Source organism: Pleurodeles waltl, chromosome 3_1 (genome assembly GCF_031143425.1).
Source record: "Pleurodeles waltl isolate 20211129_DDA chromosome 3_1, aPleWal1.hap1.20221129, whole genome shotgun sequence".
Lineage (NCBI taxonomy): Eukaryota > Metazoa > Chordata > Amphibia > Caudata > Salamandridae > Pleurodeles > Pleurodeles waltl.
Window position 1 is genome coordinate 1,261,548,263 of NC_090440.1, and position 72,089 is coordinate 1,261,620,351.

The window sequence follows — 72,089 nt, forward strand, 5'->3', positions numbered from 1 at the left end:
TTGGGCAAATCCCCACATTTGATCTTCCTCACCAGCTACCCCCATGATAAAAACTGAGGGCTTGAAGGTTGCTTAGAAGTCCCAAGAACGATCACAAAGGCCTTTTTGGGGGTCCTTTCAGTGAGCTCTTTCAGTAAGAATAGGACAAGAGTCTGAGGACTTTAAACAGTTCTACTGTATGCATTATATAGAATCAATTTGTACCAATTATTAGTAAGCACCTCGTGGCCCAACAAATAGAGTGAGTCATTATTTAACTGATTCCCATGGCATCTTTAGAAAATTTTAAGCCAAAAAGCATGACTCCCTGAGGATCTACCAGGCTGAGACTTTTTACCTGGAAAACTGAAAGATTTGAAACCTTGCTTATGGAATGGTTGTAGTTCCCAAGTCTCTTGAAACATGATAATATCGTTGCTATCAATAAATGAATCCTGTTATATTCCAGGAGATTATTTCTTATCTTCTACTATCACCTAGAGATATATTCTCTGGGATTTGATTAACGTTTGCGTCCTCCTGATGTGCTAAAGAGGCAATTTTTTTACAGAAAGTGAATCAACCACTGGGACCGATTCTTGGGCTAGATTAGTAAGTGTAGGAGACTGAAATAAGATAATACTGTCAGACATTAAAGCAGAGCCTAGGACTAGAGAGTCCCTGGGCATAGGGGAAGAAACTTTAGCATCATCACAGAGGAAATACTAGTTTTGAGCTGAATTTTGGTATTAGCAGGTGGAAGTGTATGAGTTTCCAAGGCAACTCGACCCAAGTCTTGTTTTCTGTCAGGTGATGGTATCAGAAAAGCGCTGAAAATGTCAGAGTCGATTACACTGTGACAATTCTGGACGTCTCTGATCCAATGGATTGTCTTGTTTGTTATTGAGTCCTCACTTTCCCTGTGCTGAGTCTGGATCCTGGAGACACCTGTCATGTAGATAGTCCTAAAAAGGACCCTACAGGTTCCCAAGTGTTTGTCCCCAATGGGTGAATGTGGCCAAAAGTTTGTTCTCTTGGTACACCATGGAACCTACCTACTGAGGCATTGGGTTGAATCAGTGTCTCCTTTACTTGGCAGCTGGGGTCACACTGTCCAACATGTGTCAAAAGGTTGCCCTGGCAGATATGCTTCTAATAGCAGTTGCACCTTCACTGGTAGATCTGTGATTTCTGCCCTTAAAAGAGACATAGGCCCTCATTACAACCCTGGCGGTCGGTGGTAAAGCGGCGGTAAAACCGCCAACAGGCCGGCGGGAAAAAAATTGAATCACGACTGTGGCAGAAACCGCCAAAAGAGACAGCCACTTTAACACTCTGACCGCCACGGCAGTACAAACAAACAGCTAGGCGATCACCGCCAACAGGCAGGCGGAAGACAATGTACCGCCCCCACTGTTGAGACAGGCCAATCCGCCACCTTTTCCAGGGTGGATACAATGCGAAGAAAAACACGGCGGAAACAGGACTTGGAAGGGAAAACTCTCACCTCTACACACCCCACGAGGAACCAGGACGCCAAGGAGCCGGAAATCCAAATACTCCCTGCGATTGTCTTCCTGCTCCTCTACCAGGAGCATGACCGACGGTGGTGACAACCACGTGAGTACTGCACCTACAACACAGGGGAGGGGGGAGGGAAAAGAGAGTAACACACACGCAACACGCAACACCCCCACCCCCACCCTCACCCACGACAACACACACACAAATACATGCTGAAACATTACATTTCACCCCCCCAACCCCGCCTGGAAGAACGCAAGGACAAAAGGAAATGATTTGAACGAATGTAATCAAGAAAAATCTATTACTCAAAAATGTATATACACTATTAACAAACATGTACACCAAGAATTCAAGTCCAGGTACTGCACCTACATAGTCTGGGGACGACTGGGCCCAAAATGCATGGGTGAGGCCCACACAAGATACCCGATCCAAACAGAGAGAACACTGCAGGGGCATCAGATTGAAATAAAACCGGCACGTCAGGGGGAATGGAAGGGGGGGCACCTCAGCCGGATGAGTGCACGACACCAGCTCCACGAGGGGGCTCCATGCCCATTGATGTTTCCTGGGGAGTGCAAAGCCACAGTCTCTCAAGGCTCTCCAGTGGGTGGTTTGCCCACTGCTTTATCCTGGGGAGTGCAAAGCCACAGTCTCTCAAGTCTCTCCAGTGGGTGAGTTGCCCACTGCTTTATCCTGGGGAGTGCAAAACCACAGTCTCTCAAGTCTCTCCAGTGGGTTGTTTGCCCACTGCTTTATCCTGGGGAGTGCAAAGCCACAGTCTCTCAAGTGGATAACAGTCTCCACTGGTTCTGGTAGGGGCTTTGTGCCCAGAGTGCTTCATCCTGCCAAGGACTGAGGTAGTGGATGTGATAGCCCAGAGTGCTTCATCCTGCCAAGGACTAAGGTAGTGGATGTGATACTCCACTGGTTCTAAAGGGGGCTTTCTGCCCAGAGTGCTTCATCCTGCCAAGCACTGAGGTAGTGGATGTGATATTCCACTGGTTCTGGAGGGGGCTTGTGCCCAGAGTGCTTCATCCTGCCAAGGACTGAGGTAGTGGATGTGATACTCCACTGATGGTGGGGCAACATGGAAGCTGCCCAGGCCCCAGGAACTGACCACCAGCCTCATACGAATGACCACTGGGGATGGCAGCCATGACTGAGGTGGTGCCACTGGCTCAGGATGTGGCGTGGCTAATGGCGGTGGGCCCAGTAGCGGCAGTGCTTGCGGCAGTCATTGGGCAGCAGAGCTGGTGGGGGGCTCACTGACCTCGGTGCTGGCGGCGGTGTCATGAGTGGCGGTGCTGGTGGCGGGCTCACTGACCTCTGTGCTGGCGGCGATGTCATGAGCGACCGTGCTGGTGGCGGGCTCACTGACCTCGGTGCTGGCGGTGGTGTCATGAGCGGCGGGGCTGGTGGCGGGCTCACTGACCTCGGTGCTGCTGAAGGGCACAGTGTCTGCGGTGCTGGTGAAGGGCTCAGTATCTTGGGTGCACAGAACCTAAAAAATTAGGTATGGCAATCCCTCCATGACGCAAGCCTCCGGAATGATAATGTTAAGTTCTGGAAAATTGTGAATTCCCGGCTCCTATGTGATGGAGAAACACCAAAAATTGAAATCGCCATCACGGAAGAAGACTGGGTTGCTTTCTTCTCTGCAATATACTCCTCAGAAAATTTGGTATTGGAAACAAATCTCCCTAAATTAGACTCTCATGCTATTATCTCACCATTTACTCTAATTGAGGTCACTGACGCCATTAATGCAAGCAAAAGCGGAAAAGCCCCAGGCCCAGATGGAGTCCCAGTTGACATCTACAAATCTAATGTGTCACTCTGGGGCCCACTATTGACGCAGGTGCTACGCGCCTGCTGTTCAACAACTTTCATCTCGACCTGGGCTGAGTCTATAATTATTCCAATCTACAAAAAGGGAGATCGCCACAATCCTGCATGTTATCGTCCAATTTCATTGCTCGATACACTTGCAAAGATTGCGGGACGCATCATTCTAAATAGATTGCAAGACTGGACAGAGGAAAACCATATCCTCTTCGATTTACAATATGGGTTTAGGGCTGGTATAGGGACAACGGAACAAGCTCTTAACCTAGAGATCATACTTGGTAAATATACAAGGGCCAAGCCCGGAGCCCTATATCTCGCATTTGTCGATCTGACCTCCACATTTGACTGCGTGGTGCATTCAAAATTGTGGCCTATCCTGCTGGATATGGGGGTTGACACTACCATAGTCCACTTTATTAGGGAACTGTACGCCGGAGCAAATGCCAAGGTTCGCTATGGGCGCCAGGGGGAATGTACTTCACCTTTTCCCATTGAACGAGGGGTGCCTCAAGGCTGTGTGCTAGCTCCCCTACTGTTCGCCCTATACATCAACAGCCTAGAGGGGACTCTATCTGATGCCTGTAGCGATCTCTCACAAGTAGGCCCTCGGAAGATCCCGGCACTCCTGTATGCGGATGACGCTGTTCTGATGGCCCGCACCCCAGTGGCCCTGCAACGATTAGTAACAACCTTTGATAATTGTATGGATGCCTTGGGTCTTAAAATAAATCACACTAAAACCTTTTCAATGACATGCTCCAGAAGTCGCACAAAGATTTGTCACATTGAGTTAAAAGGCGTGAAACTAGCCGACACAGGGACATTTTCGTATTTAGGCATTATGTTCGACGATAAAGGCACATGGGTACAAGCTATAAAAGCAAGAAAACTGCTATTTACAAAAACCGTTATGGCGATAAATAACTTCTCTAAAAGGGTGGGGAGAGTAACTCCTAAAGATATGATGACTCTCTACAACGTGAAATGCGTCTCAGTAGCATTGTATGGGGCAGGACTTTGGGGTTACCGGGACTGCAATACTTTACAGCTGACTGAAAACGCTTTTCTGAAAACAGTCCTAAGCGTCCCGCAATCAACCTCAACATTAGTATGCCACTCAGAAATGGGAGTAACATATCTCACAGATCTTATCCGTGTTCAACCAATTTTACTTTGGCATAAAGTATGGACCTCTGACCCTGCGAGGCTGAACAGGGCCATCATAGCAGATGCAGTAGCACTTACTTACTCGCTCAAAATCCCATGGCTAAACTACATAAAGACCTTCTTTGTTGAACTGGGCCACCCGAGCTGTTTTTTACTCCAGATAAAATGAAAACAATTTCCAGGAAAGACTTGAAAAACACTTTGCTCACCTACCTGGCCGAATCGAGATGGGATGTAGAGGCAAATAAATATAGTGTTAGGAGAAACCACATGATACAGCAAACGAACGGTATGGAACCATATTTATGTAACGTTCTGAACCCAAGACATCGGTTTGTCCTTACGCGTTTGAGATTAGAGTCTTTTCATCGCCTTGTTAGTTTTCCCTTGATTAATGACTGGTATCTACAACTGGAAAAATGCCCTTGCGATAATGTCTCTAATCAAAATACAATGCATACACTCCTCTTTTGTAAATATTATTCAACTTCCAGGAAAATGTTTGTGACACCACTTTTAAAATTAATGCATTTTAAACAATGTCGCCCAGCTTTTTTGTATCTTTTGTCCCTCCCGTCTATCATGGTTTGCAATGGATTAGCCTTATTCCTGTGCTCAGTGATTAAGGCCAGATTATACCTTGAGGCAAATGAGTGAGATTCTCAAGCGTTATATCTGAGACCACCTTACCCGTTTTAACCAAATTGTTTATTAACGCTTTTAACTTCTTTTATTTTCTTATCTGGTTGTACTCATATTTATATCTATATGTATTCTAGTATTCGCTCTTTCTTGAATATCGCTTTTATATGTAATGACTTTTATGATTGTTAAATTCAATCGAATAAAGTACTTTGATGATGATGATCTTGGGTGCTGGCGGCGGTGGCCATGGCAGCGGTGCATGTGGTGGTGCCGGTGGTGGTCTTGTCCCCCGTGCAGGTTGGCGGCGACTTGCCTTTCTTTTTCAGGCACTTCGCCACCTTGGATGGTGGCGCAGCTGTCTTGCCACTCCCAACTGTTGTCTTGGCTGAGCCCTTGATGGCAGGTGTTTTGGCCTTCTCCCTCTGGGATGTGGGCAACTTCTTCTGTTTCGGAGGTGGGGGAATGTCCTTGGCCTCGCTCCTTGGGACACTGGCAGACCTGCTGCTTGGCGCACTCCAGAAGCCGGTTACTGCTGGCACCACTGTGCCCGGTGATGTGGTGGCTGAGGTGCTGGGTTGGGACCTGAAAAGGCGGGCCCTAGGGGACGGACGGGGTGGGGGAGGTGAAGGGAAGAGGTCAAGGTTTGACAGGAAAAGTTTTTTAGACACACTGGGACGGGTAGATGGGGGGTTTGGGAGTGGAGGAAGAGGTAGTGGTTGTAGGAGGTGTTCGTTTGCTGACTTTGGGTGAAGGTGCATGGGCTGGAGGCTGTTGTGAGGTAGATGGCTCTTGGGTGGGTGTGTGACTGCTTTTGTGTACACTGGTAGAGGGCACAGGGGATGTGTGAATGGTAGTGGGGGTGGTGACTGCAAGTGAGCGGGGTGTGGTGATGGGCGTGCTGACGATGGAGGTAGTGGCTGAAGATGTAGTGCATGCAGGTGTGAGTGGAGACGTGACAAGGAGGGAGGAGGGAAACGTGGACGAGGGGGACACAGTGGAGGCAGTGGATGGTGGTATGTGTGAATGGGTATGATGCTTGTGTGAGTGCCTGTGGGATGTGTGGTGCTTACGTTTGCCAGACCTACCCTTGTGTGCTGAGGTGTGTGCATGCTGGTCTGATGGTGTGCTTGGGATAGGCTGAGGTACTGGGGATTGGGTCTGGGTGGAGGAAGTTGGAGGGGGGAGGCTGGACACAGGGACAATGGCTGCCATCAGTGCTGAGGCCAGAGTCTGAAATGCTCGCTGTTGGGCTGCCTGGCCAGAACAAATGCCCTCCAGGTATGCATTTGTCTGTTGCAACTGCCTCTCTACACCCTGGATGTCATTCAGAATGGTAGACTGCCCAACAGAGAGGGATCTGAGGAGGTCAATGGCCTCCTCACTGAGGGCAGCAGGGCTGACTGGTGCAGGGCCTGAGGTGCCTGGGGCGAAGGAGATGCCCACCCTCCTGGGTGAGCGGCCACGGGGCACACACTGAGGGGCTGCTGGGAGGGCGGTGCTCGTAGGGGGGTGGCGGCTGTACCTGTAGATGCCTGGGGCACAGAGGGGCCTGCCACCGCAAGGGAGCTCCCATCAGAGGAGGAGTTGGTGTCGCTGGTCTCTGCTCCAGTCCCCGCCGTGGAGCTCCTCTCGCCCTCCGTCCCACTGGTGAATTCTGACTCCGTAGTCTCGCCCTCCAGGGCCATGTGAGATGCAGCTCCCTCCTGCTATGGTGGCACAGCTCCTCTGCCTGATGATGCTAATGCACACAAGAACAGGGAGAGCACAAAAAGGGTGGGGGAAAGAAAGTAGAAAGACATGTTCAGTGCATGCAACACCGCTACCGTTGGTGGACACTACAGACACAGCAGCCCTCTGCACTACGCCATGCACTTAGTGTTCCCTAATTTATCACAGGGACATGGGGTACATGGCCTATGCCCAATTGCTGCACACATGGAAGTACAGGAGCCTGACTATGTGTAGATGGCTCTTACTACTGGTGGGGTTGGGGTGGCACTTAGCCTGCCACACAAAGGGTCCTTGCCTACAAGGGTTGCCCTATCCTAGGGGAACCCACAGCCCACTTCCCCCGCCCAGATACCTCCTAATGCATGCAGAGTCAGATGGATGTGACTGTACTCACCCCCTTGTGGCTGCTGTGATGCCCTCAAGTGCCCATCCAACTCCGGATACGCCACCGCCAGGATCCGGAACATCAGGGGGGTCATGGTGCAACGGGCACCCATCCCACGTTGGGAGGCCATCCCCAGCTGGGCCTTCGCCATCTTCTTTCTCCAGCAGCAAAGGTCCTCCCATCTTTTACGGCAGTGGGTGCTCCGTCTGTGGTGGACCCCCAGGGCCCGGACGTCCTTGCCGATGGTACGCCAAATATCCTTCTTCTGGTGGGCGCTGACCTACAGGAATAGTACAGGGGAAAAGGTAAAACATCAACCGTCCGGACCATCACAGTCATTGGCCCATGTTCCCACCCTTGCCCTGACGCACATATCATGGACGCCTCATTCCCCCCCACCTCCCATCCACACCACTCCAAACAGGCATTGCCCATACAGCATGCTCCCAGTGTACTCCCCTGTTTGTCTGGAGGACCCTAGAGTAGCGTGTACTGGGGGAGGACCCCATCGACGAGCTTCTCCAACTCCTCAGATGTGAAGGCAGGGGCCCTTTCCACAGACACTTGAGCCATTGTCGCTTCCAGACTGAGGTCACAGCAGCATTTGCAGTGTAGGTCCTCTCCTGTTGAAGATCAGGTATCAAGGGAGTGAACAGAGAGAAAATGGCAGTCACATCCGCGGCGGTACGTACCGTCACAGCCGGCATACATCATCATTGGCTCCTGGGACCCATAGGGTCCAATGTTCACCAATGCAGGATTGCGCTGCGGTCTTTGACTGCCTACCGCGATGGTGTACAACGCCAATGCAGTTACCTCATATCCCCTTGTCCCACATTACAGGTCAGACAGCCACCATTTCAGGGGGCCACATGGCATTCATTTTAAATGCATACACACTAAGACAGGCACATAACAGATTGACAATTATGTGCAATTAAGTTGTTTTTTTTGTACCTCAGTGTTGGCTGACCCTCTGATCGCTGTTCCCTTCCATAGAGCACGTCCGCTGGGGCAGGTGAGGAGATGGCGGCATCCTCCAGTGTATAGACCCCTGGTGGACCTGTCAACAATGGAAGATTGACATGTAATAGTCACCTACAGACTTGATTGTGCCACAATCCAGTAACTGTGTGCCCAGTTGGAGCCAGTCCTGATGTTAGCTATCCGCCATCCCACAGGAATCCCCCCTCTAGTGCAGGTCCTGTCAGTACTCCATTTCCTGGCAAGTGGGTCTTTTCAAACTACAGTGGCCATAGCATCAGGGATGTCACAGCCTATGTTCTCAAACGTGTTGTCCAGAGTGTTGTCTGCCCTGCTGAAACACATGCGCAGCTACATCATTTTCCCTCAGGTGGAGAATTTGCCTACAGTGAAAGGTGACTTCTATGCCCTGGGACATATCCCCAACATCATAGGTGCCATTGATGGGACACATGTGGCCTTGGTACCCTCCGCAGGAGTGAACAGGTGTACAGAAACCGGAAGAGCTACCATTCTATGAATGTGCAGATGGTGTGTTTGGCTGACCAGTACATCTCCCATGTGAACGCCAAGCTTCCTGGCCTAGTGCATGACGCTTACATTCTGAGGAATAGCAGCATCCCTTATGTGATGGGGCAAATCCAGAGGCACCGTGTGTGGCTATTAGGTGAGGACAAGGACCCTATACAGTGTGAATAGTTGTCTGGGTCTGAGGTTGTCTCTAAAGGTTAGTGTGTGTCTAACAGTTGTCCCTCGATATTTTCAGGTGACTCTGGCTACCCAAACCTGTCATGGCTATTGACCCCAGTGAGGAATCCCAGGACAAGGGCAGAGGAACGCTACAATGAGGCACATGGGTGAACTAGGAGGTTTATAGAGAGGACCTTCGGCATCCTGAAGGCCAGGTTCCGGTGCCTCCATATGACATGTGGTTCCCTTTAGTACTCACCAAAGAAGGTGTGCCAGATCATCGTGGCCTGCTGTATGCTGCACAACTTGGCTTTGCGACGACAGGTGCCTTTTCTGCAGGAGGATGGTTCTGGAGGAGGTGTTGTGGCAGCTGTGGAGGCTGTGGACAGTGAAGAAGAGGAGGCAGAAGAAGAAGACATAGACAACAGAAACACCCTGATCCAACAATACTTCCAGTGAGACACAGGTAAGAAGACCTCACTGCCTCCTACATCTGATAAAATTGTTCGACCTCTCATCTGTCTGTCACTTTCACCCAGTGTATGGACTCTAATTTGTCACTTTCCCTTTCGATTTCACAGATTTGGGTCCCACTGTGTGACCTCTGCTATGTTACCTCATGCACTAGAGCTGTGTGACATAGGTATGTTGACAATAGAATGGACATTGCTGTTTCCGGCAGTTATTGCAAATACACATTTGTGAAAGCACAGACTGACTCCAGATTGTTTTGTGGTTCAAGGGTGTTTATTTCAGTGCTAAATAGTGGAGGGGGTTGTAAAATGGTCAGGGGTGATGGTGGAGGAATGTTCATGGCAGAGTCCAGTCTATTTGTCTCACGGGTGCATTGTCCAAAGGGGCATAGGAAGTGGAGCTAGGGCAGTTTAAGGATGGACAGGGTGACAAAGTGGGACAGAAGGATGACATTCAGGGTGGTCTCATTTCTTGGCGGGGGTCTTGGCATTGTTCTCTGTCTTTGTCCTTGCTCTCAGGGACCACTTGCGGGGTGGTTCTCCATCTGCAGGGGGTGGGGTGCTGGTGTCGTGGTCCTGTGGCGGTGCCTCCTGTCCACTAGCGCCGGCAGAGGCGGTGGGCAGTTCATCATCCAGGCTAGTGTCAGGGGGCCCTTGTTGTGCCACAGTGTCCCGCCTGGTGTTCACGAGGTCCTTCAGCACACCTACAATGGTGCCCATGGTGGTATTGATGGATTTGAGTTCCTCCCTGAAACTCAAATACTGTTCCTCCTGCAGCCGCTGGGTCTCCTGAAACTTGGCCAGTACCGTTGCCATCGTCTCCTGGGAATGATGGTACGCTCCCATGATGTTGGAGAGGGCCTCTTGGAGAGTGGGTTCCCTGGGCCTGTCCTCCCCCTGTCGCACAGCAGACCTCCCAGTTCCCTGGTTTTCCTGGGCCTCTGTCCCCTGAACCATGTGCCCACTGCCAACTGTTGTTCTTGGAGTGGTGGGTTAGCCTGGGTTCCTTGTAGTGGTGAACACACTGCTGCTTGACGTGTCCTGGGGACAGCGGTATGGGCCCGCTGGGTGGGTGTTGTGCTGGTGTTTCCTGAGGGGGGAGGCTCTGTGGTGGCCTGTGACTGTGTCAGGGGAACCGACTGTCCCGAGGTCCCAGATGGGCCGGGCTGGTCATCTAGATCCAGTTGGACAGAGCTGCTGTCATCACTGTGGGCCTCTTCTGTGGGTGGAGTGGACATGTCTGGAACCTCCTGTCCGGTGACGTTGGGTAGGGGTCCTGCAGGGGTGTAAAGGCATGATTATTGCATCTGTTTGTGCCATAGTCTGCAATGGGTGGGTGACCCTATACCCCAGTGCTTACATTCTTGTGTAGGACCTTGTGTGTTAATTGTTTAGGGGTCTGTGTGGGTATGTGTAGTGGACATGCATTGGTGATGGGTGTCCATGCTTTGTTGTTGCATGCAGGGCTTGGTATTGGGATGTGTGGTTTGTGATAGTGGGACATATGTGAGGAGTTGGAGTGACGGGGTGTGGCCGAGGATGGGGGTATATGATAGCATGCAGGTAGGGTGGGGGATGAAGTACTTAAGATTTGAATTACCAGAGTACATTCCTCCAGCTACTCCTGCGAGGCCCTCAGGACGCAGTATAGCCAAGACCTTCTCCTCCCATGTAGTTAGTTGTGGGGGAGGAGGTGGGGGTCTGCCGCCGGCCCTCTGAACCGCAATGTGGTGTCTTGAGACCACGGAATGCACCTTCCACGTAAGTCGTTCCACCTCTTCCTGATGTCATCCCGTGTTCTTGGGTGCTGTCCCACTGCATTGACCCTGTCCACAATTCTGCGCCATAGCTCCATCTTCCTAGCTGTGGTGGTGTGCTGCACCTGTGATCCGAATAGCTGTGCCTCTACCCGGATGATTTCCTCCACCATGACCCTGAGCTCCTCCTCAGAAAACCTGGGGTGATGTTTAGGGGTGTGTGGTGTTTTGTGCGTGGATGTGTATGTGTGATGGTGTTGTGTGCCTCTGTATGCTGGTGTGGTCTTTGCTTTGCTGTCTCTCTGCTTCTGCCAAATTGTTCATTGTAAGGGTTTGTGGGTAATATTGTATTGGGTGTGTGGGAGTGGTGTGTGTATGTGTATCAGGTGTGTGTATTTGGCATTGTCCAATGTGGTAGTGTTTTGTAAATGTGTGTGTATTTTGAGAGCGGCGGTGTGTGCCGCCAATGGAATACCGCGGTTGAAAGACCGCCGCGTGGATTCGTGGGTCGTGATAGTGTGGGCGTATTCCTGTTGACGTGACAGTGGAGGTTTTGTTATCGCCAGTTTACCACTGACCTTTGGTGTGGCAGACTTGTGTGGGTGTCTACATTTTGGCGGATTCTGAACTGTGGGTCGTTATAGCTGTAGTGGATTTCCGCGGCGGTGTGTTGGCTGTCTTCTGCACGGCGGTAAGCGGGATTTACCGCCAAAGTTGTAATGAGGGCCATAATTTGCCACAGGTCTTCAATTTGGTCATTTTTGTCTTCTGTCCCTCAGAATTCAGTCAGAGTAGAAAGTCCTAGCTCAGACTTACTGTTAGGATCATCAGCTGCTGCCAGTGAAGAAAATCGATTTAAGCAGGGAATAGTCTACACCCTGAGGATTACAGAGATGAAGCAGTCATACATTTTTTGCTATGGTTAGTGGTGCTGGGATGTTCTTAAGAACATGGGGCAAGTTGGTAGTAAGTTTGAGTTCACAATAAGATAGTGGTTTGTTCATGGCACCCTTGTTGTTAATTTTACTTTTTTTTTGTTTGTGTGACCTCTGCCGTTTTCGGGGTCTTGTGACACAGAACAATTCAACCTCCTCTATGAAGCTATCTATGTCCTAAAAGGTGCAATTGTTTGCTGGCGGGCCTGGGATTTTTTTTATTTGTGGAATCCCTTGTGTGCTTGTCAAAGCACTTCCTTTTTCCCATCTCGACTACCTATGCTAGTCCAGCCCCACCTGACCACAGAATTAGTGTTGTAATTAGAAAAACTGAGCAGGGTATGTAAGCAACAATTTAACAGGCTAAAAGCACTTTTTGGGATAAAACGGTACTGTAGCAAATGCACAAAAAATTTAAGAAATTAGATGCGATGCAAGTAAGGAAAGCAAAACAATTATGAAATGTATGACCTCAGTTAGATGGCCTGCAGGAATCACTATGAAGTTTTTGGAAAGGAACTGGTATTATTCCATAAGATTAGGAGTCAAAGGTTAGCAGCATTTAAATATCAGGACACCTCCAAACTGAGATTGATAATTAGGGTTGAGCAATCCTTCATAATAACAAAAAGAAGCACCGGTCCAACTAACACGTCATATGTCCAAGGGCATCCCAAATAGGTGAAAAAGGGCCTAATGGGACCAAGCTTTGCCCAGTTAGTCACTTTCTCCCCAAAAGCAAGGCAGTTATATGGATTTGGGCCTCACTGGGATAAGCAAGAGGTGGCTCTGAACAAGTTGATACAAAAAATTTGAAAGGCCACAGCTGAAGCTTCTGGAAGGAGCAGCTTCTTCAGCACGTTGTACGCTGAAGGCACCACCCTGCCAAAGTGCTAAGGGGCGATGCAACCAGTGTCAGGGGTGAACAAGGGAAAAAGGGTGCACGTGTGGTTACCAGAAGAAGTGGAGAAAATAAGAGCGGCAAGGGGGTGGCCTTGCCTTGCTTCTTCCTGACAATTAATGGGGCAAGATGGGCCCGACCTTGGCCCAGGCTTCACCTGGGAGTGGCCCGCGTATCTCCCACGCCACAGGAACACGGTATACATGGTATATAGCACTGAAGGGCTCTAGATGAGGCAAGTGGTTGTGATTGTTGCAAGGGTAGCCTTTGAGCCCTCAATACTCCAGGGACACATAGGCCCTCATTACGACCCTGGCAGTGGATGATACAGTGGTGGTAATACTGCCAACAGGCTAGCGGTAAGTACTGCCAAATTATGACCATGGCAGTGATATCTCCGATGACAGCCAAAGTAACATACCGACCACCAGGGAGGAAACAACAGTCACCACGCCGATAGCCGCCTACGGCCAAGCGGAAGATAAAGTACAGCGAATCAAATTATGACACTGTAATCTGCCACCTTTTCTGGGGCGGTACCAACGCCATCGAAAGCCTGTCAGAAACAGAGCACAAAAGTCAAAGGACTCACCATTGGAGACAAAGGGAAGAACTACGCCACCATGGAACCTGAACTGCAAATCTTCCAGATGATATTCTACATTATGCTCCATCTGGAACACCAAGGCCGGTGAAGACAACAATGGTGAGTACAGCTGCGTAGCACATAAGGGAGGGTGGGAGGAAAATAAGAGTGACACACACACAACACACAGCTGACACACACACGCCATACACACAACCAGATGCATTACAAAAACATTTGACCCCGAAAATCTGCAGAATAATGCAAGGACAACAGGAATTGCCAAAAGTTATTGTAATCAGTCCAACAATAAAATCAACAATCCGATTTGGCCATGAAACGGATATGTACACTGGTATAAAAAAGGGACACTGCCCAGTGCATAGTTCAAAGGGCCCAATTGGTCACAGGGAACAGTCCAAGGCCCCACTCGAATCCTGCACCAATCCGGGTAGAACACTGCAGGGGCATCAGTTGTCAAATAGGCAGGCACCTTGCGGGCACCTCAGCCGGATGCGGGAACAAGCGCACTGGTTCTGGAGGGGCAATATGCCCATTGCTTTGTCCTGGGGAGTGCAAGGCCACAGTGTCTCAAGTGGGTATCTTGCCCACTGGTTCTGGAAGGGGTGAACACGCCCTGTGCTTTGTCCTGGGGAGTGCAATGGCACAGTCTCTCAGGTGGGTGACTTGCCACTGGTTCTGGAGGGGGCAGGCCACACAGTAGCCCCTGGAGGCTGGACTACATTCCGTCTGCCGGCGGTCATGGCTGCACTGTGGAGGTTGTTGGGGAGGCTCCTGGTCAGCCCCTACTTACTCTGATGGCTGCACTGTGGTGGTGGTTGTGGGAGGCTCCTGGTCAGCCCCTGCACTCTCTGATGGCTGCACTGTGGTGGTGGTTGTGGGAGGATCCTGGTCAGCCCCTGCACTCTCTGATGGCTGCAATGTGGTGGTGGCTGGGGGAGGCTCCTGGTCAGCCCCTGCACTCTCTGATGGCTGTACTGTGGTGGTGGTTCGGGGAGGCTTCTGATGAGCCCCAGCACTCTGTGATGGCTGCACAACCAAGGCTGGTGGTGGGGGCTCTGTGACAGCTGGTAGTGGTGGTGTTTGGCTGACAGCTTCTGGTGGTGTAGATTGCCTCCTTTCCTCCTAGTCATGGGTTGGGGATCCCTTACCCTTCCTGGCAGAGGTGGATGGGTGCTTCCCCTTCTTTCAAGCTGGTGCAGGCTCTTTCCTTTTTTCGCAGCTGGTGCAGGCTCCTCCCCTTCTTTCCAGCTGGTGCAGGCTCCTTTCCCTTCTTTCTTCGCAGTTGGTGCAGGCTCCTTCCCCTTCAGTATTGTTGATCTGGAATCCCTACCACCACGAGTAGGTGGTGCTACCACTGGCCCCATGGACTGTTTGGCTGAGGTGCTAGGCTGGGTCCTTGCTACCCTGCCCATACGTGCAGGATGGGGAGGGGGAGGGAAGAGGTCAATCGTGGAAAGGAAAAGCTTTTTAGGTACGTCAGGGCGGGAAGAGGGAGGAGTAATAGAAGTGGAGGATGAGGGAGTGTTTGTAGAAGGTGTATGTCTGCTGGATTTGGGTGCAGGTGCATGGGCTGTATGCCCTTGTGAGGTGGATGGCTGTTGGGTGTCTGCTTGCATTTGTGTCCTTGGGGGGGACAGGCACGGTGGGAGAGGACACAGTGGACGCATGCGTGGATGTTGTGGAGGTGTCTGACAGTGAGGTGTGTGTTCTGCTTCGTGTGGTTATGATGCTGGTAGTGGATATTGATGTAGTGCATGCAGGTATGAGTGTAGACGTAACTGGCTGGGAGGTGGAGGAGGAAGGGGAGACAGTGGAGACTGTGGATGTTGTTGTGTCTGCAACTGAATGGTGTTTGTGTGAGTGCCTGTGGAATGAAGTCTGGTGCTTGTTTTTGCCTCTGCCTCTCTTGGGTGTTGTCTTGTGTGCATGCTCGTCTGGCTTGTGGTTTGGATGGGTTGGGGTTGAGGAGAATGGGACTGGGAAGTGGAAGTTGGATGGGGGACAGCCGAAACAGGCACAATGGCTGCCATCAGAGAGGAGGCCAGAGCATGAATCGATCTCTGTTTGGCCGCCAATCCACCGTGAATGCCCTCCAGGAATGCATTGCATTGCTTCATCTGGGATGCCAGCCCCTGGATGGCATTCACAATGGTTGATTGCCTTACAGAGATGGATCTCAGGAGGTCAATAGCCTCCTGACTCAGGGCAGTAGGGCTCACTGGGGTAGGGTCTGAGGTGCCTGGGGCAAAGGAGAAGCCCACCCTCCAGGGTGAGCGGGCACGGGCAACTCGCTGAGGGGCTACTGGGTGGGCAGTGCTGGTACGGGGGTGGTGGCTGTACCTGCAGCTGTGGTGGTCACAGAAGTGTCCGCCACCACCAGGGAGCTCCCATCGAGGAGGTATCAGCGTCTGTGTTGTCCCCTCTAGTCTCCGCCGTCATGCTCCCCTCACCCTCCATCCCACTGGTGCCCTCAGCGTCGGTGAACTCTGCCTCCAGGGTCCTGTGGGATGCAGCTCCCTCTGTCGCCAGTTCCTCTGCTCCCGCCCCAGTTGATGCTAATGCACATAAGGACAGGATGACAAAAACAGAAAGGGGGGGAGAGAGACAAAGGATACACAAAAGGTCAACGACTGCACCAACACTACTGTTGGGATACACAGCACCCTCACACACAGGTAACAGGCCTACGCACTATGCATGGCACTACCAGTGAAATGGCTAGTCACCAAGGAATGAGAGGGGCACACATCACCAACTGCAGCACACCTGGGACCCGTGCAGCCCTGCCCAGAAGTGAAAACTAACAAGCTAGGTAAGCAGTATTTCACATCCAAACCCTTAGCCACCGGAGGACCTATACTACTAAGTCTGGCCTGGACTAGGGGCACCCACTGACTCAGATACCACCCCACCAGCCGTAAGTTGTAATGATAGCCACTGTACTCACCCCCTTGTGGCTGCTGTGATGCCCTCAAGCACCCATCCAGCTCATGGTAGGCCACCACCAGTATGTGGGCCATCAGAGGGGTCAGCATCCGACAGGCCCCCCTTCCTCATTGGGAGGTCATCCCCAGCTGGGCCTCAGCAGTCTTCCGTGCCCAGCATCTCAGGTCCTTCAGACCTTTTCCGACAGTGGGTGCTCCGTCTGCGATAGATCCCCAGGCTCCGCACCTCCTTGGTGATGGCACGCCATTGACCTGCAGATGCAATTCACATAGGAGAACACCATTAAACAAACAGTCCAGGCTGTCACACAAATGGCCCACCATACCCGTTTGCATCACCATTGGCACACACATAGCCCAGCCAACAACATGTACACCGCCAAGAAGACATCCACCCACCCCCCTTACACAAGGCCATCACACACAATTCCATGCATTCATGCCACATGCATCATGCCCACAGTGTACTAACCAGTTGGTCTGGAGGCCCATACAGCAGTCCGTACTGGGGAAGGACCCCATCCACCAGTCGCTCCAACTCCTCAGAAGTGAAGGCTGGGGCCCTTTCCCTGGTCACACGGGCCATGGTAGATTCAAGACACAGGTCACAGCAGCACATGCAGTGTAGGTTCTCTCCGATGGAAGGTCAGGAAACAAATGAGGAATCAGTTAGAAAATAGCGGTCAGGTCCGCAGTGGTGCATACCGTCACCGCCGGCATAGATCCCCATTGGCCACTGTACCCCATAGGGCCCAATGTTAAACAATGAGGAATTGCACAGTGGTTCACGACTGTCTACCACCACGGCACAGAACATCGGCGGCATTACCTCACTTCCACTTGTCCCTCCACACAAGTCAGGCAGTCGCCATTTCAGGGGGGAACAGGCCTATCGATAATTGCTGCGTCACAGGATCAATAGGCACAAACTTCACAAATTACACTGTCCCATAACATGTTTTCACATTGTGGAATGCTGTTGTGGCTCCATTGTTCAGTTTGTGACAGCCTACTCACTCTTGTGTCCCTTAGGTACCTACCACTGTGGATGAATAGGAGATGGAGATATACCGCCATGTACAGACCCCCAGTGGACTTGGCTACACTGGAGGACACTCACATAATACTCACCTATACACTAGACAGGGCCACAATCACAGAACTGTGTGCCCAATTTGAACCTGACCTGATATCAGCTATCCGTCATCCCACTGGGATCCCCCTCTTGTGCAAGTGCTATTAGTGCTCCATTTCCTGGCAACTGGTTTGTTCCAAGTGACAATGGGCTTGGCAGCAGGAATGTCACAGCCAATGTTCTCAATTGTGCTAACAAGAGTCTTGTCTGCCCTGATAAAACCCATGTGCAGCTACAGTGCTTGCCCCCAGGATGAGGATTTGGCCACTGTGAAAGCTGGGTTTTATGCAATGAGACATATCCCCACTATAATTGGGGAGATTGACAGAACACATATTGCATTTGTACCCCCACGCCAGAATGAACAGGTGTTCAGGAATCATAAGAGTTTCTACTCCATGAATGTGCAATGCTGAGTATCCTGGGTCAGTGCATGATGCCTTTGTCCTGAGGAATAGCAGCATCCCAAATGTGATGCCCCAACTACAGAGGCACAGGGTGTGGCTAATAGGTGATCCCTGGTTCCCACCCAGTATATGTTGGTGTATGCCTATGGTGTTGGCTATCTATAGGATAGTGTGTGGCTAAATGTTGTCGCTCAATATTTGCAGGTGACTCTGGACAAAAACCTATCATGGCTGCTGACCCCTGTCAGGAATGCCAGGACAAGGGCAGAAGAACATTATAATGAGGTACATGGGCGAACCAGAAGGATAATTGAAAGGACCTTTGGCCTACTGAAGGCCAGGTTCAGGTGCCTTCATCTGACATGTGGATCCCTGTGCTACTCACTCAAGAAGGTCTGCCAGATAGTAGTGGTATGCTGCATGTTGCACAACCTGGCCCTCAGACGGCATGTACCTTTTCTGCAAGACGAGGAGACTGGAGATGCCCCTGTGGCAGCAGTGGACTCTGAGGACAATGAGGATGAGGAGGCAGAGGATAAGGATGTGGACATCAGAACATCAGTGATACTTCAGTGCTTCCAATGACACATAGATGAGACGGTGCAACTTCACATTTCTATGAGTATTGGTGCATTCTGTGTGGCAGTGGCATGCTGGCATTACCCACTTCTTTGCCCTACTTACTGTTACCTATGGATATTTATTTTGCAGATGTTGGTGAGATGACAACAGTCTTCTGGTGTGATCACAACAGCCAGCTACAGGTTATTAATTCTATGCTCATTCTTTGTACAGTTTATTTGCAATGGTTGTAGCTGTTTCAATCAATACACATTTGCAATACATGAAATACTAGTAGTTGAGTTTTAGCCAAGGGTGTTCGTTGTGCTAAAATATAGGGCGGAAAGTGTAATGGAATGGAGTGATGATGGAGGAAAGCCAATGGTGTTGTTCCAGTCTGTTTGTAGCACAGGTGCAGGGTCCAAGGGGACATAAGAAGGGGAACAATGGCAGTTCAAGGTGGACAAGGTGACAGAGGGGGACTATCAGGAGAGCCTTGTTTCCTGGTGGTGGTCTTGAAAGTGTCTCTGGCTTCTGTCTGGTTCACAGGGAACGTTTGTGGGGTGGTTCACTTCTGCAGGGGAAGGGGGTGCTGGTGGCCTGTTGGTCCTGTGGTGGGGCCTCCTGGCCACTAACGGCAGAGGAAGTGGAGGGCTGTTCAGATGACTGGCTAGTGGCAGGGCCCCACTGGTGTGCTGTTGCCTCCCTCATGATGTTGGCCATGTCTGCCAGCACACATGCTATGGAGATCCTGGTGTTTTTAGTGGCCTGCAAGTCTCCCTGATACTGTCCCTCCTGCAGAAGCCTGTTCTCCTGCACATTGTCTAGGATCTGGCCCATCGTGTCCTGGGAATGTTGATAGGCTCCCAGGATCTTGGAGAGTGCCTCCTGGAGAGTCGGTTCTCTGCTACTGTCCTCCCCCTGATGCACAGCAGTCCTCCCAGTGTCCCTGTTGCCCTGTGCCCCTGTCCCCTGAACGGTGTGCCCACTGCTACTGACCCTAGGTCCCTGATTGTCTTGTGTGCAAGGTGTGGCCTGGGGTCCCTGTACAGGTGGGCACACTGCTGATTGACGTGTCTTGGTGACAGAGGTGTGAGAACGCTGGGTGGGTGCGGTTGTGTTGGATCTTGATGGGGAGGATCTGTGGTGGTCTGTGAGTGGGCTTGGGTGACCGGCTGTCCAGTGGTCCCTGATGGGCCAGGTAGATCGTCGAGATCCTGAAGTCCAGAGTTACTGTCATCACTGTGGGCCTCTTCTGTTGGGGGACTGGATAGTGGTGGCACCTCCTCTCCAGTGACATTGGTTGGGGTACCTGTGGGGATGTAACTGATGTATCACGCTTCAGGTGTCTGCCATTTATACTTCTGTAGCTTCTCCTTTATGTTCTGCCAGCTTTTGCTTGTGTATGTTGGTGTACTGTGGTTATATTAGTTTCCCTATGCTGTGCATGCTTTGGTGATGATTGTCCATGCAGGTTTGGGAGGGGTGTCTATGCATTGGTACAGTATGCAGGGCTTGGCATTGGGATGTGGTGGAGTGATGGGAGTGGGGGTGTGTGATGGCATGAAGTTCTGGTGGGTGATAATTGTTAAAAGTAGACTTACCAGTGTCCAGTCCTCCTCCAACTCCAGTGATTCCCTAAGGATGCAGTAATGCCAAGTCTTGCTCCTCCCATGCTGTGAGTTGTGGGGGAGGAGGAGGGTGTCCACCACGAGTCCTCTGTATGGCAAGCTGGTGTCTTGCTGCAATGGAACATACCTTCCCCTTAGGTCGTTCCACCTCTTCCTGATGTCGTCCCTTGTTCTTGGGTGCTGTCCTACTGCGTTGACGCTGTCCACGATTCTCCGCCATAGCTCCATCTTCCTTGCTATTGATACCTGCTATACCTGTGCTCCAAAGAGCTGTGGCTTTACCCTGACGATTTCCTCCACCATTACCCTTAATTCCTCCTCAGTGAAATGAGGGTGCCTTTGTGGGGCCATGGGGGTTGTGTAGAGGGTGATGTGTGTTGGTGAGGGTGTGTTGGGTAATGTGGTGGCATGCGTGATGTGGAATGCATGAGATGTGTATGGGTTTGAGTGGTGTGTGTCTAGTTGTCTCTGTGCTCTTGTTCTCAGTCTTGTGGTGGCAATAGTTGTTGGTTAAGGGTTGTGGGTAATGTGGGTGTGTGTGTTATAGTGGTGTGGGTGTGTGGGTGTGGTGTGTGTATGCGTGTCAGGTGTGTGTTGTTTGAATTGTCCAATGTAGTGTTGTTTTGTATGTGGGTGTCCATTGTGAGCGTGGTGGTATGTGCCGCCAATGGTTTACAGCAGTTGAATGTCCGCCATGGTGATTCATGGGTCATAATGTGATGGGCTTTGTTCTGTTGGCGTAACGGTGTGGGTTTTGGGACTGCCACTTTTGCACTGACCTTTGGTCTGTCGGATTTCTTTATGTGGCTGTATTCTGTCTGATTGGGGTGTGTGTGTCATAATATGGTGAATGGATATTCACCATCGCGGTGGTAAGTTGGCGGCTGTCAGCACAGCGGTAAGCACCATTTATCGCCAATGTCATAAGGGCCATAGTATCTTGCTCCTGCCATGAAGGGTTCCAGCACCATGGGTACTATCCACACGCTATATAGCACGGAAGGGCTGCAGGTGAAGCAAGTTGTGCTGATTGGTGCAAGGGATGTCTCTGAGCCCTCAATACTCTTGGGACACAAAGAATCAGATTTAATAGAAAATGACAGGGTGCCAAATTAGGTAGCATCATGCACCGTCATTTTCAAAAGGCAGGGATGTGCTATATTCACTAGAATACGGCACACCACTGTGTTTCTCCCTACGTCAGCTCTAAATTTGCTGCCATGCACTAGCTCAGCCACCCTTGCACTGTAGTGCAATAATGGCTGCATTGAGGGTGAGATTGGTTTTGTGCATGAAGGAACACTTTCCTGCACAGAAACAATCTTAAATGGCAATTTGCTCTTTCTATGTGTCCTGCAAAATACAGCACATGTAGAAAGAGCAAAAATGAGGAAAAATAAAATCATTTCTCCTTGTTTTGCCACTCTAATGCCACCCCTAGGGTGGCGTTAGATTTTGGCGCTGCCTCAGGTTTACAAAAACCCATAACTCTAAGGCAGCTTCAAAATGCAATGGGTGTTGCTGTGGCATGCCCACAGCAACACCCATTGGATGCCCCTTCCACACAAACTGCTGTGTGTGAACGGTCCGTACTTGCAAGGTGGTGTTAAGCCACAAAAAAGTGGCTTAATGCCACCTTGTAAGCACAGCACACTGTCTAGCGTCACAAAAAGTGATACTCCGGTGGCGCTAGGGGATCTTAAATATGCCCCATAGTCCCTTTCTCTCGCAGGAAGGGCTCCCGTGCCCGTGCCATGGGGAACGTACACGCTCTATATAGTGCTGAAGAGCAGCAGGTGAGGCAAGTGGTGGTGATTGGTGGAGAGGCTCCCTCTGAACCTTCGTTATTCCTGGGACACATAAGGCCAGATTTACAAGACCCTTGCATCACCAGAGCAACATTTTTGTGATGCTCCGGTGGTGCTGTGCAGTGCCCCACATTTACAAGGCAGCGCTAAGCCACCTTGTAAATATGGGCCCCTCTGCGAACACAGTTTTCTGCATCAGAGGGGCAAGCAGTGGGAGTTGCTGTGGCATTCTATCATCAACACCCATTGCTTTTGATGCTGCCCCAGATTTATTTTATTTCGTAAATGTGAGACAGTGCCAAAATCTAATGCCACCCCAGGGATGGCCTGAGCATGGTGCAATGAGGAGAAATGCTTTCATTTCTCCTTGTTTTTTGCTCTTTCTATGTGTGCTGCATTCTGCAAATCACCATTAAAGATTGTTTTGTGCAGGAATATGTCCCTTCCTGTAGGAATACAATCTCCCCTGCAACGCAGCCATCCTTCTATCATGGCACAAGGGTGTCTGCATTGGCATTTGGCAGCTAATTTAGCGCTGGTGCAGAAAGAAACACAGGGATGCGCTGCATTCTTTAAATATGGCGCATCCCTGCATTTTAAAAGTGGCGCAGTGTGGCACTGTCAATTTTGGCACAGCGTGCACGCTGCACCACTTCTAGTAAATAGGCCCCATAGTCCCTTGATCCTGTCTTGAAGGGCAAGGTGTTTTCTGATAGGGGAGAGAATTATATGCTGCCTCTGGCAGGAAAAAGAGACTTGGAATGAGGCTTGGTTGCTGCCTTATTTTTATTGTTCAGAATTACCATAGAGTAAAATAGTGTCTGGTAAGCCCACATCTGAAAAAAATAAACATGAAAAACATCCCCCAATGAATAGGATTCCCTGTAATAATTCTACTAATTCTGGTTAATATTGAGAGCCTTGGGGGCATATGTTCAAGTCGCATGTGCTGCTGGTGTGTCACTTTTTATAACACTCCAGTAGCGCAGAGAGCACACCAATTTCTACGAGGCCATGCAATGCCACTTTGCGTGCCTTTTTATGGCCTCGTAGAGGTGGTGTAAGGGAATGTAGCGCATGTTTCTGCATTGTTTTACACTGCCTCAGGAAGGCATTCCATTGGCGTTGTGGTGGGTGCTCCCATGCAAAACCCATGGGTTTCGACACATTCCCAGATTTACAAATCCCTGTAAACCTGAGAATGTGTCAAAACTGTACCCCTCCCCATTCTGCAGTACACATAAAAAGAGGAAAGCACCTCCCTGGATTGTTTTGTCTCAGGAATATGCCCCTTCCTGCACAAAAACAATCCTTCCAACAACGCAGACACCCTTGCACCACGGTGTAAAGGTGCTTTTGTTGGCACTAGGCAGAAAATAATGCGCCAGAGCAGAGGAAAAGGATAGAAATGCACTGTATCTTGAATTGGCGTAGGGCCGCGCAGCAGAAAGACTCGCAGCACTTTCCTTCGTCAATTCCTTGAAAATATAGCCCTTGATGGTGTTTCTGGTTGCGAACACCTTTTCAGTTTTAGAGTGTTGTGACTGACTGCAGTTCTTTCGCATAGGTACCTTAATAAGCAATATGATCAAGTAAATATGACCTCTGGTACTCAGTAAGTGAAATAATGTTCACTGTTTTGGAGGAGAAATTGAAAGAGTGCGCACTGGTTTATTACATGATGGAAATAGATATTTAAGCACTGATTGTGAGTTCAAGGTTGTCTTCTGATCCATGCACAGGGAAGAGATTGTGCACGGGTTCGAATGCAAAACTGTGTGCCATTTGGTACACCCCACTCTTTCCATCTGACAGCTTTTGCCTAAGTAAAATCGAGTAAAATTTATTCGGGAGAAATGTATGCTAAAAAAGCAAATCATGCCGATTTTGGTGCAATACAAATATAATCCACATTATCGAATCCCCCCAGCTGTTATTTATACACAGACTGAAATGTGGTGGAGGACGTGTTCTTTTATTGCCCTATCGTGTTCATGGGCCTCCTTCTGCCAGTGGTTTGCCTTTGAGCATGCTTTCTCCTGTGGGTTTGATTTCTGTCCACTTCTCTTCCTGGCTCCTCCCCTTATTCTTTCCCTCAGTGCATTTGTGAAAAACACTGAAATCCATTCCATGAGCAGTTGGGGGTCGTCTGATATTTTGAGATGACTAGCAAGAAGGAAGGTGACATCAGTCTGCAGAGGGGCACTACAGCATCGCTTTAATACTCCGATACCTACTTCTCTATTATTTCACTAGGAGATTGTGGTTGAGAATCTTCCCAAAGACAGTAGCACTTTTTAAATTGTGAAACATTACAAGTTGCAAATTGATTTCCAAATTTAGCTGACACTATTATTCATTTGACCTGAGTAACTTGCATTCAAGCGTTTATGATATGGGTGTTAGAGTTTGACTACTTCTGCTGGTGTATTAGCATCAAATCTCATGGTGCCACTTTTGAACTGACAGCCTGAGATCTGCGACCAGTATACTGGTTAATATTCACTTTTGCATCCCAATAAGGGCCTGATTTAAGGAAATTGTCGATGCACTCAGTGCAACACTACTTTCCTTGCGTTCATTAGCACCCCTCTAATGGAGGGCTCTATATCCTGCAAAGCTCCGAACTAGCGGCACAAATGTTGACTCTAGTTCCCTAATAACCTCCATGGTGTGCCATATGTTAGATAGGGTGTTATGTTATGTTAGATGTGGGCTTACGCTAGTTCGGAGCTTTGCAAGATTAGCGTCAAGAAGTTTGACGCTAATCCTGCAAAGCCCATTGATGCACATTGTACACAATGGTTTGACTCCTTTTAACACCTGCTCAGAAAGTGCTGAAAAAATGACACTAAGAAATCTCTTAGATTACTTTGCCACATTTGTTCGGTCCCCCTAATGGGGGAATGCCACTTTTGCATACATTGTGCTTGGTGCAGGCATAATGTAGCACAAAAGGTTACAAAGTGGCACAATGCATGCAGTGTGCCCCTTTGTAAATTTGGCACACAGATTTCTGCCTCATTGGGCCACATTATGGCAGCATGGCATGGAGGTGAATCACATTCAACTGAAGGAGTGATATTTGAATGGCTCTCCCACAAATGTTTCGAAAAGGCACCACCACACCTTTTTCCTCTGCTTCTATTGTGGGTTTTGCCTAATTCACTTCCTCGCTCCTGCTCTTTTTCTTTCCTCAGCATGTTATGAGAGGGCAGTAATGTACTGCCCCACTCCTACAACTGTTTACTCACAAGGTGAAATACATACCATGCTTCATTCTGAGAGAGGAGTTCTCAGAATAAGAGTTATTTACCAGTCCAGAAAAATACCTCATCCTGGCGTATTGGTATTTACTAGGTGCTACAATTACCCCAACTTTCTCCGTACTACTCTGAATCAGTCCTCTAATGCTTAATTCAATAGGTAAATGTATGCAATGTTCCAGTGAGTAATTAAAATGAATATGTGCTCTGTTGCTATGGTGTAGAAAGGATATCCACCTTTATTTAGGAACAGAAATAAATGCGGACTGTCTTTATTATTATTGTGCAATACCACATTCAGGCCCGTATTTATACTTTTTTTAGCGCCGCATTTGCGCCGCTTTTTGACGCAAAACGGCGCAAACCTACAAAATACAATGGTCTTTTGCAAGTTTGCGCCGTTGTTGCGTCAAAAAACGACGCAAATGCGGCGCTAAAAAAGTATAAATACGGGCCCCAATTTTTGTTTACACCTATTTTTTGTACAAACTTGCCATAGTTGTCCAGCATTAGACAGTCAAATTACAAACGAAACACTCACTCAAGTGCCTGTTTATACTTTCAAAATCAACATGAGTATGATAGGCCTCGTTCTAATGCAGTTGGATTGCTCTGGGTAGATTTGGAGTCTGATTATGAGGCTGGTGGTCTCAAGGCCTCCAGCCTCACGGTGTTGGTCAGACCGCTGCAGCTATGGCAGTCCAACCACCACATTACAAGGTTAGCGGGCAGACCTGCCAACCTATTGCCGTCTCTGCCAGGATCAGTGCTCCCGAAGGGCTGACGGCGGTCCTGGTTGTAATCAGCCAGGGTTACGCTGAACTCAGTTCAGCACCGCCATGCTGATTACAACCTTGTTCTCCACCATCCTTTTTATGGCAGTCTGATTGCCATGAAAAGGCTGGTGGAGAACAAGTGCAGAGACCACAAGTGTGCCTGGCACTGCCCATGCTCAGAACCCTTGAATTGTGCAGACAGTGTGCCACACCTTTCTCACTGAGCTGACCGGCAGGAACCTTTGTTTCTACCCGTCAGCCCAGTGGGAAAATTGTAATAGGCCGGTGTTAAGACTGCCACCTCGACAAATGACTCCTTACCACGGGCTTGGCAGTCGGGTTTTGACCTTTGACCCACGTTTGATGGCACTGCACCCTCTGCTAGCTGAGATACAGCAATACCCTCAGTACTGGTCAGCTCACATTGGACCAGCAGAAAAACAGCTCCCCAGAGCTGAAAAAGGATCAGGAGGAAGCCCCAGTTGAGGGACTTCAGGAACAACCTGGACCTCCAACCATTGCCCTCGTTGTCCTGTGAGCTGCCCGCAAAGAGACTCACCTCCAGCTCCAGGAGACTCCGTTGCCCACAGCATCCTAGACCTCCAAAACACCCTGCACCTGGCTGCCCTGGGCCTTGCATCGCGGGATCTGCTGTGTGCCCCGGGTCCCCAACCCCTTGCAACCTCAACAGCCCAAGGGGGCCCCAATGCACCATCTTTAAATCTGTAAACCAGCTCCTTCTCAAGTGACCCCTCCAGGTGGCTGTGTCCCTGTGCTGAGAACCTCTCCAATGCTGCTCCCACTGGAACCGGGAGCTGCAGCCTGAGACTTTCCAGCTGGCATAGTGTGCCCACCAACTGCTGCGACCAACCTGCTAAAGAAGAGACTGGTAACTCAACCGTGAGATTTTTAATGCATTTTTAAAGGTGACTGCCTGTTGATTCCAATGGTGTGTATTTAAAGTCATAACTTGAAAAGTACTTAACATATTCCAAAGATCTTGGTCTTAAAATTTATATAATAGTCTGAAGTATTTTTATAAATTCTGGTCTTGAGCTATTCATTGAGTGTGTGTGGTGCATGATTGGATTTGCGAGTACAACAAATACTTAGCACATCTCCTGGATTAGCCTAACTGCTCGACCAGTTACCTTAACAATTGGAGCATTAGGTGGTCTAATTTTCACCTCTGGAAACCAATGTGTGGTTTCTTCAACCCTCTGCATAGTGTGCTTGGTTTTGCACACTGCATAGAGGGCCAGCCTCCAACAGTGGGTTGGAGTGTATGTGGCACATCTGTGTTGGCCGTGGTGTGTGTAGTACAGGTGTGCGTGTGTGTAGTATGTGTGTGCCTGTGTGTATGTAGGTGTGTCTGTGTTCATATGGGTGTGTGGTTACATGCGTTTGGCTGTTGCAAGCCATCCCAGGTGTGTATGTTGTGTGTGCGTGGGTACTGATGCCTTTCCCTCCAGTATCCGGTATGTGTGTGTACTTACAGTTGTGGTCTTTGTCGCTGGTTCTGGAGTCGTTGTGCAAACAGGAGCAGTGGGAGGACTTCCAGTTCAGGTTCCATGGTGGCTCCAGGCAGTTATGTGTTCCTGAAGGTAAGTGCTTCTTTTTGTAAAGTTGGTTTCCTCCAGAGTTTTGGTGGCGGTGCAACCGCACCAGAAACCTTGGCGGTGTGCAGCCTCGTAATGTGTCCGGCGGAAATATGGTCCCTGCCAGTCTGAAGGTGCCTACCACCGTCCACAACGACCTGACCACACTGGTGGCACTGGCAGTATTGCAGTAGATTGGCTATGTTCTGTTGGGATCACTGCCATGGTCATAAATTGGTGGTCTTCACCGCTGGGCCATCGGCGGTATGACCGCCGCTGCCAACATGGCGGACGTGAGCCCACCAAACTTGGAATGACCCCCTGGGTCTCCAAACTTCATTGACATTGTGCTGCACAAGTGTTGGAAATGGGGTCTCTGGTTGGCAGTCACTTTGCACTTTGTCCAAGCAGAGACCCTCACTCTAGTTCGGACAATGGAGATAGACAATTAGATAAATCCTGCTCACCCCCTTGGTAGCTTGGCACAAGCAGTCAGGTTTATCTCAAAGACAATTTGCAAAGTATGTGTACCAACACACACAGTAGTACAGGGAAAACACTACAAAATGGACACCACACCAGTTTAGAAAAATAGGTAATATTTATTAACTCAAACAAGACCAAAACAAGAAAAGTCCAACATACACAAGTCAAGATATAAATTGTCAAACTAAAAAGAGCCTTACTCCATACAAAACACTGGAAACATTGATTTCACACAAAGTACCTAGTTTGCATAAAAAATAAAGCTGCAAGGGCGAGCATGCTTCAGAAAAGTCAGCGCTGCGTCGATTCCTTACTCGCAAGTGAGGCTGCATGTTGTTTCGTCTCTGATTGGGTCGGCGATGTGTCGTTTTGCTCTCGAGCTAGAGAGCAATGGGTCGATTTCCAGACAGGGCACCTCAGATACACGCAGGATCATGATGACTTTGATGAACAGCAATGATGCGTGAGAAATCCGGTCGCACGGTGTTGGAAAACCACCCTGCGTGGCGTTTGAATCATTATCAGCATCCACAAGCATGTGTTGCGTCATTTCTCTAGCTGTGATGTGTCGATTTTCCAGACACGATGCAGTTGTAGCGTCAATTAGCTGTGAAGCAGGTGGCCTGCTGTTTTTTCGCTGTGTTGAAGGTGGTGCGTTGAACTTTTCCCAGCGCGCTGTTCTGTGCATGGATTTCAGTCCAGCTTCACCTCTCAAGGGCCCAGGGACTGGATTGGGCGCTACTATGCAGGGAAGAAGTCTCAGCAGAGAGTCCAGGTGCTGGCAGAGGAAGTCTTTGATGGCCCTGAGACTTCAAAACAGGAGGCAAGCTCATCCCAAGCCCTTGGAGATTCTTCCCAATCAGGAATATACCACAAAGTCCAGTCTTCGTCCTCTTTCAGGCAGAAGCAGCAACTGCAGGCCAATCCAGCAAAGCACAGCCATAGGCAAAGGGGCAGTACTCCTCCACCCAGCTCTTCAGCTCTTCTCCTTTGCAGAGGTTTCTCTGTGTTCCAGAAGTAATCTAAAAATCTGGGGGGTTTTGTCCACTACTTACACCCCTTTCTGCCTTTGAAGTAGGCAAACTTCAAAGGAAAGTCTCTGTTGTTCACAAGATACTCCCTCACCCAGGCCTGTCTCCAGACTCACACCAGGGGGTTGGAGTATGCATTGTGTGAGGGAAGGCACAGCTCATTCAGGTGTAAGTGACCACTCCTCCCTCCACTCTAGCTCAGATGGCCCATCAGGATATGCAGGCTACACCCCAGCTCCATTCCAGGTTGTAATGTTAGTACCATGCTAATGTTTTGTAAGTAGAAAGTGGCTACACAGCATTGTCCTTGGTCATACTGTTAAGGCATGATTTATAGGCAAAGGTAGTCTATTCACAGTTACATACGTAACAGTTTTTTGCCAACATCATGTGTAAATTGGAAGGTTCTCTAAAGAAGCAACATTGGAAATAGTTGTATAAATACTTCTTGTTGCTATGAAGGATATGTCAACTGAACCGTGGCTGTTCGGGAACCTATTGTTTGAAATTACATCTAAGTGGTGCAGGTGTGGTAGTTCACATACACATGTGAGTGGTATTTTATGTGTATTCAGGCTTTTGGATAGCATCATGGTTGGTCTACCTGTCATCACTATTGGTACATATGTGTGTGACATGTGTTCTGACTCTTTCAAATCTACATTTTTTTTTATATGCCAATAAAAGGTATTAAATGTTTGCCTATGTCCATTGTGAATGTTAGTATTTATGAGAAGTGAAGAAGATATGGCTTGTCTACACCAGGCAGGCTTGTCTTTTCTATACAACATGTTTCATTGCCTGATACATAACATTAGGATTATGTATTTGTATGTGTTAAGATTGTGTATTTTATTAGTAGAAAACAATCTCACATTCCAAACTATTACTTGAATGGTGCTTGACTATGTTGTCGTGGATAGGGAACCTGTATTATATGGCAGTCACCTAGTCATGGAATGGCCATTGTGATAGGTGAACCTCTATCATAGTATTGTAGGTGAGGGTTAGGTAGCTTAGCTGGTGTGTTACAATGTTTGTTTAGAGGGAGATACATTCTATCTTGTTGTGACATAATGTTGGCACTTAGCTGGCACTACCTGAGGATGTTGGTGAACTGGATGTAACAATACTTATATGTAAAGTTTGATGGAAGTGTTATCTTGTGAATGTCATGACCATACCTCAGTTACTGTTTTTCAGAATCAGCACTGGTAGGCAAAGGAGACAGGGCACAGCCGAGTGGGGAAGCTTCTGGCCACAGGTCCTCCAGTCAGGACACCATCAACAACGAGGGACCTAGAGGCCTGGAGGGTGAAGGGAGTGCCATGGGGAGACCGGATCCAGTACACCATCATTGGAATTTTCCTCCAGTGGACACTCCCTAGTGGTGGAGGATCCATCTGGGACCACCCCAGCACCATCCCTGTCCACCACCCCCCTTTCTCTCACCACCCTCCCTGTAGCTTCCCACTCAGTTGGCCGTGCCGGTCCTCAAAGAGGGTGGGCATCTCCTTTGCTACAGGCACCTCTGCCCAAGCCCATGTTAGCCCTGTTACCCTCAGTGAGGAGGCTATTGACCTCTTGAGAACCATCTCTGTGGGTCAGTCGACCATCATGAATGCCATCCAGGGACAGGCAGCTCAAATCCAACAGAGTAATACGTTCCTGGAGGGCATTCACTGTGCACTGGCTGGCCTGCAGAGATCTTTTCAGGCTTTGGCCTCCACACTAACGGCAGCCAGTCACCCTTTGTCTTCCGTCCCCCATCTATCTTCCTCTTCCTAGACCAAATCCCCACTTCCCCAACTCACCCAAGGCACACAAACAGACTCCGCATCCCCCTCAGCAGATAAGAGAAGCACACACAAACATAAGCAGCAAAAAACACACCACTGGCACGCACACAAGCAATATCCACTTGCATACACAGCAACAGTCATGACCTACCCTGACACCCCCACCACCCCCAGCATTACAGGCACAACACCTGACACACCTGCAGACACCACACCAACATTCAGTGATCCAGCTGCCACACCTATCCTACCTGCAGACAACACCCAAGCAGACCCTCAGATATCCACCCCAGTCACCACACCCACAGACACCACAACCACAATCATTGACACACCTACATGCAGTACATCTACATATCTGCAGTCATCACCCTAACAGACAGTCACCCGCTCACCACAGGATCCCCCAGCACCTCCACTCTCCTCAGTCTAAGACACATAAATGCTCTCACTCATCTACCCAACAGACAGCCACCATGCACAAGAATACCTCCCACAAACATGCACCCAAGACATCCACACCTAAACCTCATACAACCACTCCCTCCACGCACAAACCCTTTTCTAATGACCATACCCGTGTGTTTAAAAGAGCTTTCGTTCCTGAGTTTGATCTTTTCCCTACTTTCCCCAATATGGCATTCCTAAGAAATCTGTTTCCCTACCCAAGGCCACCCCTACCCCCGCGAGCACACGTGCCCACACCCAAGAAGTCTACCCCTCCTAAACATTTTCAACCCACCCACTCGAAACCTAACGCCCCCCAAACCCAAACCAAACCCCCCACCACCTCCCAAGCCCAAACGCAAACTCCCACTCCACCACCACCCCCGAAGAATCCCTGAGGTACCTGCCTGCCCCCTTGACGCCCCTCCCTGTGGAGGTTACATGTTAGTCAGGAGTAAGTAGAGTCACCGTTCAGTGCCTTTGGTGCATTTATTGTGTGCTATAGACTGGCCTATGGCCTTTGACAATCTTATTGCTACCAAACCTTTATATATGAATTATACCCAACCACTTGTTGGAGTTTCTGGTTACATCTTTGTCCTGCATTTCTAATCCTAGTTTTGAGTTGTTCCTGGCTGATATTGGCTGTGTGCCAGTATGTGTGTGTGTGCAGCATGATGTTTCCTGTATTTATTGAGCAGTCTGTGAGGATGTGTGCACTGCTGTTCTCAGTCTTTGATGGCTGTGTGTTGTGTGATCGGTATGTGTATGTAGCTGAAATTGTGTCATTGTATAGTGTTGTGTTTGTGTTGATATATGTTTTTTGTTGTTGTGCTGTGCGGCTTTGTGTGCTTTGACTGTTTGAGTGTGCAAGTATTGTGCATGGTTTAATAGGTTCAATATGATATGTGTGTGATGTGTGTGTTGATTGCTAGGTTGGTGTTATTGTGTGTGTTCCTTCACAGATGGTTGTACATGTACATTGTGTTGTGTGTGTGCCGAGTCCCTGGACAGTGTTGGTTGTGAATGTGTGACATGTATTTATATTTGTGCAGTTGTTGTGCTGTTGTTACAAGTTTGTACGTTGTATGGGAATGTGTGAGGCTGGGCATGTGCTGTGTTGCCGTGCATAACTGTGTGTTAATGATGTGTGGTGTGTGTGTGCTGGCTGCAGTGTGCATGCTGTGTATGTGTGGGTGTATTTGTTGCTGTATGTGAGTGTGTGTGTAACTGTACTGTCACATATGAGTGAAGCCCTTGCACTCCCTTCCCTCAAGTATGCTATGTAAATGTGCAAAATATAACATATTACAAATGTAACAGGTGAGTGTGTGTACTTACGGTTGTTGTCGTCCTCATCAGTGATGATTCTGTTGTCTTTCTGTGAGCAGGAGCAGCGGGATGAAGTCTAATTGTGGTTCCATCCCTGCTCCGGACAAGTATGGCTTCCTGGAGGTGAGTGTCTCCTTTTATGCAGTTTGTTTTTGTTGTGGTTCTGTGGTGATCCGACCGCGGAGGAAATGTAGGCAGTGTGTAACCTTTTAATGAGTCTGATGGAAACAAGGTCTCCGTCGGACTGTTGGTGGCTCCAATAGGCCGTGGCGGTCTGATCGCACTGGCGGTGCCAGCGGTGTTTTGGCTGTATTCTGTTTGCAACACCGTCATAATTTGGCCGTCTTTACTGCCAGCCTGTTGGCAGTCAGACCACCACTGCCAAAATGTCGGTCCATGGACCTCCAAACTCATAATCAGCCCCTTAGTGTCCATCACCTTTCCCAAATTGGTTTAGACTGGAGTGAGTATAGTGAATGTCACCTCTTTAGGGTATAACACTTTCTTAAAAATGCTTTATGTTGGAGTTTGATTATATAACTTTATAGCTTTAGTATGAAATCCTTTGTTTTAATTGTATTTGAATGTAATAACAATTGTTTATATTATTTAATTAATATCGCTGGTGTTTAGAAATATATTATAAAACATGGTTAGATCTGTGTTTGTGATAAATAATATTATACATTTTATGGAGAGGTAGCATTTTTTACTTTCATTTAGCAGCCACTTACTGTTACTGCTACCTTCTATTTTGTAGTCTATTTGTGTGATTTTTAGTCTATTTTCCATCTCATATTGTTATGTTATGTTATATTGAGTTGTGTTACTTAGGGCCTTATTACGAGCCTGACAGTCCAAGGAATGCCAAACTCGTGGTGGTAGTCAGACCGTTGCATGCCTGACTGCCACATTATGACTCTGGTGACAGTGACCGCCAGGGGTCACTGTCACCAGTGGGAACATGGTTCCTGATGGGCTGACAGGAGTCAGACTCAAGGTCAGCCACAGCAGCGCTGAATTCAGTACCATCTTGCTGATCATAACTCCTGTTTCTGCCAGCCTTTCCATGGCAGGGGCCCCACCATGTGAAGGCCAAGCAGAAACATGGTACTGGGGCCACAGGAGGGCCCTTGCACTACCCATGGCATGGTCAGCTCAGTGGCCTCTCCTTCCCAGCACACTCAGAGTGAACACTGTATGGGAGGGAGCCAAGGCCAATTCTGCAGCACTGTTCCCGCTGGGCTGACTGGCGGGAATGTTGTAATACACCAGGGGGTGAGGCAGCCGGGTTGACAGCTGCCTCATCCCCGGGAAATTAGTGGTCAGCTCATCCTACAGCAAAACCCGTAATGAGCCCCTAATTTTTTGATGATGAAGGACCTCATTACAAGTTTAGTGATCGGACAAGCTGACAGCCAGACCCGTGGTGAGGAGACCACTGTGGATATGGCAGTCTTCCCATCATCCTCATTATGAGGTTTCCACTGGGCTGACTGGTGGAAACCACGGTTTCCGCCGGTCAGCCCAGTGGAAACTGACCAGCGGCATTGGTCTCGGCTCGTCATACAGGGGGAACCCCTGGCACTCTCAGTGAGCATTCTGACGGTGCTGGGCATGGGGACTCCTACACTTCTCATGTCATGGGCAGTGTAGGGGCCTGCCTGTGGATCCCAGCACTGGCTTAATGCCAGCCTTTCCATGGCAGTCAGACATACATAGAAAGGCTGGCAGTAGGTAGACCTGTAATCAGCCAAGCATCGATGAACTCAGTGCCACCCTGGCTGAGTACAACTCAGACTGCCATTGGACCATGGGGAACCATGTTCCCAGTCGGGACGGCGGTCCCCTGGTGGTCTGACCTTCAGGGTTGTAATGTGGCGGTCGGACTGTCACAGTTGCAGTGGTCCAACCTTCACCACGAGGCTGGCTGTCCATGGACTGCCAGCCTCCTAATGAGGCCCTAAGTGTAATGTATATGTATTGTTGGGATTGTACTGTGTTTTGCGGGTGGGATTTCTTGTTTAGTTTACAGGTTTTCATGTCTACAAATAAGCCCTATGGGCATTGAGACTTACCCTTTTTTAAGCAAACTACTTTTGGTTTATAATAAACCACTATTTTTTATTTTGATTTCCTTTTTTCGTGTTTCCAGCAATATTTCTTTTTTAAACAATTTTTGGGAGTTTTTATGGTTCCTAGATACTTTAGATTGCTCAGAGGAATTTATTTTGGATTTGTTGACTGTGGGAAATTCATCCTTTTTGCCCTAAGCATCTCCATTTTTTGACTGATGTTGGTGGTTACTGACTTTGAAAGTGCCCTGGGCTCTGCTTGCCCGGCCGAAGGCTGCTGATCTGTCCTCTAAAGGTATATGGTAATTGGGATACTTCTCATTGGCCAAGATAACCTCCCTGTAAGTCCCTAGTATACAGTAGGGCATGGAGGTTCAAGACCCAGGAGGATGTAATGCACCTAAGTATGCACTGTTGTGGTGTATGGTGTCATTTTAAAGCCAGGCCTGCCTTACGGGCTCATTTTAAAACACAACTGTGTCCAAATTCAACTTTGGAATTCAAAGCTCTTCCAAAGTCCAAAACAACCTTTTTATAACTTATAAGTCACCCCTGACGTCTGAGCTAGATGCCCCAAGAGTATGATGCCTTTATATAAAAAGCATTGACAATATAAAATATGTTTTATATGCCCTGGTAGGTAAAAAAAAGCCAAAGTCGTTGTTGCCTATTGTAGTGCTGGCAGCCCTGTAGGCTAATATGGGAAGGCTTTATTTAACTTTATTAACGTCTAACTTTTGATTGGAGGTAGCTAGCAATATCATTCAAAGTATCAATAGAATGGCTACAATAAATCCAACAACTTGCCAAAGTCAGATTTAACATAACTATTGCAGGAAAATAGTTTTAGAACTTACCTAAAGCAGCCCTGTAGCAGCCTCTTATGATTGGTCAACATTTTACATCCTGAACCAAGCTGCTCATTCAGTAGGTGTGAAGAGGCCTGGGCCTGAAACAATATAGCCATTTGGTGTAAGGAGATCTGTTTCCTGCAGAAGCCAAGAGAGGAAGGGGGCTAGGGACATAAGGTAGACTTCAATGAGAGCCCCCCAATTAGATTAAAAGAGGGGCTGGAGGGGGACTGTAGTCAAATGTTAGCCACACCTCTGGGTTGGGTTACACAGATACAGACTCTAAGGAAAGAATGTCTCCATTTTGATTTTTGTGGGAACAGTGCATTCTGGGTCACACATATGCTACACTTTGCAGAAAGTGGTCATAGCAGAGGGAGGTAACTTTAAACCCATTGTTTGAAGTGACTCTCATTTCTGCCAGCCTGGAATGGAGTTTGAATATGGCAGAGCTGCAGGAACCTCTCAGATCACAGCCTGTAACAATAGCAGGAAAAAAGAAAGGCTGTCCTGCTGGTCCCTTGGACAGCACCACAGAAGGCGTGCACTCAAAGGGACTGCACTTGCTGTACTCTCAAGGCTCCGCAAGGTATGGACTGTGCCTGCTTCAAAAGGAAAAAGAGTGAACTCCCTGAGCAGCAACAGATAGAAAAGTGCTGGAGGGAGTCACATGCAAGACCAAAGAGATGATCATCCCAGTTGACCAGTGATAACTGGATTTTCCCTGGACTGTGCTGGTGCATGGCAAGAGACTGAATCCCAGACTCCAAGAGGCAAACCAGACCTTCTGAACCCTTGGGTGGTGCTGCAAGATACTTTTCAACACCAAGAAAAGCATTCCAATGAAAGTTTGGTAACTTTTTGCAAAGGTGTGTTAAAAAACTCCAGAAGAAGACCGTCTCAATATCGAGAGTCACAATACTTTGTTCCTCTGAAAGCTCCAGAGCTCCTCTCCATTGACATCCTGGGGCTCAGTGGGACACTTGGCTGCAGCAGGCTGCCATTGTCGAAGCCAACTCTGGATCCTAGGAACCTGAGGGCTCATAGTTGAGAGAAAATCACTAGGTGCAAAGGTAATTCTTGACTGGGACCTAGTGCTCACCCAAGCCGACCCGTCCTCCATCGCAGTAAGCCTAAAACTATGACTTTGTCGAATCCAGTGTGGCCAGACAGCCACAAAAGGTGCTTTATTATTTTTGGTGCTAGCATGCACTTTTTAAATTTAAATCTTGAAAATGCGTATTTCTGGTTTCCTACATTGGACTTTTGTTGTTTTCATGTCATTGCAAAGACAAAACTAGTCTCTATTCTTATAAATTGGTGTTGTATTTTGTTGTGTTGTGTCTTTTACTTTTGTATTGTTTTGGTGCCATTAACTGATTTACATTTGTCCTGTCTGCTAAGTGAAGCCTTACTGATGATTGCCAAGCTACCTAGGGCTAAGCAAAGATGAATTTATTGAGATGTGACTGGACCTCATTAGTGATTGTGACATTATAACTAGTTGAAGATGGATAACTCCAGCTATTAAAAATCCATTTTCTACATTTTATTTTTGCACTTTTTTGGGCTTTTTGAAAAATCTTTTCCCCATCTTTGGTAGATTATTGTTTTTAACTATGTGAATACAGAGGAAGATCTACAGCTACAGAACAGCAAGGGCCTGATTACGAGTTTGGAGGAAATGACACCACCATCAAAACGGTTTATGATTCCCCTGCACCTAGTTGGTGGTCCGCATGCCGAATTACGAAGTTGGGGGTTGCTGAACGAGAGAATGCCGAAGTCCCATTGCATCTGCCAGCCATCTACCGACCAACTTGATGGTGCCATGGGGAACAGCAGCAGGCAGTGGCAGTATAGACAAGGTTTCCGCCATCCAGATTACAAAGCGCCTTTCCATTAAGCCAACTGTGGTAGGAAGACCTCTTGCTTCGAGACAGTGAAATTGAAGGAAATGGGGTGCCCTTCAGTCTCAGATAGACATTCAACCATGGGATTTTGAATTTGGGCTGGCATCTGTGTCCAGAGTGATACAGTCTGCCAACTACAGTGTCTTCAAAATACACCATCAATGGGCTTAGTTTGTCTTCATTTTGTTGGTCTAAGAGGCTTTCTATTAGTAATTTGTAGTAGATATCAACCTCTGTGACAGGGACATAGGTTAGTGTAACTATTTTCTATTATTTCCAAGTCGAATTTGTTGTTTGTATCATATTCTACAGTTAGTGCAGATTGTTTGAGGTATCTCCATATACTTTGATTGAAATTGTAGTAACAGCCTTGTATGTCTTGTGTGAGGGTAATGTTTTAAAATGGCTTGAATCAGGCTTGGTCAACAATTATGATTATATTTTGGGGGCAATAGTTATTTGTTTTATGTTTAATGTAGTTTGAGCTTGCAGTAAGTCCTGCTTTGTTTCTTTGTTTATTTGGTAGTACGGCATATATAAATGGAAAATTTGCATTGGGATATCCTCCATGTGTGGTGCACATCTGAGTGAATGGTCTGGGACACATTTTGAAAGTCCCATCCATCATCCAAGTTAGCTTAGTTTTGGTAAGTTATCTTATGTAGAAATCATTAGGATTTGTTTATCATTATTTAGGTTGTCATGTAACAGAAAAGGTTCCCTAACATGTGTCATTGTAATTGGTTTTTCTATGACTTGGCATATTCTAGGGGCAGGAGTAGAATCATCAGTGCTTCTTCAGTTCCTGCAAATTCATTTTTTTTAAGTTTGTACATTTGTTATTTACATATAAAATGTTGTGACTACTTCTATTATCCATACATACACAGATGTTCTTTTCAGATGTTTCTCACTGTTTTGCAGCTTTTTTTGTTGGGGATATTGGAATGTGGAGCAGATGCATTTTTTCTGCTGGAAGAAAAAAGTTTAAACATTTTTTTGCTGATAGTTTGTAGAGTTTGAGGTCATTAGGTTTATTTTTATTTGCTTCTGGGAAGATTTTATATTTTTGGATAATTTATGTGTACTTAACCCTGAGATGCCTAGGACTAGGTGGTCTTGTCCTCGTCCATGGTGCTGAGGTGCCACAGACGTAACCACCTCATCCCTCGGGGGAAGCGCTAGCCCTCCCCCGAGGACCTCACACCCCCCTCCCATGGGCAGGGCTGGAAAGGGGAATCGCTTCCCCTTCCACCCCTGCAACCCCCGGACCCCACCGTGGCATCTGATGACGTCAGCGCGCAATCACGCGCTGACCTCATCAGAGTCTGCCCCCACCATGCTGAAAGCTCTGTTTCCAGCACGGATCAGATGAGAAATGCTTTTCCGATCATGTGGAGGAGGCGAGAGAGGCATCAAAGCAAAGGAAAGGCCTTTCATTTCCTTTGTTGTCTCTCTCAGCATTTCAGCAGAAATGCAGACTAGACAACAGGGAGTTTTTTTTTTGTATTTACCCATAAGGGGAGCGGCCCCTTGGGCAACGGCTGCTCCCCAGGGGCAAAAATTATCTTTAGGCCACTTGGGGGCAGATCGGCCTATTTTTATTAGGTCAATCTGCCCCCTAGGGGGGCAGAAACCACTAGACACCAGGGATTTTCTTTTGTGGTCAATTTAATGCAAGGGCAGGGTCACTCCCCTGGGGGGGGGGATTTGTTTTAGGCCATTTCTGCCCCCCTTGGGGGCAGATCAGCCTATTGTAATTAGGCCAATCTGCTCCCAAGGGGCAGAAACTTCTAGGCACCAGGGATTGTTTTACTTTTTTAGACAAGGGGAGCGACCCATTAGGCAAGGGTCGCTCCCCTGGTGGACAATTTTATTTTAGGCTATTTCTAACCCCCTTGGGGGCAGATCGGCCTATTTGTATAAGGCCAATCTGCCCTGAAGGGGGGCAGAAACCGCTAGACAGCAGGGTTTTTTATTTTTGTGCGTCAATTTCATGCAAGGGTAGCGACCCCTTAGGCAAGGGTCGTTACCCTGGTGGCAAATTTATTTTAGGCCATTTCTGCCCCCCTGGGGAGCAGATCAGCCAATGGGCAGAAACCACTAGAACCAGGGATTTCATTTGCACCAATTTCATGCAAGGGAAGCAATCCCATATGCAAGGGTTGCTCCCGGGGGGGGGGGAGGATTTATTTTAGGCCTTTCCTCCCCCCTTGGGGGCAGATTGGCCTATTTCTATTGGGCCGATCTGCCCCCAGACGGGGCAGAAACCACTTAGGCACCAGGGTGGTGTGTGTGTTTGTTTTGTTTGGCAAGAGTCACTTCCCATGAGGGCACATTACTGATGGCCATATCTGCCCCCCTTGGGGGCAGATTGGCCTATTTTTGGAAGGTCCATCTGGCCCCAAGGGGGGCAGAAATCCCACCAGAGACCAAGGAAGATTTTTTATTTATTTTTTTAAAGAGGTTGGGGGTATGGCCATGCCCCCACCCCAAATAAATGGGGTCAAGGTTGTTCTGCCCATCGGTGGGCAGACAGGGCTATTGCGTCCGGATCTATTCCCCGGGGGGGGCAGAAAGCCTAATAGATGCCAGGCAATAAAATAAAATAGTGGGGTGGTGGCTACCAACCAGTATAGGAATGGTTATGCTCCCACCACAACTGAAGGGGGTAAAAGTCTTTCAGCTCTCCCCCGCACACGAAAACATCTTATCCCATGGCAAGCAAGAGGACATTTGATTATTTTGGGTTTTGGTTTTACATGTGGTTTTACATGTGGGCCATGAGAGTTTGTGTAACTCTTGGAATGGTGAGGGCACCACTTTTTGGACTTTGGGACGCTGTCATGTAGACAAATCCACAAGACCTAGACACATCTGAAAACTAAAACTCTGGATGAGTCCAGGGTGGTGTGCTCCAGATGCACCAGCGCCATTTTCTTACCCACAATGTCCTGCAAACCCCCAACTATGACTTTTTAAGACTACTGGATGGAATAGTATGGCAATCAGACTACTTGTTAGTCACGATAGATGTGGTATCATTATACACTTCAATTTCATATGAATTAGGCATAAATGCAGTAAGATTAGTTTTGAGACAGAAGAGTATTCAGTTTTTTGAGACACTCTGAGATGTTAGTGGAAATGATAGAACTATGTCTCAAGAACAACATATTCATGTTTAATCATCAAATATATAAACAAATTTGTGGGACAGCCATGGGAGTGTCCTTTTCTCCAAGCTATGCAAATCTCATGATGGGATGGTGGGAGAAATGCATAGCTTGGGATCAGGAGAATGAATATTATATGGAGAAGGTGGTGATCTGGTTACGATACATAGATGACTTATTTTTGATCTGGCATGGAACTGAGGAAACATTTAGTTAATTTTTCACTCGGTTGAATGGTAATGATGTTGGATTGCAATTTACATATAAGACAAGGGAGATTTCTATTGAGTTCTTAGATGTATTAGTATACATTGAAGCAGATGAGTTACCAACTACAATACATAGAAAACCTACTGCAGCCAACAGCATACTACATGGTACAAGTGTCCATCCGAGATCACTAATCAAAAGTATTTCATATGGTGAATTTATTCGTATCAAAAGGAATTGTTCTAAGGAACAAGACATGGATAAAAAAATTGAAGAAACAAGACAGAGATTTACAAATAGAGGTTATAAACTGAAGGCAATAGAACAAGGTGAAACCAAAGCAAGAGCAATGACACGAGCACAGGTATTGGTGAAGAATCAGAAAATGTTAGAACGATCCATGATGAAGGATGATGAGTAAAGACTTATCATTGACTATAGTAAGGAGAATCAACAGATAATCAATACACTGAAGAAATTTGGTATCTGATTCAAAGAGATAATGACATTGGGCAAAGAGTAGGGATTTATCCTTTATTTACATATGGGAAAGTACCATCAATAAAAGATATGCTAGTGAAAAGTCATTTTGAGACCACAAATATGGTGAATTGGCTAGTCGATGCAAACAAGGGCTTTTTTTGCTGCAGAAAGTGCAAAGCGTGCAAAATTGGGTGCAACAAAAAAGCGATAACAGATTTTCAGGGTAAAGAAATTGTAATCAGAGATAGAATCACATGTGAAACAACCTTTGTGGTTTATGTTATAGAGTGTCGGTGCGGTCGTAGGTATGTTGGGAGTACCATATGCCCTCTAAAAAAGCATATTCTTGAGCACATTAGAGCGGTACAAAATGATGACAATACCTATGCCATGACTAAACACTTAAAGACCCACTCAGAATCAAATTGGTTACATATGAAATATTATGGTATTGCGACAATAGCGAAACATGAACGAGGAGGTGATAGAGTCCAAAAGCTGAGGCGGTTAGTGTCGTGAAGGTCGAAACGCATTGGTGTTTGTTTGTCTGGTATTATTTCACCTATTAAATGAAGATTTTGTGAAAATCCTGTGAGTGCTGCGTCGTTCACAGAAGTGTCAAGCTGGTGTGATAATATATATATATATATATATATATATATATATATATATATATATATATATATATATATATAGTATGATAGATTTGAATATCATTTTACGCATATATATATATATATATATATATATATATATATAATTATTATTATTAATTAGTTTGTATAAATGTATGTAGTTAATGAAAATATTTTTGGGATTATTTTGTTATGAATTTAGTTATGTATTTTATTTGGGTGAATTTTACTTATATTGGTTATGTAATATATATTTTTTGTAAACAACTCTTTTTTGTAAAAAAACGTTTTTTACAATTTTAAAGTTTATTTTTTCAACATTATTGTCATTGATATTGTGCAACTCAATATTTTTGACACAGTAAATGTTTATTTAATGGTGACAATATTTTTGTTTCCAGTATTTGTGTTTTTGATATAAGTAAAAATCAATTGTGTTCCTGATATTTGTGGTTTTATTATTTATGTATTAGAAGGTGATATATTTGTTAATGATATTTAATTTCCGGCATTTTTATGTTTCGATATCTTGGGCAGCAATATTATGTGAGTGATCTGGTGTTGTAGTTTGACTCGCTACAGGCAAGACTGGCTGAGACTATGCCAATCCTACAACAAAATGCAACTGTCGTCCCAACCCTCCGAGCTCACAAGCAGTACCTCACCTAAATCCCCAGCAGTAAAAGATGATTTGTGGCAGCCTCTTCGCATGGACTCACGAGTGGGATATCTCAGGGAGGTTGTTGGTAAACGGAGATTACCTCTTTCTCACATGAACAACATGTCTTAGACAAACACACAGGCAATTAAGTAAAGTTTCAATAGGTTTTATTTACAAAACTGCAGTCAACGATAAGTTGCATGGGCTGCAATGATTAGGATAATGAACAATGCAAGAACAATGGGAAAAACAAGAGTCATGAATACAAAGACCCCCACCATCTTGTAATAACATGTAATATGAAATAGATGTGAAATAGGCCCTAATACCCTAACATGATGAACCTAATCGCTATCCTAAAGAGATCTATGTGTGTTAAACCTAATCTGCCAGTACTATGTCCTTGAGAAGAGCCACCAACCCTTGTTACCTTGTGATGAGGTCTCTAGATCAGACTCCGTTGGGACACAAAGACTGGCTCAGCATCAAGGCGACGTGTAGCATATATAGCTTTGATGGCATCTGGTAGGAATCCCTCTGATTATCTTGTCTGTGTGAGATGTATTGATACAGATCTGGTAGGACCCCTGACCCAGGTATGTTCCCAAACTATAGTTAAGAAGAAATGCTTGGGATGGCAATTATATAAACAATTTCCTGAAAATGTACATTATGTTAACTGACACACAAAGCCTATGTATCTCATTTATCTTTGACTCTGATAGTGAGCCTTTACAGAATGGCACTGATAATGTGAAACTAAAACATCTTCCTAACTATAAACACGGCAGACATCTTGGAAGAATTAATTAAATATATGTGCTAAAACAGAGCAAGCTAAGTAGGTTTAGAGTCACTGGGTGACAGGGGCACAGACCTGCAAGCCAGAAGACTAAACTCCTGATTTCCATTAAAACTAAATGGGATCCTCTACACTGGATATCACCCACAATACTGTAGAACCGGCTGAAACATACTGACCAGAATATGAGGGACGTTTTACACTCTTAGCAACTAACATTTTTTAATCTTAGCAACTGGAAATGAGAATAAAGGATCTTAAATCTACTACTACGGGTCTCATTACAAGTGCGATGGTCTGAGGACCACCACATTTGCGGTGATGTTCAGACCGCTGCACTCTAGGCAGTCTGACCACCACATTACAACCCTGGTGGGCAGCCCTGCCAGGGGACCGCCATCCCCCCCAGGAACATTGTTCTCAATTGGCTGATGGTGGTCTGAGATGTACTCAGCCACGGCAGTGATGAACTCAGCACTGCCGTGTTGATTACAACTCAGCTTTCCACCAGCCTTTCCATTTTGGAGATCCTGCCATGGTAAGGCTGTCAGAAAGCCAGTGCCCGGAGCCCACAGGGTGACATGGGCAGTGCAGAGAGCCTGTGCCCAGCACCATCTTTGCAGACAGTGCACATTCCGATGGTATTGGTGTGCTACGGTATTGGCCAGATCCGATATCGTAGCACTGTTCCCACTGGTCAACCCGGTGGGAACACATAATACAATGTTCATGTCGGTCAGCCTAGCGGGAACATTGAAATACTGTTGGGGGGATGCCACTGGGGATGCCACTGGTATGACAGTGGTGTCCTCTTGCGAGTTTGACGATCAGCTCATCTGACTGCCAAACTCGTAATTAGGCTTCAAGTAATTTTAAAATACATGCTGGAGTCCATGAACATCACTTACATATTAGAGAGATGAAGGCTATTGCCTCATTAATAGTGATATAAACAGTCAACCCAATCTTCCACCAAGAGCTCCTAGTCAGGAATCTATCCTGACATAACATTTAGGTGGCACTGAGAAAGCATATCCAGTGATGAAGCCTTACACCTTACCGTTTGAGGGTTTCACATCATTAAAAAAAAATAGCACACACCACAATTTCACTACTACAATAATCACAATAGTTCTACTAAATGTCCAGCATGAATTCAGACACTAGTGTAATGTAAAGGTATACTATCACTGACTACAATATGTCTTAAAGTGGGGCATTTGCCACTTTCCTTTCAGGCCAACACCTTTTCTCCACACATCCGGAACTGCAAATCAGTCCACCTACTTAGCTGGCAACAGTTGCTTTCACCTACCTACTTAAACAATGTGAACCTATTGTGTGAGCATGTAAAGGCAACAGTACTGAATACACATGTATAGACTGAAAGCTCAGGAGAAAAAGTAAGGAAATCTACCTGATTCTATAAAAGTGGGGGACAATCTGGAAGTGGATCACCTAAGCAGAGTGTTACCTTCCTCACAGTATCTGACTCTGTTGCAGCCAGTCTTTCACAAGATTTCCAAGCAATCAACACCGCATTTGTGGATCTATCTGCATCTAAGACAATGGGCCAGATTTAAAAGGCCCTATCGCCACCAGGGTGTCACTTTTAGTCTGGTGCATTCTGCAGCACACATAGAAAGACCAAATCCCCATTTAAGGATGATTTTGTGTAGGAAGGTGTCCCTTCCTACACAAAAACAATCTCACCCTCAACACAGCCATCCTTACACCATGGTACAAGGGTGGCTGCATTGGTGCTCAGCAGCAAATTTAGCACCGGCGCAGGGGGCAACACAGGGGTGTACCATATTCTATTAAATACGGTGCATACCTGCATTGTGAAAATGACGGAGCACGGCACTGCCAATTTTGGTGCAGCGTCGGGCTCCGTCATTTTCTTTTAAATCTGGGCCAAAATGCTTACTCCAGAGATTCTGCCCCAAGGAAGCTGAAAGTCTTAAGGGAGAAAGCAGATACAATCTCAATGGTATAATTTTGAGCACAGAGAACTTGAGGCCTCATTTACAAGCCCCTTCCCACATTGCTGCATCGTTTTTTTTTTTTGAGGCAGCGCTAGTAGTGCACTTCACGGTTCCATATTTACAAACCGATGCATTGGGCTCAAAGCATCTGTTTGTACAGCCCTGTGTTACATTATATATGCATCAGGTATAATGTATGCAGGGTAGGTGTTCCCATTGAAAAAAAACATGTAGAACTGATACAGTGAAATTTACAACTTTTCACTGAGTCACTCTAAAACTCCACTGCATCAACATTTTACCACCTGCTTAGACAAGGCATAAAATTGATGCAGGGCTTTTTGCAACAGGACTATCTTCTCATTGCTGGAGTTACATCAGTTTAACAATGCAGCTCCAGCAATGCGTCACTTTAGTGCCAACAGATGCGTCGGAATTTCTGAGGCATCTGTGAAAATGTGCACCATGGAGCTTTTTATTGTAAATAGAGCACATCCATAGCATTGTTAGCGGATATGTGGCATGCGCAAGAAATCTGACGCATCTTTGGCACTTCAGTTTCTTGTAAATGAGACCCTTGATTTCCTCTTCTTAGAGAGTATGGAACTTCAACCTCCTTGGGCTCTGCCTTTTTTCCATTCAATTAAAATCTATCAGCTTGCTGTTTCACCTAAAAGTCACCCTTTCAGCCTGGAGGTTTGAATGATTTAATTGATTGCTTTTTTACTAAAAGTGCTACCAACTAATGTTATTGAGGCTGTTGAGGGCTAAAGAAGATCTTCAACTTTAAAGTCATATACTAGACACTGAATACATTTTGACACACAGGGGCATATTTATAAAATTTTTGGTGCCCTTGAACCATGCAAGGAAATGCAAGGGCAATGCAAAACCTAGGTGAGATTTACCAAGCCACACAAGGTCACCTTGCTTGGCCCTGCAGTGGACAGGAAATCTGGAGTATCACAAAACAGTGCAGTCTCAGCCTTATGTTAGTCTACACCAGATAGGAGTTCGATGGGTGGAGCATGGATGTCCCCATCCACCCACTCATGAGTTTTGGTACACTCCCAGATTTACAAAGCATGGTAGACCTGGGAATGCATTAACATTCTATGCGTTCCCATAGGAGATGTAACAAGGAAAAATATCTTTATGTCTCCTTGTTGTTCTTCAAAGTTTTGTTTTTGTGCACAAAGGTATCCTTTCCTGCAAAAAAACAATCCTACCTGCTTTGCAGGTACCCTTGGACCATGGTGCAAGTGTGCCTGCATTGTCACTAGTCAGTCAAAAGTGCACTAGCTCAAGGATAGAGCAGAAATGCGATATATCGGAATAGGTATTATGCATTCTTGCCCATTCCCTTTCATGCAGAAAAATGCAGTGAAGTGCCTTGCTGCTTTGAATAAAAAATTATAAATTTGGCCCTTGGTGTTTATCTCACAAGGCTTCTTCCACTTCTTGCTGTGTGTATTCTATTATTGATTGTTTTCTAGAAAGATTTCAGAACATAAGCAGATGAAAATAAGTGGATGACATTAGCCTATTGTTTTCTCTATATTTATGTTAAGAAAATATTGGTTAAAAGGAAAATGGCTACTACAGCCAACAGTAATATGTATGCAGCTCTTAAAGGAACCATTCTGAAGTACTGTTGACAAGCAAATTTATTCCTGTCATTTCACAAATGTATTCTTTTGTTAAACTTTAAATTGTGTTGCATGACCATACATTTCAAATAAAAATATAGGATCCATGGTGTGAAAATTACATTTCCATTTTGGAGCCAGTCTTTGTTGTTATGAACACTTGGAAGGTTTGACGGACGTTTTCAAGTTCCTCTTGTTTGAAGAAATGGACTTTGTATTGAGAAAAAAAGTCTGTGCGATCATGACTTCAACTAGTGATTCTTGTATCAAGACTATTCACGAGCTTCTCAATCGTAAGACCTCTTTGGTTATGCCTAGAGCGGGAAATGCAGGCCTGGCATAGCAGATGATTGTTGCTCAAGATTCATGTTGGTGGTCACCACGGACTGTTTGTACTGTAGCATGAAGTGCAGATCTCAGTTTGCTGGTGGTTGCTCTAGCGTGAGGAGCCGAGTTTACCAGAGCATTGCATTGGCAGGTGTCACAGGCGGCAGCATCTTGGTGCAAACAGGCCTGTTCACAGTTGTAAAGAGGCAAAAACATCAGGATTTCTTCTGTTCCTTGTGAAGGAGCTCAATCAATTCCACACCAAGGGTCCATGACCTGGGAGACAACTCTTGAGAATCAGGAACTCATTCCAGCAGCAGGTCAGCTGGGCAGTTGCAGAGACACCTCTAGAATTTGTTGTGTCCCTTTAATGCAGAACAGAAGGTCAGTCAGCTGGCCCTTGGAGTCACTTTAGCCTGGAATCAAGGGTTGAGGTCCAGTCTTACTTCTCAGCAAGCAGGACAGGCATCTAGCAGCAGGGAAACAGGTCACCCTTCTTATGGAACATCTGTTGGCCCAGCAGTTAGAAGACGCTTCTGCAGTTCCCCCTACAGAGGTGTCTGGAATTTCTTGTCTCTCTGCCCTGGTCCCACTCTATCTGGGGGCACAATGGACTAGTGTAAAGACATTTGTGTGTGGGCTGTGCCAGTGCCTATAAAGTGCAAATGTGGTAGGTGGCAGCTTCACCCCCTTTTCCATTAACCCAGGATAGCCAATAACGACAAACACCCACAACCTCCATTGTGGTGCTGTCTGGGAGGTATACACAAAGGTCAATGGCCAAATACACCTAGTCATATAACCGAGGATCAGAATGCAGGAACCACATGGTCAGGAGAAGACAATGCCAACCTTCTAAAAAGTGGATTTTCAAAATTGTGACTTAAAATCTGACTTTGCCATTAAAGACAGATTTAAATTACAATTCCCCAGACTCCAACATGAAACATCTACCTGCTCCTACACAAATGTTAACACTTGTTAAATGCAATAAGGCAACCCAATATTGTCTAATGGAAGAGGAAGGCCTTGGGATAGTGAAAAACATATTTGAGAGTTTTTCACTACTATGACATGTAAAACCTAAAGATGCATGTCCAACATTTTAATACAACACACCCTTTCTTATTTGCTGTTTAGGGCCTATCCTAGAGATGAATTATATTTATTAAAAAGGGATGTTTAGGCCTGTCAAAAGGTTTATTTTGCCTGGGTCAAAATTTAAAAATGCACACATAGGATGCAATGGTAGACCTGAGGCACGTTGTAAAAGGCTACTGAAGTGAGTGGCACAATAAGTGCTGCATGTTCATTAATAGCATTCAATTTACAAGCTCTAGATACATGTAGTAACACTTCACTGGTGACTTACAAGTAAACTACATGAGACAATTGGGTGCCAGATAATTTTACCATGTTTAAAGGAGAAAGCACAAGCACTTTCACATGGGTTAGCACTGGTAAAGTATACAGTGTTCTAAAGCCAACCAAAACGAATTCAGCAAAACAGGAGAGGTGAAGCTATAAGGTTTGAGAGTGTCCCTGCAGAGAGGGACAAGTCCAACAAATAGGTCTTAAACTAGATACATCTTTTCTTCCTAAAGTACATTTTAAGTTTCATTATTCTAAAAAAATACCCTGCTTGTTTATTCCTTTACCCATATCTGAGCTAGGAGAGTATTTAATTTACTTGATGTTAAGTGAGTTTGGTCTGTTTTAATTGACAGATCTAGTAAGTACAACAATCAACAGTCTGTCAGTTTTGGTTTACCTGATTGTGGTTGGAAAACTTCTAAATGACCATGAGCTGCAGGATTAAGGGGTTTGCTTACTCAAATCAAGATTTACCAAGTCAATGAGACATTCAAGGTCCTTCTACCAGGGGAATGACAAACCCATGGGCAGAGTTACAGCGTGTGCCACTTGAAGATCTTTGCGCAGCTGGGAATTGAGCTACTGAACACATCTTTGTTAAACACTATTGATTGCAGAATGTTCTTACTGACAGCAAGGATTTTGGTGTATGAGGTTTGCAACAGTTGTGCAATCAGGAAATAAACGATATAATTAAAATGTTGTTTTACTGACTCTAGTATAAGTGTTCCATTTATATTAAATCATAGGGTGTCACAGTATATTGCTTCTGTTTACTGAAACCTTTATTTATGTATGATTATATGGTGTTTCAAAAGTATTGAAGTCAAAGGTTTTGTTGGTTTGGGTATGCCACAGAAGTGATGACTGGGCCGAATATGGGGGATGTGTAGATAATGGCCCAACTACTTGCCAGTAATCTTCAATACTCCTAGTCCTACTCATATTCGTTCCAGTCATGATATCCCTTCCACCGTCCAGGAATCAGGCCATTGACTTGGCTTGGAATTACAAGAAGTGCTGGGGCGATGCTAGCCTGTTATAGCACCCAGGTATTAGTATTCCTGTTTTTGTTTTCTGTCCTGAGGTGGATCAAACCTTCCAGGTGACACATTAATTCTGTATAGCAGTTCACTGATTTGTCTTTGATTGGAGTTCATTTGGATGGAGTGTGTCCCCAGCATTTGATTTCTTTTGTCTCCTAATTGATATTAGCATTATAACTCATCTAAGCAGTATTTTTCATTTGTGGGCTGACGATCTTTACCTACCACCTAACTTTTTTAGCAGGCACAGAAAGAGTGAAATAAATACATTTTAGCACTGTTATTACCAAATATCACATTGTTAATATGAGGGAGAGAGAAAGAGGCACAACAACATCTTTGGGCACTTTTCATTTCACCTCTCTCCCAATGGGTCACACGGAGCTCTCCGGCTTTCAAGGGACAGTTTGTCACCATCTTTCTGCATTTAATGCTAATGCAAGCCAACTATCCTGCTGATCACGTCATGTTCTTGTCCAAAGATTTGCCCATACTCTGCACTCCCAAAGATCAATGGGATGCTAAAAGCAATCACCTGGGCATCCTGTTTAATCAGTCCCCACTCTGGACCCATCCATCGGGTACTTCACTTCTCCCAAACATCCCCTCATGTGCACGAAGAGGAGGGGCATTAGGAGGGGAACAAAACATGGAGATACTTTACAGGGGAAGTAGAGGATCTATCCCATCTGGCCTAAAAAGGCGGTACCCATTATGTAGTAAATATCTGACTCTGATAAGCATTTTGTCTGTCATTGAGAGGGAGTCCATCTCATGTTGAGAGGTCGGGGATGAAGAAAAGGGATGCAAGATACAGACTCAGATAGACTCAGGTCTAACTATTGAAGAGAAGATAAAAGGAGTGACATAATCTTGCAAATTCCCACATCATCTGCAATATGACCAGGGATATCTCAAAGCATTTACCCATTTTTTCTTTTTATAGTTCGCATGCTTGTAAGAATTTAGAACATGGCCAAAATGTTCTTGACAGTTCACCTTGACAGTGGTGTCTCAGCAAGAAGGTCTACATACGGCTCTGAACCAGTACAGCATATATTAACATCTGTATTTCCAACAGCAGGCGAATATTGGTGCAAAAAATGCTACTCAATGTGTACGATCATTTCTTCTCAGAACAGTGCTTGCCTGTTATAGTTAAATGTCTGCTTTCTGTTTCTCATTGGTGATTGATTACTACATTTAATTCGGGCCTTGTTTAGCTATTGTTATTTCATTAGGGATCCAACTGTGGCTCATTTTTTAAATCTACTGAACATGCTTTCTTTGTTTAAGATATTAATTAATGAAAACATGCGATTATGTCCTGTGGGGATGCAAGAATATATATGTGTATTTGTGTCACTCAGTTTTATTTTAGGAAACGTCAAAGTGTTTAAAAGGCTATCATTATCTATGCACGGTCTAAACAAAAGAAATTGCACTGCCTGCTGTTATTACACTGCTGGAGAGTCATGCTCAGAAAGAGATTAGCACCGGTTGCGATGTTAATTAGTATATTAATGCAAATTATTCTGTTCGTTTTACTAATGAGTTGCCGATTAACATATAGGCAAAGCAACACGCTTGGTCAGAATTTAAATTCTACTACTGAGATAAGTGTAGAAGTGTTATGGATAGCCTCTAAGTAGGTGACATGGTTCTGGTTTAACTGCACTCGATCTTTGTCTTATGATGCATTGTCACCGTCATTTCTTTGGGCTTAATAGTATGTTAACCTGTAACCCTCATAACCATAGCTTACATGATTTTCACATGATTAATTTTTTTATTATTACACCTTTTATTGTTTTCCTATTGCAAAGGAACCAAAAAGAAAACAAAACTCAGCCCTACAGGGCCCACGTTCGAGCTTAATGCAACACAAATAAAGCAAACACAAGAATACTGTCGCCAATCCAGTGACAAGTGAGTTTACAATAGGAGAAGGAAGCCACCTGATATCCGCCTGCAGAATCAGTCCATATGAACCTCGAATCTTGTCCAGGGGCACCAAATTTGCTCAAATTTTTACGGGACTTCCCGTGCCTTCTACGCTAGTTTTTCAAACCATGCACAGGAGTCCCTGCTTCTAACCCATTCATGTAGCGGCAGTCCCTGTAGATCTCTTCAATGTCCGCCCATCCTAACCATGCCTCGAACGTGGAGAACTGACACTTTGAGCATCCCCCCCGCCACAGGAAGCTGGAGACATGTGCCTCCATGTCAGTAAAGAAGTTAGTTGGTAGTATATGGGAGAAGTGCTGCAGTATATATAGAAAATGCAGGATAGATACCATGCTAGCGTGCCCCTATGGCTGCTATTGAGAGTGACAGCTTGGACCGTTCCCCGTGTCCCTCTGTGCTTTGTCCAACAACAGGATGATATTGAGTTTTCAGTACCTGAATCGGCGAGGGACACCGTCATGCCCATATAGCGGAAACTCTTTTCCGCCATCTGCAAACAAGGATCAACCTCCCACGATCCATCCTCCTCCCCACAAGGCACCAGCGTCATCTTTCCCTAATTGACGTTAGCCCCAGGGGCTTCAATGTAGATCAACAAAATACCCATTGGCCTCGGAAGGGTGTCACAAGGTCTCTGGAGGAAAAGGAGCATATCATCTGCATGCAGAGAAACACCATCTTCTTCCTCATCTCCACTCGAAGCCACTGAGTCTGGTGTCAGTCTGAATGAGCTATGCAAGAACCTCTATCACCAGAGTGAATAACAGAGGGAGAAAGGGGGCAACCCTGCTCCGTGCCTCTTTTGATAAGTAACTTCTGTGAAAGGGCACCATTGATGCAGAACTGGGCCCAAAGATTCATACATAGTATGGATAACTACTGTCTGAAGTGGGGTCCGAAACTCATTTTGCAGAGAACCACCAAGACATAAAGTCAATGCACTATATCAAATGCTTGATCCCCATTACCCAGAAGGAATGCTGAGTCATTCAGTGACTCAGTCCATCAGCAAGCACCAAATGTAAATGGTGTAGGCAATGCCTACTGTCCCTGCCCTGCATAAAGCTGTTTTGGTCGGCACGCACCACCAATCATAGTACCACGGCCTGGTGACTAGCCATTACTTTGACCAGAATGTTCACCTCCAGGTTGATTAAGGAGATATGGCAATGTGACCCACACTCCTCTGGGAGTTTATCCGGTTGAACATGAATCGTAATAGCTGCATCCTATAACGTCTGAAGGGAGCCTCCCACTGGTGTATGCATCATCCTACAATGCCAGCAGATGACAGATTAATAGGGTAGAATAACATTTATACACTTCTATCAGAAACCCATTAGGGCCTGGGGCTTTCCCAGAGGGCATAGTGGAAATTGATTGCTTTACCTCCAGAGCAGTGAATGGTAAATTGAGGTCACCGCTCTCCAGGACCAAAAGTTCCTGTAAGGGCAGATCAAATATTATGGTCATATCATGCTCTGGGAGGTGTTTCCCAGCAGGCATGCAGAGCCTGAAATGAGAAAAGCCCCTCACTATGAGTTCTGCCCCCCTCTTTTTTATGCCCTCTGCCATCCGCAGCTAGGCCACCATATTGCATGGGTGGTTGCTCATCACCAGCCACTAAATTAACTTACTGGCTTTATCCCCATCTCATACACTGAGGTTAAAGCAAGCTTTGGTTTGCTGAATCCAAAAGCTTGCCGCATAGGTACCGGTGAGCCTGCCCAAGCCTACGCTGTACCAACTGTGAGAGGGAGACTTGAGCCGGCTGCTCCAGGTCAACAATCACATCCTCCAGATGAAGAACTCTTCCTTCCTACACCTAGGGCATCCACCTGTGGATGAGAAGCCCATCTTTGGAGGATGGTATTGAACGTCTCCCAGAGAGTAGTGGGAAAAGAGACAGTGGGGCATATTTATACTCTGTTTGCGCCGGAATTGCGTCGTTTTATTTTTACGCAATTCCGACGCAAAACTAACTCCATATTTATACTTTGGAGTTAGACGCGTCTAGCGCCAAAGTCCATGGAGTTTGCGTAATTTTTTAGCGTGGACACCTACTTTGCGTTAATGATATGCAAGGTAGGCGTTCCCGTCTAAAAAATTGACTCCGAGCCATGTGCGCCGTATTTACACTCCCGGGCAAAACTCACGCCCGGGAGTGGGCGGGTCAAAAAAAATGACGTCCAGCCGCTTTTGCGCCGTTTTTTAGCGCCTGGACAAGGCAGGCGTTAAGGGACCTGTGGGCTCGGAAGGAGCCCAGAGGTGCCCTCCCATGGCCCCGGGGACACCCCCTGCCACCCTTGCCCACCCCAGGAGGACACCCAAGGATGGAGGGACCCATCCCAGGGACATTAAGGAAAGTTCAGGTAAGTATTTTTTTAAAAATTTTCTTGTGGCATAGGGGGGCCTGATTTGTGCCCCCCTACATGCCACTATGCCCAATGACCATGCCCAGGGGACAGAAGTCCCCTGGGCATGGCCATTGGGCAAGGGGGCATGACTCCTGTCTTTGCTAAGACAGGAGTCATTTCAATGGGGGTTGGGAGTCGAAAGAAATGGCGCCAATCGGGTTGAGGCGAAAAATTTGCCTTACTCTGACTTGCCCCATTTTTTGGCGCCCAAGCTCCATATTCCCCTACGCCGGCGCTGCCTGGTGTACGTCATTTTTTTTCACGCACACCAGGCAGCGCCGTCGGCTAACGCCGGCTAACGTCATTGAATAAATACGGCGCCCGCATGGCGCTTCAGAATGGCGTTAGCCGGCGCACATTTTTTTGACGCAAAACTGCGTTAGCGCAGTTTTGCATCAAAAAGTATAAATATGGCCCAGTGTATTTATTGAGTTCAAAGCATTCAGTGAAGGTCTCCCTGATTTACTCTGCAAAGTATTCATCCTGAAATGGCCATGCATTTAATTGCTAACCCAAGTGTCTAACCCAACCATCAGCAATACAGTTGGATGGTCTGAGAGCACAAGGGTAAGGAGTCAGGACTCCGTGATAAACCCAGGGCCTCATTTACAAGACTCTGATGCACCAGCCCAGATGCATCAGAATTCTTGCACTGCCTTACGATCACCTAACAACACCATGGATGCGCTATATTTACAATACAGAGCTCCATGGTACATGTTTTCATAGATGCATAAGAAATTCTGATGCATAGGTTGGTGCTAATCTCATGCATTGATGGATTAGCGTAAAAGAATGACGCTACTGGAGAAATGCGAGGAGGCCACCATAAAGAAAAGACATGCTTCAACTTTATGCCTGCTCTGGGCAGGTAATAAGATTCTGAGGCAGTGAAGTCGCAGAATTGCGCAGTAAAATGTAAATTGCACTGCATCAGTTCTGCATGGCTATTCCAGTGGGAACGCCTACTCTGCATACATTATATCTGGTGCAGGTATAATGTGATGCAAGGGTTTACAAACTGATGCATTGGGTCCAATGCGTCAGTTTGTATATCTGGAGCAGTGTAAAGCACTGCTAGCACTACCGCTGCATAAAAAAAAATGACGCAACGGTGGTGCAAAGGCCCTGCAAATGTGGCCCCCTGTCTCTGATGAGGGAAGAAGAAATATTGCAAATGTAAAGAGGTGCCATAGGGAGGGGAATAATACTTGAACTTCTGCTTGGTGTGGGGTTGCAGCCATTGGGCATCCACTAATCCCAGTGTGTCAGCCCAGGACTGAAGGTGCATGGTGCACAGGACTTCTGACGTGGAGGTCAGGTTCATCTCTGGGTCCATCAGTTTAGTTTAGTTTAGTTTTTTAGATTTATAGAGCGCATAGTTACCAAAGGGCATCCCAGCGCTAACAACAGCCGAAACCACGTACAGTTAGAAGAACAAAAATTAGTTACGGAAAAGAATAGTTTTAAGTTTTTTTCCTGAAGAGTCGCTCTGAGGATTCATGACGGAGCTCCAAGGGAAGGATATTCCAGAGACGAGCAGCTTTACTAGAAAAGGAGTTGCTACCCCAATTTCTCTTGGACCGAAAAGTGTGAACATACCTAAGAGTGGAAGATCGTAGATTCCTAGATGGAGTATACAGAAAAATCCGATTTCTTAAGAGGATTGGGCCCCTACCATGTAGGGCCCTATGAACAATGCAAAGTGATTTAAAGTGATTTGCACTCTCTGCAACTTCTTTATTACGTAGAGCGGAGATTGAACTGCATTGATATCCACCCCAGTAACATGAACCCAGGAGCAGCAGCTGTTATGTTCTGGGCTGCCATCTCCATAATCATTCCCAGAATCTGAGGGGGAGCATACACACTCCCCAACTTCCATGCAACATCATCAAGGGTCCCAGGAATAATTACAAACGGCCCCAGTGGGTCAGCATAGACCTTCCGTGCCACCAGCAGGAACATCTTTTTGAACAAAACACTCACTCCCCTAGAACACTTTATGTAACCTGAGTGATAGACTATTGAGTACCCAGTCTGCCCCAGAAAGGAGCAGTTGGGCCTCAAAGGTGTCTTCCTTGGAGCATGATGACTGAAGGACATTCATATTTCAGGTAACTATCTTATATTTCCCTAAGAGACTTGCCACTGTCTTTAGAACTATTGTAGTTATCTATGTATATGGAAACATGTAAGAGAGAGATGCGAGTGAAGCCTTATGCCCTGGAGTGCAAAACACAATAACACTCCCACTCACCTCCCTACAGTTCCCCCCTTGAAGCATTTGTCAGCCCAGTAAATACACTAAAGTTCCTCAAATAAACAAAACAAAAACATCAGGGGGAGGCCTCCCACAGCCCAGATCAATAACTTTAGTCTACTATACTGTGTCTGCAGGTGGCTGCTTGGCGAGCACATCAATTCCAGATGGCTCTAGTGCTCCCCATCCCTTCCATGGGTGGGGAATCCCTTGGCAGATGCCAATCTCAGGTGCCTCAGTCAATGCGGCATCATGTCCTCTGATCTATGCTGTCATTTGTCTCTCCTGGTACACCAAGGCAACTGTCTCCAGGGTATGGCAGCCAAGTCTTTACGGTAACTGGAGGGCAATTCACATTCCCCAGTTTGGAGGGCCAGGCTTTCCTCCACCCAGGCCCAGGCCCTTTCCAGGGTCTCAAAGAACAAAGTGCGATCATTGTAGATAACTTTGAGGCGTGCGGGAAACTGCAACATGTATGTGATCTTCATTGCATGGAGCTTCTCCTTGACTGCCCGAAAGGTGTGTTGCTGCTGTTCAACATTCAGAGTGTAGTCAGGAAAGAGCATAACTTTGGCCCCTCCACAATGCAGCTCTCCTCGCTTCCAGGTATCCCGGACTATTGAGTCTCTGTCCAAAATGTTAAGGAGCTGGGCAATCTTCTGTCTAGAGAGAGACCAAGGGGCGGCCTGATGGCAAGGGACCTATGTGCATGCTCCACCACAAAACAAGATGATAGTGAATCCTGTAGAACAGATGAATTAATCCATTCCACAGTGAAGACAATGGGCAGAGGCCCCTGATCCTCCTCTGGGACCCCCACTATGCAGACATTGTTCCTGCGAGACCTGCCCTGAGAATCCTCAAATCTGGTGTCCAGGATGTCCACCCTACGCTGGAGGGCTGTCAGTTTGATTAAGAGTTTGGTGGATGGGGTTACTCTTTCACAAATGTGACAGATATCCAGTTCCCCATACTCAGATCGCATTTTATCCTATGGGAATCGTAATGTGATGGATGGGATATCTGTCATGTTTGACGGAGTAACCCTTCCACCAAATTTTAAATCAGGTCCCTAGTAGTGTCCTTGACCCCAGTCAGCTGTCCCTGTGCCTCAAAGACTCTTTCCACTGTGTTGTCGAGATCCTGACAGAGCAAAGACAGGTCAAAACCAAGTTCATCTATCTTACCTTCCAGCGAAGAGCGAGAGTCAAGACTCATGGATGGTCTGTAGAATGGAAGCCAGAGAATCTAATAGGGCTTCATATAATGGAGGTCTGCCTCTCTCCCACCTATCCTGAACTTGTTGATTTTTCCTTGGACAGGAGCTGCTACCCTGTCTTTGCCTCTCGCCCCTCCCCAACACACTCTGGGGGCAAAAGGCCATAATGTTCAACCCACAAGATCATTGTTCACTGCGGCACCCAGATCCAGGGCATCCCAGCATGACTGCACACCCATAAGCTCCCCAGGGCTGGCCAACCATACAATCCAGCAGGTGTCATGTATTTCCCTGCTGCACCACACATCTTCCAGGCACCAGGGGCCCACCTTCACCAACAGGCCCAAGTCCAGGCTCTCCCCAGTCACAGGGCACTGCATCATCACTGCTCACTCTGAAGCCTGGCCTTCAGTTTAAAGCTGGCAGCCAGGGACCCCTGGGCCCACATCACCTCTTCCAGAGTCCCCTCCATGGAATGCCATCCAGCTCCGTCTTTAAAACCCCAACAGCACAATCTCTTCCACAATCACCAGGAAGGCCCCAGTCAACCACCAAGCCTGCTGCCCAGGGCTCCTGCCACAGCTCTACTGTTATGGTCTGGCCAGGCACAGCCATGGGTCTCACCTGTGCAGTGCCAGGATCAGTGCGTACTTACTGGGTGGTGGGTGGGAGCTCCACATCATTCAGCCCCGCTCACTTGGGCCAGCATCCCTGAATGCAAGCATGACCTCAATTCTGGGGCCCCCATCTTTCACAGGGAATCGTCACTGGCTATCAGTACACTTTGGCCACTCTCTGACTTGCTCCGTGTGGCCTTGTCAGCGCAGCTGGTGAAAGCACTCTATTGCCATTCTATGTGCAGTGTCAGGGGTACGAATTCCCACCTTAGTGCCTCCTGCTCACTGGGGCTGGCATCCCCCGATCACCAGTTCGGCTCCTTGGTGATGGCCACAGTCCCCAGCTTGTCTCAGAGACCCACTGCTAGCTGAAGCATGTCACAGCTGCCCTCTATATGCCACGTGGCCTTATCTACATGGCCTGTGCAGGCGCTCCATTGTGTTCTATGGTGTGTGGCCTCAGGGTCACAATTTTCTGGCTCAGCACCTCCTGAGAGACGACGGGGACCAGTGAAGCTGTCTCCACTCCATCAGGCAGGTGTGCAGCATTTTATTAGGTCAATGCTAACGGGGCCAGTGACGTAGCTCGAGATTATGTGGCCGCCATCTTGGCTACTAGCCACGCCCTCCTTTGCATGATTTATTCATTATTTATGCATATTATTTCACATATTATTTTACAAGATGTTTTATATTTAGATTTAGTTAACTGAATAAATCATATCTTTTTTTTAACTTTAGTTGGCATATGTGCAGTTTACCACTGTCACAAATAAGACTAGGGGGATAATTATGACCCCGGCGGTCGGTGATTATGTGGCAGTAGTACTGCCAACAGGATGGTGGTACATACCGCCACATTATGACATTGGTGGGTTGGCTGCAGCCAACCCGCCAATTTACCATTCCAACCACCATGGCAGTAGCAGCCGCCGGACTGGAGATAAGAATCTCCAGCCCGGTGGCTGCTATCATACTGCCGGCAGCATCACCTACCGCCATGGTTTTTGTGGCATTCGCAACGCCATGAAAACCATGGTGGTGGGCCCTACCAGTGACAGGAAATTTCTTTCCTGTCACTGGTAGGAGGCTCACCTCCCCAAACACTCCCCAAATGTCCCCACCTCCCCTCCACCTATGCCCCCTTCCAATCCCCCACCTCCCCTTCAGGCAGACTCGCAGACACACACCACGCATACACACACTCACTCACACAGGCATACATGCATTCATTCATGCATGCACCAATTCATTCTCGCTCAGATCCGTACATACATTCACACTGACATGCAGACACGCATTCACATTTCCATTCATACATGCCTTCTCACACATGCATACACCCACACAAACAACACTACACACACATTCACTTTCACGCACACACTCACATATTAATGCACACAACCCCACGCACACACAACACCCCCGTCTGTTGGAAACCCAACTTACCTGCATCCAGGTGCTCTTCTGGCAGGGAACAGGACGGGGGCTGCTACCGCCAGCAGCGCCCACCAGCATAACACCACCAGGCCATATTACTTCCCACCTTAACACAGTCTGCCAGTATGGCCACAGCTGGCTTTCTGCCCTTCTTTTGGTGGAAATCCTGCTGTGGTCATAATTTGGCTGTTGTAAGTTAGCCGCGGCGACAGTCTTTTGCCGGCCATAGCCGCAGCGGTAGGTGGCATTTACCACCATTGTCTTTATGAGGGCCTTGGTTCCTTACTTTATCTTTGAAATAAATGCTGCATTTGTGCTTGTTGTGCATAACATCTTTTTCTGTTGAAGGCACCAGAGTACTGTTTGTTCATCTACATTCTTTTTTAGCCTATAGTCTGAAGGTTACAAATAAGCAATTAGTAAGTTTGGACAGTGATTTCTGTATCTTCATGGGATGGGAAACTGAACACTCCTTTGTGAGATATTGTTAATGTCACAAAGGGAGAAGCTGCCACTGCATTATCAGTGGGCAGCAGGGCAACATCAACTATGGAGAGAACATCAGGTTTTGAATGGTTCTTTTCCAGTGGGAACCTGAAGAATGTATCATTTGGGTAGAACTTATGTTTAACTGTGTGAAGTTTATTAGTTAGTGAGATCGTTTGACCCTGTCCACCTTTTGGGTGGGCATCCTTTTCCTCCTTTTGAGACCAATGCGCCTTATTTTGCTGCACTTACAGATACACCCAAGAGCAAGTTAATTCCTTCTTATTCTAATCCAAATCTTTATTGGGTTCTTCTTTCAATGCTATATTTGCTGATAACAGATGCTTCTGAATTTTCTCAACCTGCTCACAACCTTATCTTAGCACCACGTTGTTTCCTTTATGGGAACAAGACTTTGTTGTGATGTGCAGCCTTTGATAAACGATTATTTACATTGCCAATTGAATTACCTGGATTATGTTTATATTAGGCCTGGGTGAAAAACTCTGCTGGCGGATTTTGCATAATTCTGCAGAGTTACCATTAGACTCTGCAATGTAGTGGATTTTTAAAATGTTTTTCCCTCCTTGGCGCATGCTTTCTGTCATTCTGCATGCAAGAGAAGTCAGACGAGAATCTTCCAGTGTCTCATAAGCACAAACAAGGTTTTTTTCATACTTCCAAGAGTCAGCGATGTGCCAGCAACTTCCAGCACGTTTTTTGTGATGTAGGCGAGTATAGTGAGTGGGACTGACTGCTGCTGCAGCCTGGCAAAGCTGAAGAAGCTAAAAATCTACAACTTCAAGTGAAAAAAATCTTCTCTAAATGACCATTCATGTTGATACTGTTGTGCAAGGATTACTTTTTTATTATTTTTGTTTCCAACAACAGGAAGTGCTCCAGAGACTAAAACTTCCTGTTCCTGCCCAGGAGACTCCTCCCATTGCTTTGTCCATCTCCTGGCCACTTTTCACTTGGATTTCGAGCTGAAAGGATAATTGTTTTGTTGTCTCTTGGATATATCATTGGATTTAAGGACTTTGTTGTATTTGAGATTTCACAAGTAAGTTGAAAACACTTGCATAAGGGCATTGTACAGCTTGTTTGTTTGATAAGGGGCATGCACCAGGATTTATCTGTACTTTTATTCATTTAAAAAAACAATATTGTGGTAGGTGGCCTGCATTTGGGGCCTAGTTATAGTTTTACTTGTAATTTTTGTTCTATAAAGGCAAAATGATTTACAGTTCATTACATTTTCTCCATGCTTTGTTTTCTAAATTTGCAATATTCATTACATTGAATGTTAAAGTTAAGTGGCCTAGCCTGCTAATGGAATAGGCCTTTCAGCTATAGGCCCATTACTAGTCATGGGTGCATGATGAAAAAACACCTGTTTGGCGTGTCTGTGGAACAGAAACACCATAAATGGCAATGGATCAAAGATAGGGAAATGTTGTTTGGTGGTATTTCACACTTGTTTTTTCTGCAAACAGTGTACGGTGGGTTAATAGTACTTGATTCCTTTGGATGATGGGTGTTGTTGTTATGAAATGTTTAGCCCTTTTAATTTTAGTCTTTGGAATTACTGACTTAATGCTGGGTTTTTTCTACAGTACATATGCTTTCTTTGTCTGGCCAGTGCGTGAGAGTGTTGGTTATAGGCCACCATTTGTCATTGTTCCCCATGCCATGTGGCCAGGCGCCCTTTTTGTATAGTCAATTATAGTCCTATACCTATATGTGTTTTTTGTTTTCTCTTCACCCTGCTCGTTGTTTGACGATGTGACTGGTGGCCATTTTGTTTAGGCAACCAGTAGTCCTGCATGTGTTCTTCTTTGTTGTGGTGGCCATGCCTTGTTGCTGGTTGTTGTTTGATCATGTGCATGGTGGCCATTTTGTGTGGGAATCCAGTGTGCTTTAGGGTTGTATGTGTTCTTCTTTGTTGTGGTGGCCATGCCTCCTTGCTGGTTGTTGTTTGACCATGTGGCTGGTGCCCATTTTGTGTAGGCAGCGATTGTGCTTTAGGCCTTTAGGTGTTCTTCTTTGTTGTGGTGGCCATGACTCCTTAATGGTTGTTGTTTGACCATGTGGCTCGTGACTATTTTGTGTGGGCAGCCAGTGTGCTTTAGGCCTGCATTGATTTGTCTGTGTTGTGGTGGCCATGCCTCCTTGCTGGTTGTTGTTTGACCAAGTGGCTAGCAACCATTTTGTGTAGGCAGCATGTCTGCTTTAGGGCCTCGTGTTCTTCTTTGTTGTAGTGGCCATGCCTCTTTGCTGGTTGTTCTTTGATCATGTGACTGGTGGCCATTTTATGTTTTATTCAGGCCTAGTTTGTCAATGCCTATTACTAAATGTACTGTATGAGCAGTTTTTTATATTTTATTATATACTTTTTTTTGCATTTTTCATCTCCACGACTCCTTGCTCCCAAAATCCGTGCTTTTTCATGCTAGTTCCCTTCCCCTAGTACATAAGCAATTAAAATCTATTTTTTTAAATGATCCTTTTTCCGAATTTGTTTCACAATCTTTATTTTATTTACATTTATGACAGTCTAATTATAATAATATTTTAATATTTTATGAAACATTTATCCATGCTTTTCAATATTTTTTAAAGTAAGTTACATTGTTTTATTTTATTTTTTATTTCTTGTTTTTCCTATTTTCCCTATTAGCCCCATGTCTGCCATAGGCGTACAGATGCACTATATTATGGATGTATGAAGGAACAATGCATGGGCCAACAATGAATGCCTGAACAATGTGGTCGGAACAATGACTGCATTGTTTCCACAAATGCATTTACCACGCATGCCTTTACAATAATTTTTTGTTGTAAAGGCAGGTCTAGTAAAGGCATGTGTGGACCAGCATGCGTGGTTTTCGCATGCCTCCCCCCAGCCCTATAAATACAACTACCCTGACCCCCCATCCGCCTTAAAAATACAACTACCTGACTCTCCCACAAGTCCTAAAAATACAACTACCCCAACTGTCCTAAAAATAAAACTACTCTGAGCCCCCCACCTGCCCCTAAAAACTACCCTGATGCCACCCACCCACCCTGAGCCCTAACACCTACCCCGACCCCCCACCCCAACCCTAAAAATAAAACTACCCGACCCCCCCACCCGTCCTAAAAAACTACTATGATCACCCACCCACAAAATAAAACTACTCTGATCCCCCACCCTCCTCAAAAATGAAGTTACCCAGACCCCCACCCGTCCTAAAAACAACAGATTCCCACCCCAAAAATAAAACTACCCCACCCCTCAAAACAAAATTACCCCGACAATCCACACCCGCCCCTAAAAACCCGACTCCCCACATACACTAAATACAAAATTCCCCCATCACCCCACCCCACCCCTAAAACCCACCCTAAAAACAAAATTACCCCGACTCCCATCCCTGTCCCTAAAAACAAAACTACCCTAAACCCCACCCCTGCCCCTTAAAAAAAAATAAGCCAACCACCCAACCCTAAAAACTACCCCAACCCTCTCCCAGCCCCACTTAACTGACCGCATCCTACCCCGACCCCCACCCTAAAAACAAAAATCACCCCGACCCCCCTCTACCACCCCGACACCCCCACCGCCTTTAATGCAAAATTACCGTGACCCCTGAATCCCCGGCCCTTAAAACCCGCCCCGCCCTCCTTAAATACAAAATTACCCCACCCCTAAAAACCCACCCCCACCTGCAGATAAATACAAAATTATCCCTATCCCGCAACCCGCCCTTAAAAACAAACTTACCCCGACCCCCCACCCCGCCACAAAAAACAAAACTACCCCCCAGCCTCACTTACCTGATCAAGTCCTCTCCTGATGCTGAGTAGCTTTTTCTCTGCCTTCACCACGCATTTGCATTGTTCAGCACATGCGTGGGTAAGGCAGAGAATAAGGGAGTCATTGTTAATGCAAGCGTGGTTCCGCTTGTGTTAACAATGTTGGTTCCGACGTTCTTGTTCTAGACGTTTCCCCTACATTACATAACATTACATTATTCAAGGATTATTATTCCATTTATCACCAGCACATTCCTGAGTGCCACATGCCAACTTGATGCAGACAGATGAAGCTAACAATTACATTCTGTATGTTGTAGTTGTTGCTCTGTCTTATCCTTCATGACTCTATATGATAATGAAAGTTAACGTTGTTGTGGTGGTTTTACGAATGGATACACTCTATTTTATAATTATTTATATGTTTATTGAAGTAACCACTAAATGATAATGTTTGTTTCTACTACTAATGCAACAGCAACAATGTTACGTTTCACTGATCCTTCATGCATATTTGCTTTTAGGTGCACAAAGAGAAAGAGAAATCACCCATTGTACTGCCAGACAGAAGGCATGTGCACAACGTGACAGGTGACCATATTCACAACCACACAGAAGTGTTTGACACATTACCTTAACTTAAGCTGACGAACGCACATTGCACAGGCAACATTGCAGTGCTGATTCTGACAAATTGGACCATGCAGCTGTTAGGTCATCATGGGTGGCACTCGTGAAAGGCCATAGCGAGGGAGGCAATGGTAAATGGATGCTGGCCTGGGATACATATTACCTGCCTCACTTGAAAAATGCTGAGAGTCAAGGGAATATTCTGGAATATCATCCAGTCCTTCGCATCAAACCTTTGATAAAAACCATTCCAAGCAAGAAAAGTAGGTGAAAGGAACACCTCTATCCAGAAGAGCTGCCTTGTTTCTTCATTCCAAGCATGTATCTATTCATCATTGCAAATGTGTTCTTTTAGTACTCATTCTTTTTTCTTGGCTTTGAGACACACTATTTAAGCTAAGCTTTACATTTTTTCATCCAGTCATTCGCCATTTAAAACCATCCGAATTCCAAACATGGCTCTCTACTAACCTTTCACCAACATCCATTTACCCAGTAACTATCCATGCATCCTTTCACCCATCCAAGAGATCTAACCCACAGAGGAGTCCTTTCGCCCATCCAGGCATGGAATCCTTAAACCCATATCCTTTCACCCACCTAGGTTGGCATCCTTCACCTGTATACCCTTTCATCCATCCTTCCCCTATCCATGAATCCTATCATCCTCCTCATCATCCACCTATTTGATTATTATGCACCCGTTCATCCACACGTACATCCTTTCACTCATATTATATTTCACTCATCCATTCTACTTTTATCCTTCTTTAAATTTTCCAAAACACATCATAGTTTAAGTTTATTTTATCAACATTAGTCTACTGAGTTGCAGATAGAAGAGGCCTTTAATACTTACTTAACTTATACTGCATCTGCTAAGCAGGGTGTTGGTGAGTGAGTCAACAACAACACTAGTACACCCTTGCTGTGATTACATTACTAATAGGCAATAAGCAGGCAATAGGACTTACCACTGCCTGACACTGCCTCCGCAGATACCCCTACTCTTCTGCTCCCACGTCTGTGCTGGTGTTGTTGCTGCTGGCCCCTGCACTGGTAGTTGGTGTGGCTAGAAAAAAAATACACATTTTAGATGACACAATTACGCCTCCCCCTATGTTTTCAGTAATAGCAAAATACAATTGAAATACATCACTATATTTCGGTTCAGACTTCCCTTCAATCAAAATATCAGGTGGGCATTTTGTTGGTTGGAAATGTGTTAAAAGCCAGGTAGTCAAGTAAGAAAGAAGAATTGGTAATGCAGGGGCAGAACTAGCTATTGATGAATCTGAGTTTTTCAAGACAAATAAAAGGGTGCACGAATTAGTCAATGAAGGACATTTAGGCCCTCATTATGACATTGGCTGTAAATCCAACTTACCGCCACGTTGACTGCTGCCAACATTCCGCCGCCGTGGCAGATATCCATACACCATATTATGACACACACACACCAATCCGTCACTATTCAGCCACATACACAATTCCGCCACACCAAAGGTCAGTGATAAACTGGCGGTATCAAAACCCACACCATTACGCCAACAGAACAATGCCCATCACATTATGACCCACAAATCACCACGGCGGACATTCAATGGTGATAAACCATTGGCAGTACATACCCTGCACTCAAAATACACACAGTCAAACAAAACAGCACCAAATTGGACAATTCAAACTGCACACACCTGACACCCATACACACACCACACCACTATAAAACACACACCCACAGTACCCACAACCCTTTACGACTACAAACCATTGCCACAAGACAGACACCACGACCACCGACAAGACCAGAGCCACAAACCACCATCACCTATACACCACCCACGCACCTTACATCACACACCCCAACACATAACCCTACACACCCTCACCCACACTAGTAACACAACACCCATGGCACCACAAAGACACCCCAGATTCTCAGAGGAGGAGCTAAGGGTCATGATGGAGGAAATCATCAGGGTAGAGCCACAGCTATTTGGAGCAGAGGTGCAGCAGATATCCATTGCTAGGGAGATGGAGCTATGGCGGAGAATCGTGGACAGGATCAATGCCGTGGGACAGCACCTCAGAACAAGGGATGATATCAGGAAGAGTTGGAGTGACCTACGGGGAAGGTATGTTTCATAGCAGCAAGACACTAACTCACTGTACAGAAGACTGGTGGTGGACTCCCACCTCCTCCCCTACAACTAACAACATGGGAGGAGCAAGTTTTGACTATGATGCATCCTGAGGGCCTGGCAGGAGTAGCAGGAGGACTGGACTTTGGTAAGTCAACTTTCTATTACTATCACCCCCCTACCTACATGCCATCACATACCCCCACCCCACCCTCACTCCCATCACTCCACCATCTCCCACACACCCCACCATCACATATCACCCATCCCGATGCAAAGCCCTGCATGCATCACCAATGCATGGACATCACTCACAGCCCTGCATGGACATCTATCACTACAGCATGCACACTAGAGAGAATCAGCTAGCCCACCACATACCAACTCACACAAGTGAAAGCTACCAAGGCGAACACAACCAAAGAAGGCAATCCACCCGTGCACAGTATGTCACACTCACAAACAATGACACTGCATTTACATTCTCACAGGTATCCCAGCCAATGTCAGCGGAGAAGAGGTGCCAGCACCATACAGTCCCCCCACAGAAGAGGCCAACATTGATTACAGCAACTCTGGTTGCCTGGATCTGGATGACCAACCTGGCCCATCAGGGACCTCCGGACAGTTGGTTACCCAGGCACTGCCACACACCACCAGAGAGCCTCCCCTCTCAGGAAACACCACCAAAGCACCCACCTCTCGGAGGCACTCACCGATATCCTGGGAGCATACCAACATTCCCAGGATACGTTGCGCCAGATCATGTCCATTGTGCAGGAGAACAGGTGGCTGCAGGAGGGACAGTATGAGGGGATCAGGGAGGACTTGCAGGCCATTAACACCACCCTGGTCTCCATAGCAGGGGTGCCGGCAGACATGGCTAACATTGTGAGGGAGGCAGTCTCACAACAGTGGGCCCCTGTCACTAGTCAGACATCTAAAATGCCTTCCACCTCCGCTGTCACTAGTGGAAAGAAGTCCCCGCCACAGGACCAACAGGCCCCCCTCCCTCTGCAGAAGGTGAACAACCCTGCAAACGTTCCCTGTGATCCAGGCAGAATCGACAGACTATTGCCAAGACTCCCACCAGGAAATGAGACTCTCCTGATTGTCACCCTTGTGTCCTACTTAGTCACCCTGTCCACCTTGAACTGCCATTGCTCCCCTTTCTATGTCCCCATGGACAATGCATCTGTGCTACAAATAGACTTCAACTATACCCTGGACTTTCCTCCATCATCACCTCATCACAATGCACTTGCCCCACTCCTCCTTATCACTTCAAAAAATACCCTTTGAATAAATACAAATATGGAGTATGTCAAATAATTTAAGTATGTATTTGTTTAACCAGGTTCAAATAGTGCAATTTGACTGTACAATAATGTTCACATAGGATAGACCTGTAGTTGGCTGCAGTGATCACACAAGGAGCGATAGTGGGGCACCAACATCTGCAAAAGGAGTTGCCAAATGGTAAAGTGAGTGGGCATAGAAGTGGGGAATAACAGCCTTCCAGTGACACAGATAAACAATAAAATATGTCAATGAGATATAAAGTGACACTGTCTAACCTGTGTGTCATTGGACGTATTGTCGAATCACTGCAGTTCTGTTGTCCTCATCCTCTGCCTCCTCATCCTCACTGTCCAGAGTCCACTGCTGCCACACGGCCATCTCCAGCCTCCTCCTCCTACAGAAAAGGCACAAGGCGTCTCAAGGCAAGGTGAAGCAACATGCAGCATGCCACGATTATCTAGCAGACCTTCATGGGTGAGTAGCACAGGGATCCACCTGTTAGATGGAGGCACCAGAACCTGGCCTTCGGGAGGCCAAAGGTATGTTTGATTATCCTTCTTGTTCGTCCATGTGCCTCATTGTAACATTCCTCTGCACTTGTCCTTGGATTCCTCACTGGGGTCAGTAGTCATGATAGGTCTAGGTAACCAGAGTCACCTGCAAATATCGAGGGACAACAGTTAGCCACACACTATCATATATGGCCCACACCATACCCACACACCAGCATCCACTGGGTGGGAACCAGGGCTCACCTATTAGCCACACCATGTGCCTCTGTAGTTGGGCCATCACATTTGGGATGCTGCTATTCCTCAAGATAAAGGCATCATGCACCGACCCAGGATACTTAGCATTGACTTTGGATATGTACTGGTCCGCCAGGCACACCATCTGGACAATCATGGAGTGAAAACTCATTTGATTTCTGAACACCTGTTCATTTTGCCGGGGGGGACAAATGCAATATGTGTTCCATCAATTGCCCCAATTATGTTGGGGATGTGTCCCACTGCATAGAAGTCAGCCTTCACAGTAGCCAAATCCTCCACCTGGCGGAAAACAATGTAGGTGCACATGTGTTTAATCAGGGCAGACAACTCTCTGGTCAGCACTATTGAGAATATTGGCTGTGACATTTCTGCTGCTAAGCCCATTGTCACTTGGAAAGAACCAGTTGCCAAGAAATGGAGCACAGAGAGCACTTGCACAAGGGGGGGGTCCCAGTGGGGTGACGGATAGCAGATATTAGGTCAGGCTCTAATTGGGCACACAGCTCCATGATTGTGGCCCTGTGAAGTCTATAGGTGAGGATAATGTGCCTGTCCTCCATTGTTGCCAAGTTCACCAGGGGTCTGTACACAGGGGTTTGTCTCCATCTCCTATTCATACACAGCGGTAGCAATCTATGGGGCAAAAGAGTGAGGAGACAGTCACAAACTGTACATCGTAGCCACAACAGTACAATGCATGATTTTTAATGTATATGTGGCATTTGTCCTGTATGTCCAATTGTATAGTGTGATGCAGTTATAATCCAGGGCCTGCCCCCCCGAAATGGCGTCTGCCTGTCCTGTATGGAGGGACAGGTGGAAGTGAGGTAATTTCACTGATGTTAGGCGGTCGGGAACAGCCGTGCAACGCCTCATTGGATAATATTGGCCCCTATGGGGTACAGTGGGCAATGGTGATGTACGCCGGCAGTGATGGTATGCACCGCCGCGGACGTGACCGCCATTTTCTATCTGATCACTCACTTGCTACCTGACCTTCAACAGGAGAGGTCCTACACTGCATGTGCTGCTGTTACCTGTGTCTGGGACCTACCATGGTTCATGTGACTGGGGAAAGAGCTCCTGCCTTCACCTCAATGGAGTTGGAGTGACTGGTGGATGGGGTCCTACCCCAGTACCAACTGCTGTATGGACCTCCAGACCAACAGAAGAGTACACTGTGAGCACGATGAATGCATGGAGAGGTGGGTGTGAAGGCCTTGTGTAGCGGGGTTGGTGGATGGCCCCGGGGCGGCGGGCAGCTTGTGTGCTGGGCCCTGTGTGTGCAAATGGCGATGTGAAGGGGTTTGGTGGGCCATGAGTGTAACAGGCAGGACGGTCTGACTAATACCATTCCCTGTGTATATTTCTCTGCTGGTCAGCGCCCATCAAAAAAAGGGTATGTGGCGTGCTATCGCCAAGGACGTGCGAACCCTGGGGGTCTATGGTAGGCGGAGCACCCACTGTCGGAAACGATGGGAGGACCTGAGACGCTAGGCACGGAAGACGGCACAGGCCCATCTGGGGATTGCATCCCAGCGAGGAAGTGGTGCTCATCGAACCTTGACCCCCCTGATGGTCCACATCCTGGCAGTGGCATATCTGGAGCTGGATAGGCGCTTGAGGACATCACAGCAACCACAAGGGGGTGAGTACAGTTCTCATCATTACAACTTACGCATGGTGGGGGGGTACCCGGGTGAGGGATCTGTGTCAGTGTGTGCTCCTAGGCCAGGCCTGACATTGCAGAGTAGGTCCCATTTTGGGCAGGGTTCGGAAATGATATTCCTGCTACCTAGCTTGTAGGCCACCACTACTGGACAGGGCTGTGTGTATCCCAGGTGTGCTGCAGTTGGTGGTATGTGTCCGTCCCCATGCCCTGGTGGCTAGCATTATTCCTGGTAGTGCATTGCATAGTGCGTAGGGCTGTTCCCTGTGTGTGAGGGTGGTGTGTACGTCAACGGTGGTGTTGATGCAGCCATTGACTCAGTGTATCCTTTGTCTCTCCCCCCACTTTTTGTTTTGTCATCCTGTCCGTATGTGCATCAGCATCATCTGGTGAAGGAGCTGAGGCACCGGCTGCATCCCACAGGACCCAGGAGGCAGAGTCCACCGACGCTGAGGGCACCAGTGGGACGGAGGGCGAGGGGAGCACCACAGCAGAGACTGCAGGGGACAGTTCAGACACAGATACCTCCTCCGATGGAAGCTCCCTGACGGTGGCGAACACTTCTGTGACCACCCCAGCTACATCCGCCACCCCCGTACAAGCATCGCCCTCTCAGCAGTCATTCAGCAAGTTGCCCGTGTCCACTCACCCAGGAGGGTGGGCATCTCTTTCGCCCCAGGCACCTCAGTCCCTACCACAGTTAGCCCTTTTGCCCTGAGTGAGGAGGCTATTGACCTCCTGCAATCCATCTCTGTAGGGCAGTCAACCATTGTGAATAGCATCCAGGGGCTGGCAGCCCAAATCCAACAGAAATCAATCCAGGCTCAGCCTCCTCTCTGATGGCAGCCATTATCCCTGTTTCCACCCTCCCCTCTCCAACCTCCTCTTCCCAATCCCAATCCCATTCCCCTCAACCCCAACCCATCCCAAGCACACAGGCATACGAGCATGCACACAGGACAACACACAAGAGTGGCACAGGCAAACACAAGCACCACACATCATCCCACAGGCACTCATGCAAACACCATCCAAATGCAGACACACCAACATCCACTGCCTCCATTGTGTCCCCCTCCTCCTCCCTCACAGTTGCATCTACACTCACACCTGCATGCACTACACCATCATCCACTGCCAGCATCACTAGCACACTTAGCAGAACACACACCTCAATTGCAGACACCACCACAATAGCCATGCACATGTCCCTTGTGTCCTCTCCCACTGTGTCTGTCCCCCCTCCCAAGGTACACAAATGCAAGCACTCAGACACCCAACAGCCATCCACCTCACAACAGCATCCAGCC